This window comes from Lycium barbarum, chromosome 9 (assembly GCF_019175385.1).
Source record: "Lycium barbarum isolate Lr01 chromosome 9, ASM1917538v2, whole genome shotgun sequence".
Taxonomy (NCBI): Eukaryota; Viridiplantae; Streptophyta; class Magnoliopsida; order Solanales; family Solanaceae; genus Lycium; species Lycium barbarum.
Genome location: NC_083345.1, coordinates 59,613,933 through 59,686,021, shown reverse-complemented (window position 1 = coordinate 59,686,021; position 72,089 = coordinate 59,613,933). Strand labels below are relative to the sequence as shown.

Genomic DNA, 72,089 nt, shown 5'->3' with positions numbered 1-72,089 from the left:
GTCTTTAAAATTTCATTTAGGATTCATCAAATGCTATTTCTTACTTATCAAAACATTGCATAAGTCGTACTATTTGTCAGTCTATTCACTGTGCATGAACGGAAATTTTTTTGTGGTGTAACACCCTCATAGGCACTTTTAGTTACACGGAGTTATACAGATACTTTCAGATATTCAGTCATACAGATAAATTCAGATATACTGATTGGCTCTCATGTCACAGATTCCTTTCGTTATTCTTGTGTACATGCTATTTTCATGCCTTACATACTCAGTACATTATCCGTACTAACTCCCCTATTGCCTGGGGGGGGGGGGCTGCGTTTCATGCCCGCAGGTCTGGAGATGAAAGTTGGTGATCCATCTATTAAGAAGTAAGCTCCACGGATGAAGTTGGTACACTCCATTTGTTCCGAAGATGCCAGGAGTTAGCATTGTCTTATGTATATATAGATATCTACGAACATATGTATGGGCATGGTGGGGCCCTATCCTTGCAACGTTATGTTATGTTTTCTAGTAGAGGCTTGTAGACAGTTATGTACAGTTAGATGAGGTCCACACTTGAGATTTCATATGTCATCACAGTTGGTTATGATGGCCTTACCGGCTTATACAGTATGATCAGTATTTTCACACAGATGAGTCTTTCAGAACAGTTTAAGTTGATGCATGCATGTTCTTTATAAGTTATTGAGAGTCATATGATGCTCTATCGGCCCACATATGATTATGTTGATGTCACAAATGTATGTCAGGTGGTACTTGACTAGTATGGTCAAGTGCCCGTCATGGCCCTCCAGTTTAGGTCATGACAAAGGTGATTCTTCGTGAGCGCGTAGCGTTTGAGGGCATTGAAGTGGTAAAGTTAATGATGAGGTTCAAATTTATTCGAGTTGTAAAGAACATTTAGGAATTTGAGTTAAGGGAATTTGAGTAAAGGCACCTCGATGGATATACGTCAGAGCAGTAGTAGGACTGTATATGTGATGTGCTGGATTTTGAAAGTTTTCGATTTTAGAGTCGAGTGAGTTAAGGGAACTCTAGGGTTTAGAGTGTGTGACCTGCTACTATCTCCAGGATTGACTCAGCGAGTTGGCAAGACTTATGTTTTTGCGGTACTCTATCGAGTGGGTTTGAGAAATGGTTAGACGGTGACAATGAATGTGATTCGATTGGAATTAAGGGATTGAAGAGTCAAAAAAAGGTATAATGGATTGTGAATCGATAGGAACGAGGTACATCTTCGGGATTACTTGGGTCAGTATGGTTGGTGGTGTTGTTTTCGTGCATATTTCAGATAGGGGTGATTATTGAGATGCCTAAAGAAGGAAGTCTATAGGAATGGACTAAGTGATATGATAGAGTTTCGTGAGGCTTCGTGATCAGCGACTAGTGAGAAGTAAATTTCAGGTAGTTGACGTGTTAAGGCTTATGGAAGTGGCTTGTGTGATACACAATTGGATAATTTTGTAACACTCTACATCGGATGAGTTAGTATGGGTTAAAAAAAAGGAATTGTAGAAATCCCTATAATGTGGAGGTTAGAGTTGTAGTTTTAAAAACGAGACCTTATTCGTGGCAGTGTGTTTTATGGTGGGTATTACTAAACGGATAGTTTGAGTGGGCATTTTCAGAATATTAAAAGACTAGAATTAGTTGCCCTAGATGGGTGATAGGACTATGTTGGGTTTCAGAAAGTTTGGAGTCGGTTCGAGTTACTAGTGGTGGCATTCAAAAGTTGTGCATTCATTCGGGGTCAGGGTTGTTCGAGTGGAGCCTGATGGATTATCTATATATTTTCCAGGAGGACTTATGGGTTTCCCAGCAAATCACCTTCACAGATTCGATAGTCACAGTTCAGATTTGAGGTATGGCATGATTATCGGGCTTTATCGGGGTTTGCGAGCAGACTTGATGATATTTTACAAGGGTCTGTTATTCGGACAGTTATAATGGTTTACGTTGGGATTAGTAATGATTCGAAGAGGTAATATGGTTGCAAGAGGTATGAAGAGTGATCGGATGGTTTCCTACGGACTTGGCTCAATAAGGTATTCAGTGGTATGTTTCCTGTATTGTGATTTGAAGGTTCAAGAAGACTCAAAACTAGTGAAATCGGCTATGCATAAGATCAGTTGGATTGGATTTCTTAAAGTTGCTTTGATAAAGCGAGTATTCTTTTCTGGATATAGTAAGTCATGGTTTCGGACTTGTGCTCGTGTGGTTCTAAGAAATCGTGGTGCGAAGAACGACTTTAGAATAGGAAAGAAGGGTTAGTAGAATCACAGTATTTTATCGGTTCACAGTGGGCTATAATGGTGTATATATCTAAAGGTTCGTGTTATTTTGAGAAATGTTGTGGGACCCATTGGTCGCGTTCAGAGGTATGGTTATATCGAATCAAAGAATTCTACCAGAAACAGTTCTAGTATTCGGAGATCAGTTGTGAGAAAATTTGAGTATGAGGAATATGGGCAATTGGATGTTTGAGCTAAATTAAAAGACGTTTGAGTGATAAGGTGAACGGGCAGTGTTTTGGCACACTTATTGCCGTAGAGGCTTCCGGGTGGTTATAATACAGGTAATTCGGCTACCATCAACCTTCGTTCTCCCTTCTTCATTCAAGGATGAACGATTGATTAATTGGTATCTGATGTAACGAGGTCGTTAGGAGCATTTTTACCATTTTGCCCCTGTCAGCTAATTTTAGAGACTAGGAGCGAGTCTAGTGAGAACTTAAAGGTCTAGAATTTCAAAGCAAAGGCTTGTGATAGTATTTTGTGCACTTGTTTTATTTCCGTTGGAGGGTTGACTTAGTAAGTTAGACCTCTGTTGGGGATTTCGAGGCCACGGGTGAGTCCGTAGCGAGTTTTTTCATATATGTGAAAGTCTGGCATGTGTATGTAGGGTCGCAGATTGACGTTGGGATTTTTGGAGGAAACTTGGAAAAAAACCAAAGGTCACTGGTTCTGATGCGACCCCTACAGCAGATGGGACCGCTGCAGCTTGTTCGCCATGGCAGGGAGCCGATCGCCGTGGCGAGGATTCGGGTTTGGGGAGAGACCGCCATAGCGGGTGGTGGACAGCCATAGCGGTGTCACACCCTGATTTCCCTAGGGTGTGATGGGCACCCGACCCCATATCCGGAGCCGAGCGAACCCCCAGACTCTTATTTCATACATGTTCTTTCCGGACTTGTTAAGTCAAATAAGCATGACATACATAGATTTTTTTTTCTGTGCTTATCAAATTCAACTAAATCTGTGATTATATAGAATTCACATTATAATACAAACTGACACATCCGCTGATGGAGCCGCTTACTAAACCGACATACCATACCCACGACTCTGTCTGCAAAGTCTCTAACATTAACCAGAAACCATATCACATATACTTCTGACTCGGCAGTCCTCCAGGAGTAAATGGAGTTTGCCATCTTCGCTGGAACATCTTCTATAATGTCTTCAACTCATCTGGGAGTACCTGCGCGGCATGAAACGCAGCCCCCGAAGAAAGGGGGTCAGTACGGAATGTGTACTGAGTATGTAAGGCAGACTACAGTAAGCAAAGTCATAGTCAGAATCAGAAGTACAGAAGTATAACAGACAGAATCACAATCGGAATTTACAGTACAAAGAGAGTGTACACTAGTCAAAATACCGGGGTGCTTATTGCTCAGATTGCCAATCATGTATACTGATGTCATCTGTCAGAAGGAGTACAGAAAGTACAAAGTACCAAACTGGTTACTTTCCAAACACAGATAACGTCATATGTCAAGGGATACAGAACGTACAGATTGTCCAAAGGCTGACTTTCCAACCACAGATCATGCATGTCGAAATCATGTATCACATATGCATATATCCTAAATGCATATAACGTGCCCCGGCCCTCAGTAAGGGACGCGGTGAATCATATATCCTAAATGCATATAACGTGCCCCGGCCCTCAGTAAGGGACGCGGTAAATCACATGTCATGTATGCATATAACGTGCCCCGGCCCTCAGTGAGGGACGTGGTAAATGGAATCATGTATGCCAATGTCATGTGTCATGTATGCCAATGTCATGTATCATGTATGCCAATGTCATGTATCATGTATGCATGTAACGTGCCCCGGCCCTCTTTTGCGGGACGCGGTGATTGTGCCATCCTGGCCACCACCCCGTCATCATATCATAATGTCATCATATCATACATAACATGCCCCGACCCGCAAGTGAGAGGGACGCGGTGAATAATGCAGAGAAATACGCACGAGAACATGTCCTGGCCCGGGCTCAGTGAAGTCCAAATCAAAGCTTGCACGAACAGAGTAGTGTGAAACCACATGCACGCAACGAAGACCCGAGATACAAACATACTTATATGCAAACACATTATCGGCATCTGGAGGTCCAGAAACAAGCTTTGGATCAATCGGAACTAGCATACGAAAGTTACGAGCGTTCGAAGTACGGAACGCTCCATAAATGTTTCGGAAGTCAATCTTTGCAAAACCGAAGTACTAGTCGTATCATCTATCTTTCAGATGACGTATAGAGCAACTCAAGTACAACTTAGATTCATACGCACACACCACTACATATCAAGGTATTAATTATATCACTTATTTTCTTTATTAACAACTAAGGAACATATCAAATAAGTCTTTAGGTATCGTGCTAACCTCATATGGATGGAATTAAATAAACTTTTGAAATCATGTGTACGTATCGTAATATATCAAGCTTCGGTGAAACCATCATTCATGTTATCATACTTACAAAATTTTCTGTAAAACATGCTTCACGAAAGTTGGGGGCAATATGACTCATAATATTCTTTCCGACACAAATTCTTTATACTTATTTCGTTACTCGATCATGTCGTAAAATGGGTCATGTCAAACATACTTCTACCCATATAAGTCAGAATCATAGGCAGACTCGGAACATATTACATAGCACTTTAGAAGCGAATTCCTTCCGGATATCTTACGGATCAGACCGAATATAACTTATAAGATCGCGTGCACATATCAAAATATAGATTAAGGACTCAATGGGATAATAAAGCAACCAAGAGTTTCCTTTAATTATTGTACGAAATTAAGCCAGATAGAACAATAGGGGAAGATTCGGGAGTAGTGGGTCCACCTCGGATCAAGTCGAGGCGACGGACATGAATCATGGACATTAGGGTCTATAGAGTCATCCAAGGAAGTTTCGAGTCGACTTGATTACATTTAAAAAATGTTTCGGACGTTTGATTTCCTTTCGACCAAAACATGAGATTTATAGTTCAATCAGATTGAATAAATAGTGCTCAAATTCACTTTCGGATTTCTATGAACAGAATTGCCCCCGAGGCTCAAGTATCGACCTAGTATACCTAGGACATGCCAAAAGCAGGAATAGGGTAGCCTTACATACCTTTCTCGCGGCTTATGCTCGTGCAAAATCAAACCCCGTTTTGCCCAAAATCTGCAATTGGTCATAAGTGCCAAATATGAGTTGTAAACTCTTAAGAATTCAACTTAGATTCATATTTGTCAACCGAAATTCCGGCAGCATTTCCCCTGTAAATACACCATCCCCGAGGGTACAACTCGGCTAATTCAACAACAACAAACCCGAGAATGGAACTCGGCCACATTATCAACAATAATACCAACAATTATGGCAACAACATCATCAATCATTTCAAGAATATTTCAAACAATTCACATAGTATACCAAACAACCCAAACGACCTACTTCTTCACCCAAGACCTTCCAAATTCCACAAGGACATTAATAATCTATACTTCAACAATATCCTTCATTATTATAATCGCAAGAAACCATACTAATATAGCATTAACTTCTTTCATAATCCACCAACAAATTACAACTTCATTTCAAGTCATTTATTCTTCATTTAACATCATAGAAACCGCAACATAACAACCAAAATACTTAGATAAAAATTGATTCATTCACTTCTATACCACATAGCAACTTACGGCCATATAACTACATCTATGGTTCCATATATTCCATCCATTTCTTCATCCTACAATATATACAAATCACCCATAACATCAACAACAATCAAAATACTAACTAAAAATTTATTCATCACATTCTATACCACACCACCATTTTCGGCCACCCTTCACCCATACATATTTAATGAATTTCACTTATTTCCACATACTACAACATAGACCAAGCCTTCATAACACATAAAAGGGTATGAATTCTTACCTTTGCTCTTCAACTTCTTCACTTGACTAGAACGCGGAAACGACGAAACGGATGACTTATCTTCCGAAACAATTGTACCACGTTGTAGAGGACCCTTGAATTAGTGGGAATACCACAAGAAAATAATTTTTGGGACAAGATTTCTATGGCTTGAATTCTTATGGGGTTGGCCGAAATCCCCTTAAGTCTTGCTCTCCATTTTTGGGTTCTTGAAGTTTCTTGATAAATGAAGAATTTTGACTCCCTTTGAACTTATTTATCACATGGACAAAATTTTAATTCCATGGGCTAGGGCTTATGGCCACTATGACCGGCCTACCCTATCACTTGGGCCCTTTTTATTTATTTTGATTTTTCTAGCCCAACTAGTTATGGCCATATTTTGTAATTCACGAAACTAATTTCCAAAATTCCAAGTTTTGCCCTTAACCTTCCTCGATATTTCCGCGTCAATGTTTTTCATGAACACCTTATATATAGAACAAGATCAAAATATGGCCTTGTCTCTAACTTGTCACAATTATTTCAAATTTTCCGAATGTACGGAATACGGGATATAACAGCGGGACCGCTACGGTGCGGTATTGACCGCTATGGTGAGTCTGGCAATTTAATGAGGTCCGCCATAGCGATAGGTCACACCATTACAGACAGATTGTTGTAGCGGGTCTATTGACTGCTGCAGCGGTTGACGGGAGGCAGAAACCCGCTTTTATATTGTTGGTTTCGAGGCATTGTTCAGATAACTCGAAAAACAGTTTCCAAAAGAGAAAAGGGGTGATTTTCTATAGCCTTGGTGGATTCTTCTTTGAGGGTTAGTATTAACCATTACTTGTTCCTTTACCTTTCTTCTTTAAGTTTCCTTGGTTAGTTTTAAGGTCCATTAATGGTGGGTGGATGTTCTAGAGCCCTAAATTCGTGAAACCCTTATTGAAAATTGCAAAATATTAGTTATAGCGTTGTTTATATCATCTTGAAGTGTAGGTTATCACTTTCTAGGATGGGAAATGCTTAATTATTGTGAGAATTATCTATTGAGACTTAGGGTTCCACCAAAAATGGGGGTTTTGCCTAAAATCTGATTTGAAGGGTTAAATTGATTAGAATCCTATAAATTAGAGGATTATGAATTAGAGGGTTCCCCAATTATTGTTCTTATTTTGAGTAGATGGTCTACTCCTTACTTAGCATTATATTGCTAGACATTGAGTGTTCTGAGGTGTTACGAAAGGGGAAAGCTCATGTGGAGTGGTTCGCGGCTCCTGTTCTACATTCGAGGTAGGTTACGGCTTACTTTAGTTAGACTTTGATTAGCAACACGTATATATTGTGTAGAATTGACGGGAGACAGCATGATTAGTGTCACGACCCAGCTAGGGGCCGTGACGGGTACCCTGGGCTGACCACTAAGCGCCGCTCGTTCTACTACTCATCATACTCATTAAGCCTCCTTTTTCGTTCATAAACTCATAATCATAAGGAAAATCATTTTTTTCATTAAGGAACATAAATACTTGTATATATATGAGCTCTTTGGCTATCAAAAGTTAATGTACACTTATCTATGTATATACAGTAGTGACCTTGTTAGACCATATAACCCACACATATGTATCTACGAGCCTCTACTAGAGTACTAGACATATGGACGGGACAAGACCCCGTCGTGCCCAAAATACATATACATATATATACAAAAAAGTATAAACCCGATTAGCACTTCCGGAATAATGGAGTGCTCCTGAAAACCTGCTGATGGCTCCTATAGGTCTGTGCCGTCTCCCTGTCTACCTGTGGGCATGAACACAACGTCCAAAGAAAACGGACGTCAGTACGAATATTGTACTGAGTATGTAAGGCATGAATGAAATAAGCATGATAGAGAATCATAAGTCAGGAGGTGAAGGCAAAACCTGCGCGACCTTTAAGGATGAATGCATTTCATACATATATCACATATACATAATCGTCGTACATGAATCATCATAGCGTATACATCATCACGTCATATAATTTATCATCATGATACCATATCTACTCATACATATAAAACGTTATCCGTATTTGGCCACTTAGGGCTCGACAATATCCATATTCGGCCACATGGTGGCTCGACAGTATCCGTATTCGGCCACGTAGTGGCTCGATAGTATCCGTATTCAGCCACGTAGTGGCTCGACAGTATCACATACATATCTTCCATATTCGGCCACATAGTGGCTCGACCAGGTCATATGCATCACACAAGGATCAATATATCTCATCATCATCATTGTCATCGTATATATCTCATAAGCTTATCGTAACCTTTCATTAATGCACACAATTAAATTCAAAGACAATTTATGAAAGTCACATCGTATTCGTAGCATGAATTTCGTATAATTATCGTATGATAGTCTTCATAATCTTTAGGCTTAAGCTCAACATTACCACTATCGTTTATACAGCATATCTCTTACCTTTATCTCATATGAAATCCTCTATGAACATAGACTCATAACTTTGCGGAACATTGTTAATAGGACATGCATTAAGGCTTATGGACAATCTATAACAATGTCGGGGTGACATAAGGTCGAGAACCCCCGAGTCCATTATGGAGCATTCATAAGCATTATGCCTCACCTTGAAGGAATTAGCATATAAGGTGAGTGTAGTCAATGAACAATATCAATGGATCGTAATATGGATCATTAACTTCGTAGGAATATCATATCACGAGCTTTATAACTTCTAGACTTAGATTCATTATCAACATCGTCATGCTCGTAACATGTCTCTTTTCTTTATCTTGTGATGTTCTTTATAATCGTAGACTCATAGTTTTTGATACGTACGAAAATCATGAAGAAGGAAGGAATATCATATCACGGGATTCATGCATTAGAAAGAAGGGACTAGCCTTACATACCTTTTTCGTTTAAGCAATCTAGCGTTCGCTTTTCCTCTTTCGATGTCACGCCTCTACCTTCAAAAGAGGATCTATACTAACATTAGTCAATCAAACATAAGAACGCACTACTATTTCTAGAGAAAATTGGGCAGCACTTCCTTTGTTTATACTACTTTTCCCGTATTCCATATCAACTCCCAACACTCACAACAACAATCACAATATAGCAATCAACAATTATTATTCGTATATAATGACCATGATCCACAATTTCTCTATGTTTTCCCACATTTATGGTTTTGGGTTCGCTATCGTATTTCCCCATGTATCACACTTATCTCATGGTCTACATGTCATTTACAACGTATTCATACTCACAACACACTAACATTCATGATTCAATTCAACTACCATTCAATCATGACACTATTCACTCTTGGATGACCCAGTTGCTATATTTTTCTACAATTCGGGTATCTTAACCTTCCAATACTTTAAACAACATGATATGGTCATGAAACTTACCTTGGATGATGGTTGAACAAGTCTTGAGTGAAGTTTCTCCTCTAACACCAAAACCCTATCTCACCTCCTTTGATTTTCTTTGATGAAAATGAACTTTACTTGGGTTTCACACTCTTGTTTTCATGAACTTGGTGTTGTTGGTCATGGATTCCCTTGGATGTTTCTTGTAGTTGAAGAGTAGGGAAGGTTCTTGTTACATCCCGTATTTTGAACGTCAGATTAATTGTAAGTTGAGGTGGGGCCCACACGTCAAGATTTTTTTTTGGGACATGTGACAAATTATATGAATCACATATGTGAAGTTAAACACAACTCATGAAGTACCCTTGGTCCAAATCAAAGTGGAAGTCCTCCAAACGAATATTTTTAAGAAAACGTTTTCGGATGACCTGACTTGGAGGGGCAAAAACGGTATTATAAGTTTGTAATTTGGAAAAGTGCCAAGAAATAGAAGTTGTAGATAATTGAATTAGCTTTCCATCCATAGTTCGTGGGTTCCAAGGTGACGTCGGCACAAGGAGATATGGACGTTTTAAGGTCGAAAGGTCAGTGGCTAGGCCCAACTCGGGACCAACCGAGTTGGCCCAAAAAAATGAAAAGAAAAATTTAGGCCCAAGGTGAGAGGGTGGCCGGCCATACCTGGTCCAATCCCACCAAATTAATTAATTTTCATGTGGCAAATTAATTATAAAGGGATCATTATCCCTTAGATGATTCAAGAAACTTAGAAGGAGAAAGAACAAACAAAACAAGAGCAAAAAAAAGGACCATTTCGGGTTTGGCCATAGAAAATTCAACCCTCAAAATCTTCCTCCAAAAATTATTTTCTTGTGGTATTCCTACTAATTTAAGGGTCCTTTACAACTTGGTGTAATTGTTTTGGAAGAAGGAGCACTTATTTCTTCAAGTTGACAACTTGTTCAAGTGAAGGAGTTTGTAGAAAAAGGTAAGAATCAATTCCTTTTTCTTATGTTATGAAGGTTTGTTTATGTTGTGGTATGTGGAAATGAGTAGAAATTATGGAAATAAGGAAGTTTGCAAAGTGGGTATGTATATATAGATGTAGCCATGGGTGTATATATGTTGTATACATATATGAGTTGAATTTTATGTTGTATTCTAGTTGTGGTTATGGTGAAAATTATATTGGGAATGAAAGTTGAATGAATTTTGGTTGAAGTTGGAATGTAGAAGATTATGTCACTTTAGAATGATTTTGTGATATTATGGAAATGAAGTTGTTAAGATGTGAATTATGATTATGGTTGATGAAATTGGAAGATGGAAATATGTTATGGATATGTAGGTTGATTATTAGAAGTTTTGGATGAATTATGACTTTGGTGGAAAGTTTGTATATTTTGTATATCTTGTGAATATTTTGTGGAAATGATATGAAATTTTTCCAAATTATATTGTGATAATCTAGATTAATAATGAATATGAAAACATTGAGATTGGTTTGGAAATGGGAAGTCGGAATGAAAGTTCTTGCATTATGTCGGAAAGAAGACTAGTTGTGTTATATTGTGTCCTATATTGATTGTTGTCGTTGTTGGTGTTGTTGTTGGGTTGTTGTTGATTGTTTTGGCCGAGTTAAATTCTCGGGGATGCTATATGTATAGGGGAGATGCTGCCCAAATTTCTGTAGGCAATTATGAATAAAGATTGAATACTTAAAGATTGGAAATTGAGATTTGGTAAATGTGACCAATTGCAGATTTTGGGCGAAACGGGAATTGAATTTGGAAAGGCGTAAAGAGCATATAAGGTATGTAACGCTATCCCGATTCTTCTTTTGGCATGTCCTAGGTGTACTAGGATCGGATTTGAGCCCCGGAATATATTCTGTCCATCGGAATCCGCGTTTGAAATTGTCACTTTTTCATTCAATAGAATTGAACCTTTTAGGTATGCTTTGTTGGAAGAATTAGGCAAACTTTCACAAATTGTTTAGAAAGTTATGAAATATCCCTAGTACCTCTATAGGTGACCCCACAAGCTTAAAATACGTAATTTGAGCCCACCGCTTCGTTTGTCCCGAGGTGGGCCCACTATTTCCGATTTTACCCCTTTTGTATTTATGACTTGTCTTCGAGCTGCTTTAAAGGAAATGTCTTAACTACTCCTCTAACTATTATCTAAAGAATTGTTTTAAATACTCCGTTAAGTCTTATAAACTGTTTTGGATCTTGGAAACGATCTCAGAAAGATTATGCCTCCGTAACCCATTATGACATCCGAAGTTTACTTACTATGATTCCGTCCGATTTCATTGTTTTGACTTGTCACTCGATATGCCTCATTGAGTCTCTGGAAGTATACATGGTATTTTATTGCATTTAGTTTCTCACTACTCCATTCGTGGATGCCTCAATGTTTCCCATACTGAGCCCGGGCCAGGATATGTTCTCAAGCGTCTTCCACTGCATTGTTCGCCGTGCCTCGATGTAAGGGGGCAGGTATATATGTACATGGGTTGTGGAGTATGCTGTGCCATGTACACTATTCTGACATGATATGATATGATCTGATATGGCCATTTGATATGTTATGCTATGTTACGGGGTTATTCCCCTTTTCTGATCCTTATGTGTTGTGGCACCAGCGTCGGGGGGTGGCCACGTTCTGTCTGCCGAGTCCTTTGGCAGGGGCCGGATATGATATGGCATATGTTTATGTACACACTCTTCATGTTTTGAAAATATGCATTTGATACTCTGGATATCACACTCACTTTTATGTACGTTCTGTTTCGGTTATGATTTTGTCCCGTAGTGGGACCAGGTATGACATACGTTTTCTGCAAATACTATTTATGCTTTATGATCAGCATCTTTGCTAATCTGGATATTCCGTTCATTTTCTGTATTTTCTGCTTCGATTATGACTTTGTTTACTACGTTCCATGCTTTACATACTCAGTACATATTTCGTACTGACCCCCTTTCTTCGGGGGGCTGCGTTTTCATGCCGCGCAGGTACAGACTACAGATTTTCTGATCCGCATGTTTAGGACTATATTCTGCCATCTTGAGGTGCTCTATTGTTCGGAGCCTATGTTTGGCACAGTCCTTGCTATGGTATATTTGTATGTTGTTCAGGGGTATGACGGGGCCCTGTCCCGTCTTATGATTCTGATGTGTTCTGTAGAGGTCTGTAGACATACATGTGGGTTCTGCATATGATTTGGGTTGGTATGATCTGTGACAGCCTGATCGGCTTCCTTGTGCTTTATCCGTTAATCTGTGATAATTAATAACGCCAATTGACTTTCACATTTAAATATTCTGCTTATATGCTGGTTTGGGTTATTGGGTACGTTCAGGTGTCCAGCACGGACACTAGTCGCGGCCTACGGGGTTGGGTCGTGACAAAAGTGGTATCAGAGCAGTTCGTCCTCGGAATGTCTACAGGCCGTGTCTAGTAGAGTGTTGTTTATCGGTGTGTTGTGCACCACATCTATAAACAGGAGGCTACAGGACATTTAGGGTGTTACCTTTCTTTGACTCTTAGATCGTGCGATAGAGCCAGTTGTAGGAAATGAATTGCTTTTTACTAACCTCTGATTTCAGCTGGAGAACGGTATCGACATAAGACAGCGACTGATGATATTGGAAGCTACACAGTACACAGGTAAGCAATGGTTAGAAACCTTATAGGGGTCACGTGAGCTGAGACGGATTAGATTGGTAAAAAGGAAGGAAAAGCAGCGCAGCTCTGGAATTAGAGTAAAAATTTGAACAGGTGATTGAAGATGTATGGTGAAAGAAATGGAAGTGATATATGTACGTATGTGTAGGACCCCCCATTTACGACTATGTCGATCGATTGGTGAACCCTAATAGCCAGTGTTGTAATATATAGAAAGGATTAACTGGGCAGAATTTACGAGGAAAAGGGAAAGGTATGGTACAAATGTTACGAAATAGACCGATACTCACTTTGCTACTGGTTGAGTTTGGAAAATTCTAATACAACGATGTTTGGAAAGAAAAGAGAATAATTGAGTGGGGGGTAAGGAGATCAAATACCAGAAAAAGTGAACCGTAAGAAACATAGTTAAGCAGAGTCTTTAAAAGAGTTGACGGGCAAAGCACGAATGTTAATTGCGAAAACGAGCTAGAATGAAATAGTGCAGGGCAAAGGAAAACTTATGGCATGAAACGATGAATCATGTGAGTATCAAATAATTCGAAATGAAAAAGGGGTCATTATACTTAAATTAAAAGTTGGCCGACTATCATTATACGGACCAACAAACGGTCCGTACTTATGGGCATACATTTGGGCGTACATTTGGTCCAGAATGTTATCTTCATCTTGGCCAATTATACGGTCCAACATACGGCCAGTATAATTTATACGGACTGTATGTTTGGCCGTATAATGCCAATTGAAGCGATTTTCGTTTTCGTCGACTCGTTTGATCTCCGATCCTTATGGAACCTTCTTAATACTTGTTTAACACTTCAATATCAATATTAGGGACACTATTACACTTCTCTAAGACGTCATTATGCCATCATGGGCTCGTTGCTCGAAATTCTTATCCGATACGCCACCATATGATTCGCTTTCCTTAACAACTTTCTTTCCTTACATTGTATGCCTTTAAAATCTCATCGAGGGTAATCTAATACTCTTTCTTACTCTTCAAAACATCGTATATGCCGCGTCCTCTATTAGCCTATTCACTGTACATGTACGGGGGTTTTTTTCCAAGGTGTAACAATTAGTCCTTCGGACATGGCGTTTGGTTGGATATTACCTAGTTTGGTATGACTTCTGATTATGTGGGCTTGTAGTCATTACTTTATGTATTGAATACGAGGTGCAATTGTTGTGATATGGGAAAGAAGGAGTTAATATATAGTCGTGTTGTCGACGGTGGGTTGTTGCCCTATTATTATGATTAGGCTTGTTGTCTTAATTGATGTGTTGTGATACGTGTTGCACTTACTTCTCTCTTGTTATGTTATTTCTCATCCGAGAAAGGAAGGATAATGAGATTAGGCCTAAATCGTGTTGTATAGTTATGATGATATCATGCAGGGCATACATTCTCATTTCACATGTAAATTGATATTGAATTTTGACTTGGCACTGATGATGATACATGAGAAATGGAGCACTTGATGACACAAGACTTAGTTATGAGGTGTGCTTGCGATATTTGGAAGAAAGAGGTGACATAGACTCTTTATGTGTCACGACCCGACTAGGAGCCATGACGGGTACCCGGGGCTAACGACCGAGCACCACCCATTCTATCACTTATCATACTTACTATACGATTCTTCATTACTCTTGTGACCATAATCATAGGAAAACCATTTTTTTCATTTGGAAACATAATTACTTTTATATACATAAGCCCTTCGGCTATCAAAACAATAATACATATACAATAGTAACATCGTGAGACCATACTACCCACACATGCGTATCTACGAGCTTGTACTAGAGTACTAGACATATGGACGGGACAAGACCTCGTCGTGCCCAAAATACACACACATATATATATACAAAAGAATCAACCAAATAGCACCTTCGGAATAATTGAGTGCTCCTGTAAATCTGCTGATGGCTCCTATGGATCTGCACCGTCTCCCTGTCTATCTGTGGGCATGAACACAGCGTCCAAAGAAAATGCACGTCACTATGAATATTGTACTGAGTATGTAAGGCATGCATGAAGTGATCATGATAGAGAAATCATAAGTCATAAGGTGAAGATACAACCTGCGTAACTCTTAAGGGTGGATAAATTTCCTATATATATATATATTCCGGGTAACCATCATATGCCGTCCACTGGTGGTGATCGTGTGCGGCCTTCTTGGCGCGGTGGAATCATAATCAGCCCGCCTTAGTGGTGACATGTCCGACCATTTAGGCACGGTAGAATCACAAGCAGCTCGCCTTTGCGGTGACATGTCCGGCCATTTAGGCACGGTGGAATTGTATCATCGTGAGCACATCATAGACTTTACATTATTATACATCTCATAGACATATCATGACTTTATCATAACTTAGCATCATTATACATTTATCATCAAAACATACATTAGAACTTGAAGGCAACTATGGCTATGTTGGGGTGACATAAGGTCGTGAACCCCCGATTATATTATGGAGTAATCATCATTATCATATCTCACCTTGAAGGGACTAACATTTTAAGGTGAGTGTACATAAGGAAAAACATCAATGGAGCCATACTAAGAATCATTAGCTTCATGGACATCTTATTTTACTCTTGGATTCTTTATACTTAAACTCATCATCATCATTATCTTGCTCGTCGTCATATCTCCTTTCTTCATCATATGCGTATGTAGCTCTTTATAGTCATGGACTCATAATTTCCATTATTTAGAAAGATCATGGAAAGATAGGAAGATTTATGACATAGGAGTCATGCCATAGAAAGAAGGGGCTAACGTTACTACCTTTTCGTTTAGCTACTCTATTGCTTGAACGTTCCTCTCCGATATTCACGTTTCTACCTTTAAGAGAGTTCATACTCATGTTATATAATCGATAACATAAGCGTGTTTAAACTAAAGCTAGAGAAAATTGGGCAGTGTCTCCTTCGTTTCTACTACTTTCTACATATCATATATCAACTCCCAAACGTCAATAATAACATTCATAATATCATCATCAATAACTTTTGTCAAATTCATCATTATCTATCCCCACAATTTCCTCTCAAGATCATCATCCATAATCATGATCACAATACAACTTTACATTCGTTCTCGTCTAATGTTTCTATCATGCTCTTAACATCATTCATACCGTAATTCCACTCACAACATATCAATATTCATGATTCACCCCAAACTACTACTCAAAAATGGCACTATTCTCACATTCATGACCCATTTTCTATCTCCTTCTACGATTTCAATACCTTGAATAACATATAAATACCATAAAAATAACCTTAGATTGTGTGGGAATGAACTTTAAGTGGAAATACTTTACTTGAGTAAAACCCTAGTTCCACTTCCTATGAAATCCCTTGCCTTAGATGAACCCTAGTGATTTTCTTGCACTTGTTTCTCCTGATTTGATGAAGTTGATCATTGACTTCACTTGGATTCTTGTATATGAGTGGTTTGGAGAGTTCTAGAGAGCTCTTGAGTCATGGAGAGAGAAAATAAAATGAGTTAAATGATCTTGGGATATTCTTTTATAAATTAAAAATCTGTCCTGACATCATTATACGGACACTTATACGGTCCGTATAAATTTATACGGTCCGTATAAGTGACCGTGAAATTGGTTCAGCAACCATCCCTTTCTGTCTCAATTATACGGCACATTATACGGTCCGTATAATTTTATACGGTCTGTATAAGTGACCGTGAAATCACCCCATCAACAACTCATTCTGTGACTATTATACGGTCCGTATAATTTTATACGGTCCGTATAAGTGACCGTATAATCCCATCAGTGAGGGAAATTCACTGTGATGATTCTGCGGACCATTATACGGACCGTATAATATTATACGGACCGTATAATCTACCTCTTCTCTGATTTTGGTTCTCGTCACTTCGTTTGACCTCAAATCCTTATGGACCCTTCTTGATATTTGTTTAACACCTCGTTAACAATCCAAGGGATATTATAACTCTTCTCCAAAACATTACTAAGCCATCATTAATTCGATACTCATAAATTCTATCTGGTACGCATCATATATCTTGCTTTCCTTGACTACTTTCGTCTCCTACCTTAAACATCTTTGAAGTCTCAGTTAGAATCATCAAATGTTATTTCTTACTTATTAAAACATCGTACACATCATGTCCTCCGTTAGTCTATTCACTGTACGTCAACGAAAAATTTTCGGGGTGTAACATTCCTCCCCCCTTTTGAAACATTCGTCCTCGAATGTTAAGCACTTGGGAATTCTACTAAAATTTCGCCAGAGTTTCCCCTGTAATATGGCACTACCATCCTGTCACAACAACCCACAATAACATTGCCTCACAGGGCCACAACACAATAACAATATAAGTTGCCACACACGACCCATATGCATAAATGAAAACATTCATACCTCATAATCTTGGTATTTCATCGGGAATCTCTTTTGGGGGCTGAAATAAATGCGGGTATTTGGATTTCATACTCTCTTCTGCTTCCCAAGTCATTTCTTCTCTGTGGTTATTTCTCCATAAGACTTTAACTGAGACCACTTCCTTATTTCGAAGTTTCCGTACTTGCCTGTCTAATATGGCAATGGGCACTTCTTCATATGCTAGCTTTTCTGTCACTTGAACATCATCTATTGGGACAATTCTTGTAGGATCTCCAATACACTTGCAGAGTATTGAGACATGGAAAACCGGATGGACTGATTCAAGTTCTGGAGGCAAGTCTAATTCATAAGCTACTTGACCCACCTTGCGGATAATCTTATAAGGTCCAATATATCGAGGACTTAACTTTTCTTTTGTTACACCTCATAAATTTCCCCGTGAATGTACAACGAATAGACTAACGAAGAATACGAGTATATGGTGTTTCAATCAGAAGGGAATGACGTTTGACGACCCTAAGTAAGATTTCAAAGGCAATGGGAACAAGAGATAGGTTATGCTCCACAATGACTAATTATAGGTTTTGAAGACTTGAAAGTCGCAGATTTGCATTTTAGCCCAGTCGACCGTAAAGTGAAATACGGACCGTAAAGTGGTATACGGCCCGTAAACCACCATGTTGTATTTCAGCTCGCAAAACTACAACTTTCTGTCAAATGTTTAAATGGTTAAATACGACATGGAATACGGACCGTAAATTGAAATACACTACAAGAAAAAAGATTATCTAAGACCAACATTTAGCAGCGGTATACAAATCTGGTCGCTAAACCTATATTGTTACTGACCAGATATTTCATTGTTCCCTAATTCTCTCTTAAATGGCGAAGGGACTAAATCTCATCCCTAAAATTGTCAATTTCTGGTCCCTAATACAGTGAATGGGGCGGGACTCAAGCGCCACCCATTTTTTCCTCCAAAAATATAATATAATATATAATTAATAATTATAAAGAAATATAAAAATAAGCAAAAAAAACGTTCCTCCATTCATCATTTTAGTGACTAGGGTTTACTCCCCATATCTCAATCTCACAAAATCCCTAATTCCTCATCATTTTGACAACCTGTTCATTGAAATTTGTGCTTGATTTCTTCATTCAAACTGGCAATTTGTGTCTTCAACTGTTCTTCACGACCTTTTAGGGGTTTACGACTATTCGGTTTTGGTGTGTTGTTTCGGGTATATTTTGTATTTTTGTTCTGTGACATGTCGTACTGTGCGATTGAGTTGGGGTTATCATCGGAGGAGAGTCAGCTCGCCAGGAGGTCATTATCAGCGGGAGAAAAGATTCTCTGTGGCCATTGTTGGTCATATCATCCGTGCTTCCTCATATTTCCTGGCTGCCAGGTTGTTTCTCTAATTTTTCTTGTTGATTAATTGGTTCTTCAGGGCTATGATTTTGTGTATGCTTGTGTTGTTTGTCACTCCTTTATTTTGCTCTTTCACTACCGCATTATTGGTATCTCTTTATTCTTTTCTTGAATGTGGATTTTCATCTTACATTTGTGACTTTGTCTTGTCATCTGATTTTACAATTTTTTATCCCCAATATTGAACTTTGATAAACAATTTCTATTTCTTGTATGTTGGGGGCTTTGGGCTTAGATTCTTGGCAACGTCTAAGGACATCTGTTTTCCCCTAAGTTCGTCGGACACTTTATGTTTGGTACCGCACCCGTGTAGACACGACATGCGTGTGGGTGTGGGATCCGTACCGGATATAATCAATTGATTTTGGATACTTTGACCAAAATCAACGGAGAAATTTGGGACAAATACAATGATTTCTATAATAAAAACAAAAGCTAAGATGAAATTGAAGAAAATGGAATAGCTTGTATATAGAAATTTATATGTCAGTTCTTTTCCTTACTCCTTTTGGGATTCTCCTCTTGATTAATATTTTCTCATCCGAATACCTTATAAGTTTCCACATAATGTCTCATAATTAAGACATATAACTATATTTTTATATAGTTGATTTATTTTTAGCCGAATCCCCGCACCCGTATCGATACCTAGATTCATACCCCCGAATCTTAAATTTCAGATCATGAAGGATCCGACTTCTAGATCAGTACCAGTATCAGACACCTGCACCCGAGACCAAGCAACGTAGGTTTTCCCAAATGGTTTAATTTTTTTTTTTTCTTTTGCCTGTTACAAACTATCTTGTGTTGTTTGTTTCAGAAGCTTTTTCTATGTGATGGTCATGTTAAAATTTGAGGTACATTCTCCTAAAAATCATGTTCATAGGATAGCATAATCTTAAGAAAAGGGACAGCATAATCTACTACTTGGATTTCATGCTTGCAATTTAGTGTGTGTGTCCATGTTTGGCGACATTCTTCTTGTGTATCTGTGCGCCAAGAATATGTTCTGCTAGTGGTTCATTAAACATGCTTTTAGTTCATATCGGGTCTATAAATAAAAGTTCATGACTGATTTTGTTTGAAAAAAAAAACATGTTGTAAGACATATATATATATATATATATAACATTTAGAAGGCACAATAAATGATTTGTTTATCCAGAAAGAATGCTTTGAGACTTGCTGATCTTGAAACCTTATTTCTTTTTGAAACTTCTAGCATTTAGAAATTATATCCCAGGATTCACTTCTTTAAAGTCATACTTGGAAAAACATTAGTGGCTGCATCTTTAGTTGAGCTAGAGTATGCCTTTTCCCTGCTCTATGACTTTACTCGGTTAATAAATATTCGGTAAACATTTGTGACTGCTAGTTTCTGCATTCTATTTAAGGTTAAATGTTAGAATACTTAAGGAAACAAAGTGACGATGTGTTTTGTTTTGAAAATCATATACTAGGACCTGTATTTCCATTGTACAGATTATGTCTTAGAAGTTGTCTATTGAATTTCAAGATCTATGTATCTGAGCTGTTAATCATTTAGAGATTGCCACCTTAGGGATGTTCACTTCAAATTTAAAGAAAAAGTTATAGTTTGATCGACGTGTTAAAGCTTGTTTAGTTTCATTAGATAACAGGTCTTAAGACTGTCTGTTTGGCCCGTCACCTTTTCCTTGTCTTTAGTTTTAGACTTTACATTCTATGATCTTTGTTGTAGTTACTCGTAATATTTTCCAATTGTTGCCTCACTGCTAATGCATGTAGTCCTGTCTCTAGTTTTGTTATGCATATTTACGTGGGTTCCCTTTTAAATTATGTCTGTAGATGTCTGAAAATAGGTGTTCTTTTCGCTGTAAGTTACCCATTGGTTATCTGCCTAAGACATGTGTCAGTTCTGTGATAAGCTTGCTTATATGAGTAATAAAATATGAATATAAGTGATGTGATCAAAGGGTGGAGTTGCTAATTAGTAATCTCTCTTTTAGAGAATGTGTTATGTTTGTATTCAACTTCAATTAGATATTTCATTTTTTAAGATTGTTATTCCTCTTTCAATTAGATATTTCAATTAGTTGGGTGCATAATTGATAAAATTATTTCTATGTGCTTTGGATGGATATGATGAGCCTAGTTCACATCAGGTTGGTACATCCTTTATTAATTGAATTTGGATTTTCAGCTTTATTTTCTACTCTTCTGATATGTAATCCAAGAGCCTCATTGAACTTGACTGTGGGATAGGCTATGTAAAATCTTTGCTTTAGTAAATCACTTAAGAGATTATGTTTTAACGCAAGTTGTTGCATTTCTAGAGATCTAGTATTAGAGTAGCTTTTTTAGTTACCTGTTGCTTGTTTATTTGGTTTAATATAGATCCATTGCAGTTAGACTTCTTTAAGCTAATGTTTAACTCGTCTTAGAACTTTTAAGAAAGTCGATCATACAAAGTGAAATAGAGGAAAGTTGTGATGTTGTGTTTACGGAACACTAATGTCTGTTAGCATCTTAGGTTAGGTAGTCACTTTCGGATTCAATATCTTGGATCCTTGTTTGTTTCTCCATCTACTTCGTAACCACATGAATGTCATCGGGCTCTTTTTAGATTTCTTCAAGGTTTGATTGCTACTTTGGCCTTTTTTATATATAAATAGATGAATAAGTATTTCTAGAAGTATAGTTTTCTTTCGAGATTTTCTAAAATACGTCAGGTGTGTTTCTTTCTAACATAAATCTTAGGAACTTATAATACGTCAAATGAGTTTCTTTCTAGCAATAAGGTCCTTTGATTATGTGTCATTATATTTTACTATTCAACCTAAAGGGATTTCAGCATTGCTAAAAGAAAGTGTACTTATTCCCTGATATAATGGTAGAAGCTAGTATACTACTTTATCACGTACATGCTACTTGGTTTGTTTATCATTTTTGTTACTTTTATTTAACCCACTGTATGATGGTGATAATAACTTGTATATTTTATCTTTAGAAATCATTTTATAGGATAAATCTAGCGTATCAGAATCTATATGTTGTGTTGGACTAAGCTTAAATGTATTATATGTATCCATGTTGAATCTGCATCCTTTTCTTTAGTGAAATTAGACTAATATTCTGATTTTCTTGTTTTAGCCACTTAAATGAATTCAAGAATTATATTCCTAGGTGTTGTACTCATTTTTACACATTAGATGAACACATACAGTACTATTTCACCCATGCTGTGTTTTCTTTTTTAAAAGATGTCTGTTCTTGAATTGTGTAACCCTTATTTACTGTACCTGAGCTTTTGTGCATAGCAGGCTTTCAAGATTTGTAACCCACTGTATGATGGTGATAATAGCTTTTGTGCACATCCACGCAAGCTTTATGAGTTGTTGCTGTGGAGGAAGATCAAGATCACCCCCTTCTAGTCGAATCCCGCTTTTCACTTCCTTTATTTTGAGGTACCCATGACTAACAAATTCTAGTCTTTTGTTGATATTTTGATTTATTATTGTTTGTATTCTTGCAGCTCCTAGTACATTTTTGTTCAACTTCTCTACTATAGGTTTGTACATCTGATCAAATTTGGATTTTAGATGAGTGGTTAATTTAAAAATGTTTTATCTATTTTTGTAGTTTTTCTTGATAGAATTTGTCTTACATATTTTACAAGATATGAAGACTTGAGTTTACTATTCAAGATGCGGATTTTGAAGACATCATACAAGTTAACTAGTTGATTATCATTTTACTAGGGTTGTTAAACTTATTTTTTCATTTTTTGCTAGGGATGTTAACTTTTTACGTAAAGGGTTGTGTAAGCCATACAAAGACTTGTCTATCATGGCCATAAATTGCTACTAATGGAATATGAATCCATTTCTTTGTAACGAATTACATGTTATATATGAAAAGGATATGTTATCGATAATGCTTATATGCATTTGAGTTTCTATGTTATAAATTGTATGATCTCTTAGAATAATAGAATTAGAGAAGATCTTATATTTTATCAGAATATATTTAGTGACCAGATATTTGGTCTTTAAAGAATTTTAAGACTAGAAGAAGTATGTTGTTTTACGTTTTCAATGACCGGAAATATGGTCACAAAAAGTGTTTTAGAGACTAGTCTTTTTCTGGTCGCTACAAATCTATAGCGACCAATCACAAAAAGTGGTCGCAATTGACTTTTAGCAGCAGAGCCTTTAAGGACAAGTGATGACCAGTAAAATCTGCTCGCTATAGAATTTTTGGGACCAGAAAATGACTTTTAGGGACCAGTTTTCTCGTCCCTATTAGCCATTTTTCTTGTAGTGTACAGCCCGTTAACGGCGACCGTAAATCACCATGATCCTCAGCATACCTTTCTGGTTTTGATATGCTTAAATACGACCGCGATATACGGCCCGTAAATTGGAATACGGACCGTAAACTGGGTTTACGACCACTGTGCACTTCAACTACTGTTCATTCCGGATCAGATATTAAGTCATTAAAAGGAGACCCAAGCTCATTAAATTCATTTCATCTTCACGACCTTTCTCTCTAGAAACATATAGAATACTCTCTAATACTCCTCCACAAGAGAATCAAAGGAAAACCAAGATCAACAACACCAAATCATGAAACAAAGTGTATGAAACTCAAGTGAAAGCTCATCCAGATCAAGAAAACCCAAGGGAGGTGAAGTAGGGTTTTAGGTGCTAGAGGAGAAACTCCACTCAAGACTTGTTTAACTATCATCTAAGGTAAGTTTCATGACTAAACCATGTTGTTTAAGGTAATGAAAGATTAAGATCCTTGAATTGTAGATAGACATGAGAAATGGTCATTAATGAGTGGATAATGCCATGTTTGGATGGTAGTTGGATTGAATCATAAATGTTGGGGTGTTGTGAGTATGAACACGTCATAAATGACATTTAGGCCATGAAATAAGTATTATATACGAGGAAACGCGATGGTAAGCTATAACCATAAATGTGGAGAAATTGAAGAGAAATGGTGGATTATGGTGAATGTATATGAATGATGATTGTTGATTGCAATATTGTGAATGTTGTTGTGAGAATTTGGGAGTTGATATAGACTATGGGAAAAGCATTATAAACAAAGGAAGTGCTGCCCAATTTTCCCTAGCTTTAGAAAGCTCGTTCTTAAACTTGCTTAGCTAATGACGATATAAATTCTCTTGAAGGTAGAACGTGTGCATTAAAGGAGAACACGCAAGCGATAGATTAGCTAAACGTCAAAGGTATGTAAGTCTTATCCCTTCCTTCAAAGGCATGAATCTTCCAAGTTTTTCCATGATCCTCCTATATGATGGAGCTTATGAGTCCGTAAATATACTAAACTACATACGAGCATGACAGTTATGACGATAAGTTAAAGTATAGCGATTCGAGAGTTCATGATATTGTTGCTCACTCACCTTATGTATTATTTCCTTCAAGGTGAGGTAGGCTACTCGTAAATGTTCATAATATAATCGGGGGCTTACGACCTTACGTCACCCCGACATAGCCATGGTTGTCTTCAAAGTCTAATGTATACTCCTAATGCTAAATGTGAAATGATGTAAAGTCATGGTATGTTTATAAGATGATCGATAATGCTAACTTATAATATGCCTTTGTTATGTATGAATATGCCAAGCTATGATAAGATTGTGATACGTTCATGAGATGTGTAATAGTGATGGGTAATGATTGACTTTGTAATGATGAGATTCCACCGCGCCTAGATGGCCGGGCATGTCACTGCTAAGGCGGGCTGCCTGTGGTTCCACCATGCTTAGATGGCCGGACATGTCACCGCTAAGGCGGGCTACGATGTTACACCGAGCCTAGAGGGCCAGGCATGATCACCACCAGTGGGCGGCATAGAATGGTTACCCGGACGCGGGATAACAACAAGATATGTGATGTGATGATACATGTACCATGATTATGTAAAATATGATATATGTATGAAATGTATTAGCTTATGACACTCTTGCAGGTTATATCTTTCTCTTATGGCTGATGATCCTCCTATCATATTTATTTCATTCTTGTCTTACATACTCAGTACAATATTCGTACTGATGTCCATTTTCTTTGGACGCTGTGTTCATGCCCACAGGTAGACAGGGAGGCGAGCTTGAGCCAGACTCATAGAAGCTGTTGGCCGATTGAAAGCACTCATTTGTTTCGGAGGTGCTTGATCATTCTTTTGTGTATATGTTAGGCTCGACGGGGGTCCCGTCCCGTCTATGCGTTTTGTACTTCAGTAGAGGCTCGTAGATACACAGTGTGGGTTATGTGGTCTGACAGGGTCACTATGGCATAATTGTATATATTATTTTGATAGCCTAAAGGGCTTATATATATGGAACTATTTATGTTTACAAATGAAACATGACTTTCTTATGATTTGAGTATAAAAATCAATAAAAGAGTAGTTAATGAGCATGATGAGTAGCAGAATGAGTGGTGCTCGGTTGTTAGCCCCGGGTACCCGTCGCAGCCCCTAGCTGGGTCGTGACAAAAGTGGTATCAGAGCCAGGTTCAGTCCTAGGAAGTGTCTACGAGCCGTGTTTAGTAGAGTCTTGTTTATGATGTGTTGCGCGCCAGATCAATAAACAAGAGGCTACATGGCATTTAGAAAACTTGACCATCTTTCTTCTCATGGAATCGTCCGATAGAGCCATGTATAAGATTTTATCTTCCCTAATAGTGTGTTATGATTTCAGAATGCCACCAAAGGGAAAGGCGACAGCCGCCCAGAAGGGCAAGACTACGACAAAGAGGCGAGTAGAAAGAGAGCCTCCGATGAATATAGAAGAAGGCGAATCACATAATGAGGCCTTGTCTAATACTTCTTCTACCCCGCCTAATGTGGAAGAGCCAGGAGGAGGCCCAGCTCCAATCCGTCTACTGGTTGCTACGGGTCAACAAATGACCGAGGCCATACATCTATTGACACAATTGGTTACCGCACAGGCACAACGACAAAATGTGAGTTCAAGTGATCGGGCATCAAGTACCAAAGCCCGTGATTTCATGAGTCTAAATCCTCCGGAGTTCTTCGGGTCAAAACCGGATGAAGACCAGCCAAGTTTCATAGATGAGATGTTGAGGACATTGAAGATTTTCCATGCCTCCGAAACTGAATCCGTGGAGTTGGCATCTTATAGACTCTGGGATGTGGCAATTTTATGGTATAACAACTGGGTATTATCAAGGGGAGAGAATGAGCCTCCTCCGATTTGGCAAGAATTCGTGGATGCATTTATTCGTCACTATTTGCCACCCGAGGTCCGCCGAGCTAGAGCGGATAGATTTCTACATCTGAGGCAAGGAAATATGAGTGCCCGGGAGTATAGCATGCAATTTAATTCCTTCGTAAGATATGCCCCGACTATGGTGGTCCACATGGGAGATCGTGTACATAGATTTGTGAGTGGCTTGGGGCATATTTGTTCAAGGACTTCTTGACGGCCTCTTTGCAAGAAGGGATGGATATTTCCCGAATACAAGCCCATGCCCAGAACTTAGAGGGATGACAACAACCACAAAGGGGTGATCACGACAGTGATAGAAGACAAAACAAGAGGGCTAGATCTATGGGCACAGGCAGTGATTATAGAGGGGGATCCAGGCAGACCTATACCCGACATTCAGGTCAGTCAATGACTAGTGCGCCTTCACGATTCGCGGATAGGGGATTTGATCGCTCTTTTCCTTCAGGACAGGGTCAGAGTTCGAGAGCTTCAGGTTCGAGATTTGGGGGTGATTACAGTCAGAGGAGACCACCAGTTCCACGATGTAGCCGGTGCCAGAAACTACACTCAGGGCCATGTCGCCCACAGGCTCAACAGCTGGTTCTTCATCAGTACGCCCGGTAGGATAGACTTCCCAGATGTCAGCAGGCCGAGGTAGAGGCAGAGGGGTAGCATCTACTTCAGGTGTCATTCAGCCCCGTGTATATGCTTTAGCCGGACGACAGGATCTAGAGTCCTCTCCGAATGTGGTTACAGGTATATTGTCTATATTTTCCGGTGATGTGTATGCATTGATAGATCCGGGTTCTACATTCTCTTATATTACTCCATATGTTGCTGGTTGTATTGGGGTGAAACCTGAGCTAATCAAACCTTTTAAGGTGTCTACTCCGGTTGGTGATCCCGTGATAGCAAGACAAGTGTACAAAAATTGTGTAGTTGTGATATGTGATGACCAGACCACGGTTGATTTTATTGAGTTGAAAATGTTATATTTCGATGTAATTATGGGCATGGATTGGTTGGCATAGTGTTATGCTAATGTTGATTGCCGATTGAAAGTGGTTCGATTCCAATTTCCGGGAGAGCCCGTGCTTGAATGGAAGGGTAATACAGCATCTCCGAAGGGTAGGTTTATTTTCTACCTTAAGGCAAGAAAGATGATAGCCAAGGGCTATACTTATCATCTAGCTCGGGTTCATGATACCGAGGCAAAGTCGCCAACTTTCGAATCCGTTCCGGTAGTGAATGAATTCCCAGATGTATTTCCTGATGAGCTTCCAGGTCTTCATCCAGAAAGAGAGATTAACTTCGCCATTGATGTGTTTCCAGACACCAAGCCTATTTCTATTCCTCCGTATCGAATGGCCCCGACAAATTTGAAGGAGTTAAAGGCACAGTTGAGAGATTTGCTCGAAAAGGGGTTTATGAGACCCAGTTCATCACCGTGGGGAGCACCGGTCTTGTTCGTGAGGAAGAAAGACGGATCTCTATGAATGTGTATCGACTACAGGCAATTGAACAAGGTGACGATAAAGAACAAATATCCTCTTCCAAGGATTGATGACTTATTCGATCAATTGCAAGGTGCCAAGCGGTTTTCTAAAATAGATTTAAGGTCGGGTTACCATCAAGTGAGGGTTAGAAAAGTGGATATTCCCAAAACAGCCTTCAGAACGAGATATGGCCACTATGAATTCCGGGTGATGTCATTTGGATTGACTAATGCTCCGACCGTGTTTATGAACTTGATGAACAATGTATTCAGGCCTCTCTTGGACTTATTTGTGATAGTATTTATTGATGATATTCTGGTGTATTCTCGCACAGAATCAGAACATGCAGATCATTTGCAAATTGTTCTTGGCATTCTTCGAGCCCGAGAATTGTATGCAAAATTTTCAAAGTGCGAGTTCTAGCTAAATTCTATGACATTTCTAGGCCATGTTATTTCAGATGATGGCATTCGAGTCGACACTCAGAAAATTGAAGCTGTGAAGACTTGGGCAAGCCCTACGACGCCTACAGAAGTGTGTAGTTTTCTGGGGTTGGCAGGTTATTATAGAAGATTCGTAGAGGGCTTCTCATCTATTTCAGCCCCATCGACGAAGCTAACCCAGAAGTCAGCTAAATTTCAGTGGGATGATGCTTGTGAACGAAAATTCCCAGAGTTGAAGGGGCAGATTGACCTCAGCTCCGATTTTAACACTTCCAGAAGGGTCGGATGGCTATGTGGTATATTGTGACGCTTCCGGTGTCAGATTAGGATGCGTATTGATGCAACATGGTAAAGTTATTGCATATGCTTCGAGACAATTACGGAAACATGAAAATAATCATCCAACTCATGACCTCGAATTGGCTGCGGTTATTCATGCCTTAAAAATATGGAGGCATTATTTGTATGGTGTGCATATGGATATCTATACAGATCACAAAAGTCTTCAATATATTTTCAAACAGAAAGAGTTGAACCTACGGCAGAGGCGGTGGTTAGAATTGTTAAAAGATTATGATGTGAACATTTTGTACCACCACGGAAAAGCGAATGAAGTAGCCGATGCGCTTAGCCGCCGATCAATGGGTAGTTTATGTGAAGTCCCTCCAGAAAAGAAAAAGATGGTTCATGAGCTCCACCAATTAGCTAATCTGGGAGTACGTGTAATTGATTCAGGTAATGCAGGGATTAGCATCAATGACCCCTCAACTTCGTCCTTGGATATGGAAGTGAAAGAACGGCAATATGAAGATCCTCAATTGTGTCGTTACAGGGACACATCTCATGGAAAAGAGAAGTCTTCATTTGAAGTTTCTATGGACAAAATTCTTAGGTACCGAGGCAGATTATGTGTGCCGAATGTAGCAGAATTGCGCCGACGAATTCTAGAAGAAGCACATTGTTCTCTGTATTCTATTCATCCAGGTGCAACCAAAATGTATCGTGATCTCAAGATGATGTATTGGTGGGGTGGCATGAAGAGAGACATAGCCGAATTTGTAGCACAATGTCCAAATTGCCAACAAGTAAAGATCGAACATCAAAAGCCAGGAGGCTTATTACAAGCAATGGAAATCCCTATTTGGAAATGGGAAGTGATTAACATGGATTTTATTGTGGGATTACCTCATTCTTGAGGCAAGTATGATTCGATATGGGTGATTGTGGACAGACTCACAAAAGCGGCCCATTTTCTTCCAGTTAGAACTACCTACTCAGCAGAAGATTATGCGAGGTTATATCTCAAAGAAATTGTGTGACTTCATGTTATTCCATTATCTATTATTACAGATAGAGGAGCACAGTTTACAACCAAGTTCTGGAAGACTTTTCAAGAAGGTCTAGGCACTCAAGTGAAACTTAGTACGACATTTCATCCACAGACTGATGGACAAGCCGAACGTGCTATTCAGACCTTGGAGGATATGCTACAAGCATGTGTGCTGGATTTCGGTGGTAGTTGGGACGATCATTTACCGCTAATCAAATTTGCATACAATAATAGTTACCATTCCAGCATTCAAATGGCCCCATATGAAGCTTTATATTGAAGGAAATATAGATCCCCAATCGGATGGTTTGAAATAGAAGAAGCACAACTAGTAGGCCCTAAATTGATTCAGCAAGCGGTGGAAAAAGTTAAGGTGATCCGAGATCGATTGTTAACCGCCCAAAGTTGCCAAAAGTCTTATGCAGACAATCGCCGATGAGACTTGGAATTTCAAGCTGGTAATTGGGTATTTTTGAAAGTATCGCCAATGAAAGAGGTGATGAGATTTGATAAGAAAGGGAAGCTAAGCCCTAGATACATTGAACCCTACAGAATTATCCGCAAGGTGGGTCTTGTAGCCTATGAATTGGATTTTCCTTCGGAGCTTGAATCAGTCCATCCAGTCTTCCACGTTTCGATGCTCCGCAAGTGTATTGGAGATCCTACAAAGATTGTCCCAATAGATGATGTGCAAGTGACAGAAAAGCTAACCTATGAAGAGGTTCCTATTGCTATTTAAGACAGGCAAGTGCGAAGACTCTGAAATAAAGAGGTAGCTTCAGTTAAAGTCTTGTGGCGAAATAATAACCGAGAAGAAATGACTTGGGAAACGGAAGAAAGTATGAAGTCCGAGTACCCGCATTTATTTCAACCCCCAGAAGAGACTCAAGATGGAACGCCAACAATATGAGGTAAGTATGCAATAAATGAAGTGTAATAATTAGAGTATCTGAACACCCCTATTTCCATCATTACTCAGATATTATATCCCCTATTTTCGGGAGCTTTCGTAAGTCTTTCTTAGAATTTATTTTGTGTTGTGGCCCTGTGAGGCAATGATATTATGGGTTGTTGTGGCAGGATAGTAGTGCCATATTACAGGGGAAACTCTAGCGAAATTTTCACAGAATCCCGAGTGTTTAACATTCGAGGACGAATGTTCCAAAAGGGGGGAAGAATGTTACACCTCGTAAATTTCCCCGTGAATGTACAACGAATTGACTAACGAAGAATATGAGTATATGGTGTTTCAATCAGAAGGGAATTACGTTTGACGACCCTAAGTAAGATTTCAAAGGCAATGGGAAAAAGAGATAGGTTATGCTCCACAATGACTAATTATAGGTTTTGAAGACTTGAAAGTCGCAGATTTGCATTTTGGCCCAGTCGACCGTAAAGTGAAATACGGACCGTAAAGTGGTATATGGCCCGTAAACCACCATGACGTATTTCAACTCGCAAAACTTCAACTTTCTGTCAAATGTTTAAATGGTTAAATACGACTTGGAATACGGACCGTAAATTGAAATACGGGCCCGTAAACTGCGACCGTAAATCACCATGATCCTCAGCATACCTTTCTGGTTTTGATATGCTTAAATACGACTGCGATATACGTCCCGTAAACTGGAATATGGACCGTAAACTGGGTTTACGACCACTGTGCACTTCAACTACTGTTCATTCCGGATCAGATTTTAAGTCATTAAAAGGAGACCCAAGCTCATTAAGTTCATTTCATCTTCACGACCTTTCTCTCTAGAAACATCTAGAATACTCTCTAATACTCCTCCACAAGAGAATCAAAGGAAAACCAAGATCAACAACACCAAATCATGAAACAAAGTGTATGAAACTCAAGTGAAAGCTCATCCAGATCAAGAAAACCCAAGGGAGGTGAAGCAGGGTTTTGGGTGCTAGAGGAGAAACTCCACTCAAGACTTGTTCAACCATCATCTAAGGTAAGTTTCATGACTAAACCATGTTGTTTAAGGTAATGGAAGATTAAGATACTTGAATTGTAGAAAGACATAAGAAATGGGTCATTAATGAGTGAATAGTGCCATGTTTGGATGGTAGTTAGATTGAATCATAAATGTTGGGGTGTTGTGAGAATGAACACGTCATAAATGAAATTTAGGCCATGAAATAAGTATTATATACGAGGAAACGCGATAGTAAGCTATAACCATAAATGTGGAGAAATTGAAGAGAAATAGTGGATTATGGTGAATGTATATGAATGATGATTGTTGATTGCAATATTGTGAATGTTGTTGTGAGCATTTGAGAGTTGATATAGACTATGGGAAAAGCAGTATAAACAAAGGAAGTGCTGCCCAATTTTCCCTAGATTTAGAAAGGTCGTTCTTACAATTGCTTAGCTAATGACGATATAAATTCTCTTGAAGGTAGAACTTGTGCATTAAAGGAGAACACGCAGGCGATAGATTAGCTAAAAGTCAAAGGTATGTAAGGCTTATCCCTTCCTTCAAAGGCATGAATCTTCCAAGTTTTTCCATGATCCTCCTATATGATGGAGCTTATAAGTCCGTAAATATACTAAACTACATACGAGCATGATAGTTATGATGATGAGTTAAAGTATAGCGATTCGAGAGTTCATGATATTATTGCTCACACTCACCTTATGTATTTTTCCTTCAAGGTGAGGCAGGCTACTCGTAAATGTTCATAATATAATCGGGGGCTTACGACCTTACCTCACCCCGACATAGCCATGGTTGTCTTCAAAGTCTAATGTATACTCCTAATGCTAAATGTGAATTGATATAAAGTCATGGTATGTTTATAAGATGATCAATAATGCTAACTTATAATATTCCTATGTTGTGTATTAATATGCCAAGCTATGATAAGATTATGATACGTTCATGAGATGTGTAATAGTGATGGGTAATGATTGATTTTGTGATGATGAGATTCCACCGCGCCTAGATGCCCGGGCATGTTTGTCACGACCCAACTAGGGGCCGCGACGGGTACCCGGAGCTAGATACCGAGCACCGCTCACTCTACTACTCATTTTACTCATTTAGTGATCTTTTGCCAGTTTTACGCATGAAAGTATAGGAAACATAATTTGTATCAAAACATAAGTACTTTATATACATATGCCTCTCGTCCATCAACATAATATATACATAATAATAGAATATTTTGAGACCACCTGATCCACACTACGTATCTACGAGCCTCTACTATCATAATGAATACATAGACGGAACAAGACTCTGTCGTGCCCAAAATATATATACATATATACCAAAGAGAAATCATAAGCACCTCCGAACAATGGAGTGCTCCCAACAGCTGACAGCTCCTAAGTATTTGGATCAAGCTCGCCTCCCTGTCTACCTGTGGGCATGAACACAACGTCCAAAGAAGGGACGTCAGTATGAGTATTGTACTGAGTATGAGAGGCATGAACAATGAAGAAAGGCATCAATAATATAATGAGAGCATCAATATAAAGCATATGGATCTGACCGATAATCATAAATGAAATAATGCATGTTGTCTTACTCATACTTATCATCGTAACATGTATGCATCATATGCAAGCTGCCCGCCCATGTCGGAACGGTGTGATAATCAATAATATAAGCCCTTGTCCAGGCCTCCCGCGTCCGGGGTACCATCTCATGCCGCCCACTAGTGGTGTCTGCCCACGCCCGAAGGTTGTGGTGTATCCGTATCGCCGCCCGTCGAAGCGGTGTCTGCCCGGCCAACTAGGCCCGGTATGCAATGCTCATGCCATGCTTATCATAAAATAATCATAATAATGTACTCATTGTAAAATTCTTATCTTATCATAGCACATGCGTAAAGTTTGAGAACAACTTTACTCTATTGGGGTGACGTAAGATCGTGACCCCCCGATTACTTTATGGAGCAATTACGGACATTCTGCCTCACCTTGAAAGGACTAGTACATAAGGTGAGTGTAGGCAAGGACTAACATCATCATCATCCTAGCATCATCATATCGTATAACTTATCTCATATAGGCATTTAACTTTTTGGAATGTAGGAGCTCATGGAAAGATGGTAATTCGGACTATAAGATTCATGCCATTGGAAAGAAAGGACTAGCCTCACATACCTTGCCGTTTAGCTAAGTTGTTGCCCACTTATTCTCCTTCGATACCACGTCGTCACCTTCATGAGAGAATTCGTACTTCATTAGTTAATTGACTACAAGAACGGATCGCCAGTTCTAGGAAAATTTGGGCAGTAATTCCTTCGTTTCTACTACTTTTCCCATGTTCTATATCTACCCCCAACATTCACAATGCTATTCACAATATCGCAATCAAAATCATCATTTATGCACCATTAGCAAAATCCACCATTTTCCTCCAATTTTCCCATATTTCTCCCTATATCTCACCATAGTACTTTCGTGCATTTACTACTTGTTTCACGTTATAAACATCATTTATATCGTATTTGTATTCACAACACTTCAACATTCATGATTCATGTTATATCCCGTATTTTCGCATGTTCGGGAAAATTCGAATGATTTTGATTGGCAAGGAATAAGGCCATATGTTGATTTAAATTCACATATGTGTGTGTTGTTCATGAAAAATATTGGTGTGGAAACACGGAGGAAGGCCAAGGGCAAAAATTGGAATTTTTGAAAATTAGTTTCGGGAAATACAAAATGAGAATTTTCTTTATTGGGCTCAAGACAATGGAAAGAAAATTAGGCCCAAATGGCCAAGGGTGGCCGGCCAAGGAGGGTCCAACCCACTTAATTGGTCATGTGATGACCATGTGACAAACTAAGTAAGCAAACATATTATATATACAAGCTTAGCCATTAGAATGTTCAAGAAACAAGCCAAAGAGAGGAAACAAAACAAGGAGAGCAAGAGAGAAGGGGCATTCGGCCCCTTGCTCTCACTTTCACCCCCTTTAAATCTTGCTTCCAAAATATTTTTCTTGTGGTATTTGAACTAATTCAAGGTCCCTCTACAACATGGTGCAATTATTTGGGAAGAAAGGGCACTAGTTTCTTCAATGGGACAACATATTTGAGTGAAGAAGTTGAAGAGAAAAGGTAAGAATTCATTCCATATTATTAAGTTATGAAGGTTTGTTTGTGTTGTAGTATATGGAAATGAGTAGAATTCATGAAAATATAGAAGTTTGCAAAGTGGGAGTGCATACCCATGTGTGGCCGTGTGTGTATTAATGTGTGCATGTGATGAATGGAAATTTATGTTGTATTATAGTTGTGATAATTGTGGGAATTGCGTTGAGAATGAAAGTGGAATGAATTTGGTTGAAGTGGGAAATGTGTAGGTTGGTCGTGTGATGTTGAAATTGGAATGGAAATAAATCACTTTTGTTTAATATGTTAATCGTGTTAATGTGATGCTTGCAATGTAAATGAAGATGAAATGATATAAGTTTGCATTGAAATGGGAAGTAGAAGTTTATGTCGTTTTATGATGACTTTATGACATTATGAAAATGGAGTTGTAAGGATACAATTATGATGATCATTGGTGGATTTGGAAGATGGAAACATGTTATGTATATGTATGCCAAAGATTAGGAGTTTTGAATGAAATATGGTTTTGGTGGAAAATTGTATATTTTGTATATCGTGTGAATATTTTGTGAAAACGATATGAAATGCTTTTAAAATATATGGTGATGACCTTGATTAATGATGAATATGAAAATTTGAGATTAGTTTGGAAATGTGAAGTCGGAATGAACGTTATTGCATTGTGTCGGAAAGTAGAACTAGTTGCCTTATATTGTGCTATATTGTGGTGATTGTGGACATTGTTGATGTTGTTGGGTTGTTGTTACTACTATTTGAGCCGAGATGATTCTCGGGGGTGCTATATTTATAGGGGAGATGCTGTCAAAATTTCGGTAGACAAAATGAAGTTAAGTGCATTCTTAAGCCTTGAAAATTCTAATTGGTAACAACGACCAATTGCAGATTTTGGACGAAACGGGAATCGAGTTTGATCGAGCGTACGAAGTAAGAAAGGTATGTAAGGCTCCCCATTCCTTCTTTTGGGCATGTCTTAAGTATGTTAGGTTGATATTGGAACCCCGGGAGAAATTGTACTCCTCGAAATCCGAATTAGAAAATGACTACTATTCATTCAATCCCATTGAAGCTTAAGGACCCTATTTTGGCTAGAAAGTAACCAAACGTCCGAAACTTGTGCAAACATAGTCGGATCACTTCGAAACCTTTATGTTTGATTCCATAGACCTCAAATGTCCGTAAGTCATGTCCGCCACCTCGACTTGACCCGAGGTGGGCCCGCTAAGTCCGAAACCCTTTTGTTTGCCCTATAAGATTCACTTTGGCATAACGCCGGTAAAGGACTTTTGTTTATGAATTTGACTATCATAAAATAATGTTTTGGTCGCCACGATATCTTAAACTATATTTTGAACCACAACGACCATTTTGGAAATATTTTTGTGAAATGAACCCCGTTGATTAATTATCCGAATTATTTTGACTATTGGGCCAACCTATGATTTTATGAAGCTTATAAAAAAAAAGGGTATTTCGACATTCTAAATTACATTTTGAAATATAAACATAATTTTGGGAGAACTTTTGTGAAATAAACCCCGTGTTGACCACTTGTTCAGACTAGTTGGATTAACGGGCCGACACATGACTATATTGGGCCCTATAGCTATTCCGATCCGTAAGTTGCATTAGTCGTTCATGACTCCGCTCGTGCCCATTAATTTGATATCGCTCATAGGTCCCTGGGCCGGTTATTGATCGTACGAATCATGACAATCCGACCGTATGCCCTCCTATTGATACGAGTATCTGAGTATAGGTGTTCCGATACAGGCACTCCGTTAGAGCTATTTTGATATGAGTATTCGGATATGAACATCTTGATCGAGTAATCCGTTACGAATATTCTGATAGTATGTTGAATCACTCTCACAAGCCTTATAAAATGCTTGGACATATAAAATGACTCCAGACGTTGTGTGTTAATACATTCCATCGTGCCATCCAAAAAGTTATGTATGTGCCTTATGACTACTGTCCGATTCCTTGAACTGATCCGTCGATTGAAATCTGTTTTGAAACGTTCATAACGATTCTGTGGTAAACGTATCCGTAAATATCACGTATCAATTCTGATCGTTCCGAAATACGTCTATAATCCTCAAATGGCAATAAGTGTTTGTATCTATCGAGTCTGTGTTTATGGGTGTCTGGTCTCTCACTATTCCATTCGTGCAAGCCTTACCATGTCTATTCACTAAGCCGGACCAAGCTATGCTGTCGTGCACTATTTCCCTATATTGCCTATGGTGTTCTGAAATAAAACCGTGAGGGGTGGTCTGGGCTGAGCTCGATCCCCAAAGCGGATAGTATCTGCGCTGTGTGATTTGATACCAGGCAGACGCGTTGGGAGTGTACTGGGCGGAGCTCGAGCTCCCGAGACTGGTCCGTGACCCGTGTACTGGGCAGAGCTCGAGCGGGAAAAACGGGCAGTTTCTGCATGGGATGACCACTGTACTGGGCCGAGCTCGAGGTGGCATACCCCTTGTAGACGCGTATTCTGATATGAGCTGATATGATTTGATACGATATGTTTGTGTATGGTGTGACCACTGTACTGGGCTGAGCTCGAGGTGGCACACTCTTTGTAAACATCATATGATTCACAGGTGGCAACATCTGATCCGATACGCTACGGCGTTCTGATATGGCATATGACTCTATATAACTCTGGATTATGATTCTGTCTATCCGCCTGAAATCTGATTCTGTCTGTCCATCTGAAATGTGATTCTGTCTATCCGTCGGGAATCTGATTCTTCCTGTTCGTCTGAAATATGATTCTATCTGCCTGTCTGGAGTATGATTTTGTCTGTCCGTCTGGATTTTGATTCTGTCTGTTACGCCTCGGTCTGCCCGATACAATTATGATTCTATTCGTACATTTTGGTCTGTCTGATAAGATTATGGTTCTGTCCGCTACCCTTCTGTCTGTCCGGCTAAATTACATTTCTGTATGTTGTACTTCTGGTAATCTGATCCGGACCACGACTCAGTCTGTTCCATTCTGTACCTCTGTCTCTGATTATGATGGTATCAGTTACATCTGTGCCCCAGCTCTGTGCGATGATTCTGTCAGTTGAACTCGGTATGTCTGTCTTGGGTTTAGATTCGGTTATGCCTGTTATACTTCTGTATATATTTCTGTGCTTCTGGTCCGGGCTATGATTATACTTGTGATATTTTCGCTTTACATACTCGGTACATTTTCGTACTGACCCCCTGTTCTTCGGGGGCTGCGTTTCATGCCGCGCAGGTACTCCCAGATGAGCTAAAGTTATTACAGAAGATGATCTAGCGGGGTTAGCAAACTCCATTTGCTTCTGGAGTGCTGCCGAGTCAGAGTCCGTATGTTATGGTTCTGGATTATGTTAGAGACTTTGCAAACAGTGTCGTGAGTATTGGTTGTTTGTATGTAAGCGGCTCCATCAGCCGATATGTAGGTCTGAGTTATGTACTGGATTCTGTATGATTATATGTATTTGTTTGATTTGAAAGAATATTTCAAAAAAAAAATTTTAAAAAATTTACTATGCGTTTTACCTTATCCGATTTAGAAAGTTCGATGTGATTTTCTGTGTAGCAGGAGTCTGAGGGTTCGCTCGGCCCTAAGTAAGGGTCGGGTGCCCATCACACCCTCGAAATGTCGGGGTGTGACAGAGTGGTATCAGAGCAGGTCTGTCCTAGGGGTTGTCTGCAAAGTCGTGTCCGGTAGAGTCTTGTTTATGGGTGTGTAGCGCGCCACACTTATAGACAGGAGGCTACGGGGCATTTAGGGATTGTTGACCTTCTTTCTGTCTCAGATCGTGCGATAGAGCCAAGTTATAGCAAAATGGAATTCTATCTGTAATCCTCACCTACGACGGTATGAGGCAAATAACGATATGGAAAAGCCAGATGGGCAAGTCTGGAAATATTCGTTCTGTTACCTGAAACCGGAAGTTCTGAGCGGCTGGGATGTGATATATAGTCGTATGTTCTGTAAAGTACTGTGGGTATCTATTGCATACGGATTTCGAATAATAAGAAATTGTAAAAGTGATACGGGTTATAAAAAAGGCAAACGACAATTGTAAAAGGAAGGGCGTGTGACGAAAAGTGTTTCGGAATCTGTGAGACCTCGACAAGCCCTAAATCATGTAATAAGGGCCATATGAGAAAGCGGGTGCGATCATATCTGCTCTAAGGCACCAGATTTCACCACAGTTTCGAGGTTAAGCGTGCTCAGGTGGGAGCAATTTCAGGATGGGTGACCCCCCTGGGAAGTATGCCGGAATTTTCTGTATTCTGATGTAAGAGACCAATGGAAAGCTAAAATGGCCTGAGTGAGACTAGAATATACGAGATGGTTGGAGATCATAAAAGGGCCACACAACGCGCAATCAGTTAGATTAGAGCAGAAACAGAAAAAGAACGCTACAGTTTTGGAATTAGAATAGGTTTGAATGATGTTTGGGGGTAAAGTGTGGCCTAGTTGAAAATGACTATGTGTGCATATATGAACGCGTATGATGCCCTATTTGTGATTGTACTAGTGACTACGTGTGTCCCCGCGACCGGTGCTAGAATACGAAAGGCGCCAATTGAATAAGGGTACCGAGCCCCAAGTAACAATAACAAAGGTAAAGGGTACGTATGTTACAAGGTAGGATGTTGTAATTTCCCCTATCTGTTAAGTCTGGAAGGTTCCAGTATAATGATATTGGAAAGTAAAGAGAGTAAGTGAAGTAAAAGCAAAAAGGTCAAACATTAGGAGGAAGCGAAAGGTAGGAAATATGACCGAGCCGAACCTCCGGAAAAGGATGAAGTATGATTATATGAAACGAGGGAAAAGTGTGTGAGGTCTGAAAATTGACTTAAACAAGCGAGACCAAGGGAATCGCGACTACGACAAGGAATGTTGTCAAAGAATAGACAAACCCCGATTGCATTACAAGTTAATATAGTGTGACGATATCTGAAAGATAAAATGAGTATGGATATTAGAAAAGATGAAGGACACGAAATGCGAATAGGCAGGATCTTTGAAAGAGCCAACAAACGACACATAAAACTATTTGTATGGCAATTTGACAAACGAGTTACGAATGAGTGAACAGGTTTTGATGAAATAATTCGTGGCACGATGATCAGGGTGAGTAATGAAGTGTCGACAAGGAAATTTTCGTAAATCACGAAAGCCTTAGTAGAAGTGGTCTGATTCTAATCAAAACTCTGTCTGTTGTACTTTCGCACCTCTGATTTCGATGAGGCTCTGTTTATTATGCCTCTGTACCTTTGAATCTGATTACGTTCTTATCTGATATGCTTCTGCACGATTGACTCTGGCTACGAACCAGTCTGATAAATTTTTGTACGTCTGACTCTGATCACGGATCTGTCTGACATACTACCATACGCCTGACTTTGACTACGAATCTGTCTGCTACAGTCCCGTACATTTGACTCCGACTATGAGTTTGTCCGGTATGCTCCTATGTGTCCGACCCTAGTTATGAATCTGTTTGATATGACGTGGAATAATGATAACGTTGCAAGGAACCGAGAAGTGTGACGAGGGAATCGGATGAGGAACAAGATGGAAGTATGTTTTGCAAATTTCAGAACCGATGTTACAGGCAATAAGAAGGCCTCCCCGAAGCACGGTACTACCCCACCAACCTAATTCAACATTCGAGGACGAATGTTTTTAAAGGGGGGGAGGATGTTATATCCCGTATTTTCGCATGTTCGGGAAAATTCGAATGATTTTGATTGGCAAGGAATAAGGCCATATGTTGATTTAAATTCACATATGTGTGTGTTGTTCATGAAAAATATTGGTGTGGAAACACGGAGGAAGGCCAAGGGCAAAAATTGGAATTTTGAAAATTAGTTTCGGGAAATACAAAATGAGAATTTTCTTTATTGGGCTCAAGACAATGGAAATAAAATTAGGCCCAAATGGCCAAGGGTGGCCGGCCAAGGAGGGTCCAACCCACTTAATTGGTCATGTGATGACCATGTGACAAACTAAGTAAGCAAACATATTATATATACAAGCTTAGCCATTAGAAAGTTCAAGAAACAAGCCAAAGAGAGGAAACAAAACAAGGAGAGCAAGAGAGAAGGGGCATTCGACCCCTTGCTCTCACTTTCACCCCCTTTAAATCTTGCTTCCAAAATATTTTTCTTGTGGTATTTGAACTAATTCAAGGTCCCTCTACAACATGGTGCAATTATTTGGGAAGAAAGGGCACTAGTTTCTTCAATGGGACAACATATTTGAGTGAAGAAGTTGAAGAGAAAAGGTAAGAATTCATTCCTTATTATTAAGTTATGAAGGTTTGTTTGTGTTGTAGTATATGGAAATGCGTAGAATTCATGAAAATATAGAAGTTTGCAAAGTGGGAGTGCATACCCATGTGTGGCCGTGTGTGTATTAATGTGTGCATGTGATGAATGGAAATTTAAGTTGTATTCTAGTTGTGATAATTGTGGGATTTGCGTTGAGAATGAAAGTGGAATGAATTTGGTTGAAGTGGGAAATGTGTAGGTTGGCCGTGTGATGTTGAAATTGGAATGGAAATAAATCACTTTTGTTTAATATGTTAATCGTGTTAATGTGATGCTTGCAATGTAAATGAAGATGAAATGATATAAGTTTGCATTGAAATGGGAAGTAGAAGTTTATGTCGTTTTATGATGACTTTATGACATTATGAAAATGGAGTTGTAAGGATACAATTATGATGATCATTGGTGGATTTGGAAGATGGAAACATGTTATGTATATGTATGCCAAATATTAGGAGTTTTGAATGAAATATGGTTTTGGTGGAAAATTGTATATTTTGTATATCGTGTGAATATTTTGTGAAAACGATATGAAATGCTTTTAAACTATATGGTGATGACCTTGATGAATGATGAATATGAAAATTTGAGATTAGTTTGGAAATGTGAAGTCGGAATGAACGTTATTGCATTGTGTCGGAAAGTAGAACTAGTTGCCTTATATTGTGCTATATTGTGGTGATTGTGGACATTGTTGATGTTGTTGGGTTGTTGTTACTACTATTTGAGCCGAGATGATTCTCGGGGGTGCTATATTTATAGGGGAGATGCTGTCAAAATTTCGGTAGACAAAATGAAGTTAAGTGCATTCTTAAGCCTTGAAAATTCTAATTGATAACAATGACCAATTGCAGATTTTGGACGAAACGGGAATCGAGTTTGATCGAGCGTACGAAGTAAGAAAGGTATGTAAGGCTCCCCATTCCTTCTTTTGGGCATGTCTTAAGTATGTTAGGTTGATATTGGAACCCCGGGAGCAATTCTACTCCTCGAAATCCGAATTAGAAAATGACTACTATTCATTCAATCCCATTGAAGCTTAAGGACCCTATTTTGGCTAGAAAGTAACCAAACGTCCGAAACTTGTGCAAACATAGTCGGATCACTTCGAAACCTTTATGTTTGATTCCATAGACCTCAAATGTCCGTAAGTCATGTCCGCCACCTCGACTTGACCCGAGGTGGGCCCGCTAAGTCCGAAACCCTTTTGTTTGCCCTATAAGATTCACTTTGGCATAACGCCGGTAAAGGACTTTTGTTTATGAATTTGACTATCATAAAATAATGTTTTGGTCGCCACGATATCTTAAACTATATTTTGAACCACAACGACCATTTTGGAAATATTTTTGTGAAATGAACCCCGTTGATTAATTATGTTATGTCCCGTGTTTCGTGTAAGTGAAAATTGAGAAATAATTAAGATTTGTGCCTTATGAAGAAATATTTTAATTATGGTGAATATGACGATGTTGGTTATGGAATCATTGATGTTAAGACATTGGGAAAGGCCGAGGGTAAACTTGGAATTTCGGAAATTAGTTTCGGGAATTACAAAACGGGACTCTTAATGAATTGGGCCAAGATTGGACAACAAAAAAATTGAGGCCCAAGATGGTGTAGTAACCGGCCAAGGGGGCAAGGTCCAAGCCCATTTTCTTGAGGTCATGTGCATAGCACATGACCTATAAGTGGATATATATCACCGTGTAATTGGTAATTATCTAGAACAAAAAAAAAATTGAAGAACACCCATTGAAGGGCTCTCGGCCGAACCTAGTTAGAAAAAAAAAAAATTCTTGGCCTTTGTTTCTAATCCACACACCTAGTCTCTTTTGAATGATTGATGAGCTCGATGTGGTCTTCGTTGTGGTACAATTAGTTTGACGAAAGGGCGACGTTTGCGGCGAATCGGAATCTTAAGAACAAGGTAAGATTTTTATGTTTTAATGTTATGAAATGGATATGTGTGTGTTAGTAATTGGATTGGCATGAAGATTATGGGATGGGGTCGTGTTTGTGCATGGCGTGTGTGTGTGAAAAAGGGTGTGTTTGGCCGTGTGCCTTAGATGGGAAAACAAGTGTGAATTGATTTCGTTTAAGGTTGTTAGTTGTGTCGTCATGGCCTTTATAACGTAAATGAATGTTTGGAGAATTAATTTGGTGTTAGAAAATGATTTCGGACGTTATCGGAAAGTGTATACCTTTGGTATATTTGTGTATATCATAGTATATTTATGATATTAAGGACTTTAAATATGATTTATGGTTGATGATAATGAATTCGGAATGAAACGACGCAAGTTAGAATGTTCGTCGTAACTTTTGGTGTTTTGAATGAAATATGGAAAGTAATGAACTTTGGGGAAGTTTGTATGTGGTTTGGAAATTGTTGGTGGTGTGTTTGAATAATTGTGAATGAGTGAATGAATAGACTAGTGTGGAAATAGATTAAGAATTTTGAAGTTTGAATATAGAATTACCAACTTATGTAATAAGGTGCAATTTTGAAGTTAGTGTGGTTGATTGTGGTTTGTATTGTGTAATGATGTTTGGGATTGTTGTTGTTGTTGTTGTATTTTGAGCCGAGCCAAGTCTCGGGGATGTTAGATTTATAGGGGAAATGCTGCCGAAATTTCGGTAGCCAAGTATAGCCCCAAAGATGAAAATGCTAACTCTCATGAATAGTAACTGGTAAAAGTGACCATTTGCAGTTTTCGGACGAAACGGGAATCGCGATTTGACGAGCGTAAGGCGCCAACCAGGTATGTAAAGCCTACCTATTATTCTTTTGGCATGTCCTAGTCATACTAGGTTAAGATCGGAATCTCGGGGGTAGCTCTGCTCTTGGAAATTTAGGTTCAAGTTTGGGTACTATTCATCCAGCGCAATTGAACCCTTTTGTTGCATTTGGTCCAAAGAATGTTCGAATCGTCATAACTTTTGCTGTTGTGTCCGAAACCCTCCGAAACTTTCGTAGATGGCTCTAGGGAGCCTAAAGTCTGTGATTTGCGTCCGCCGCCTCAATTTGACTCGAGGTGGGCCCGCGAGCCCCGAGGCTCCCCTTATTCGGTCATATTATGAACTTATTTGGATAAAAAAAATAGGACGTTATTCTAAAGCTGTCACAATTCTGTATGTCATAGGCACCTGTCTCCTGAGGAGTTACGATCTTCAACAACAACATATATATATCTACGCAAGCCGACAAGGCTTCCACTACACGCAATATCCCAAACATATATATATATATATATATATATATATATATATATATGCAAGCCGACAAGGCTGCCATTACGAATGGGTACGCCCCAAACATAAGTCATATTCATACAACGCAACAACAACTATATACAGACCCACACATGTGTCCACAGACCTCTAAGAGTAATGACAATATCATATGAAGGGACAGGGCCCCGCTGTACCCCGAATAAACACATATGTATACAACAAAAGGGAGTTATACCACAAGCTAGGCTCCGGAACAAAGGAGCACTCCAAAACAGCTGAATAGATATCCTAGGCTGGCGGATCTCCGAAACGAGCATCTGTACCTACGGGCATGAACGCAGCCCCCCGAAGGAAAGGGGGTCAGTACGGAATATGTACTGGGCATGTAAAGCATAAAATATAGTAATAGACTCATACTGAGACAAGGTGTGTAGGACCCAATGCAACAAACAGAGTTTCATAAAACTTGCCTTTGAACATATTTCATCTGTATCGTTCTCATATCAATATCAATATAGAGTTCTCTAACCAAGGCCGAATAATCATTCTGTATATAGCATATATAACGTGTCCCGGCCCTTTAGTGAGGGACTCGGTAATTATAATCATAGCATCATAACATAAATATATACGTGTCCCGGTCCTCTAGTAAGGGACTCGGTAATAAGGAATATATGCCCTCCTGGCCGCCATCTCCATATCATCATATCATCATCATATCATCATATCATAATATCATCATATCATCAATTCTTTAAGAGTAGGAACTGTTGTCTGTGCCCGCCTCTACACTCACTCATCGGACCCGAAGATCTGGCCCTCTTGCTATGTCCCCTATCATGCTCACGCTCACTTCTTTGTTGTTATAGGCTTTCTTCTAAATTTTGAGCATGGGCCTGAATGCGTGAAATATCCATATTGTCCTGAAGGGACGCAGTCAAGCACCTATCCATCAAATGTGGCCCTAGGCCTTTCACAAATCGGTGCACTCGGTCACCCATATCCGCTACCATGACCGAAGCATACCTAGCCAAAGAATTAAAGCGGAGACGATACTCTAAAGCACTCATGCTACCTTGCCTCAAATTCAAGAACTTATCGGCTCTAGCTCGCCGAACCTCTGGAGGCAAATAATGTCACGACCCAACCCCGTAGGCCGTGACTAGTGTCCGAATTGGACACCCATATCACATGTTAACTATAACCTTTTATAGCCAGCATATTATGAACTTATTTGTATAAAAAAAAAACAGGACGTTATTCTAAAGCTGTCACAATTCTGTATGTCGTAGGCACCTGTCTCCTGAGGAGTTACGATCTTCAACAACAACATATATATATCTACGCAAGCCGACAAGGCTGCCACTAAACGCAACATCCCAAACATATATATATATATATACAAGCCGAGAAGGCTGCCATTACGAATGGGTACGCCGCAAACATAAGTCATATTCATACAACGCAACAACAGCTATATACAGACCCACACATGTGTCCACAGACCTCTAAGAGTAATGACAGTATCATATGACGGGACAGGGCCCCGCCGTACCCCGAATAAACACATATGTATACAAAAAAAGGGAGTTATACCACAAGCTAGGCGGCGGAACAAAGGAGCACTCCAAAACAGCTGAATAGATATCCTAGGCTGGCGGATCTCCGAAACGAGCGTCTGTAGCTGCGGGCATGAACGCAGCCCCCCGAAGAAAAGGGGGTCAGTACGGAATATGTACTGGGCATGTAAAGCATGAAATATAGTAATAGACTCATACTGAGACAAGGTGTGTAGGACCCAATGCAACAAACAGAATTTCATAAAACTTGCCTTTCAACATATTTCATCTGTATCGTTCTCATATCAATATCAATATAGAGTTCTGTAACCAAGGCTGAATAATCATTCTGTACATAAGTTAAATAACGTGTCCCGGCCCTTTAGTGAAGGACTCGGTAATTATAATCATAGCATCATAACATAAACATATACGTGTCCCGGCCCTCTAGTGACGGACTCGGTAATAAGGAATAGATGCCCTCTTGGCCGCCATCTCCATATCATCATGTCATCATATCATCATATCATCATCATATCATCATATCATCATATCATCATCATATCATCATATCATCATATCATCATATATATATAACGTGTCCCGGCCCTCTAGTGAGGGGCTCGGTGAGTAATATAGTAAATATGGGCACGAAAACGTGTCCTGGCCCGAGACTCAGTGAAGGATATAGCGGTAAGCACGAGCAGAATAATAAGCAACCACATATATGCAATTCATCTTTTGAGACTCAATAGATAAGTAACTAACCAGCTCTAAAGTGTCAGGATAATAATCATATTCAGTTCTTTTTAAATCTTATTACAAGTTATAGCAAGGAACGTGTCAGATTTCATGTACATGTATCAATTTGACATGGTGTAACTTTTGATAGTCAAGTATGCCTCTAATTATGCAATTCTTTAAGAGTAGGAACTTCTATACATCATTCATTAGTCAATCATATAGTAGGCTCGTGACCATAACATTACGGAATGAATAGAATCATAAGTCATGCTTGGAACTAGAGAGTAGAATTTACCCCAAGGTTCATATCATTTCTTACTTACGTCTAGGACATGCCAAAAGAAAGAAGGAATAGGCTTTACATACCTTTAGCGTTTAGTCGTATTATAACTTGTACTTGCTGCCCGATAGTACTTATCCTATATCAAAATATCAAGAGCTACGATTAGTCTACGAGGGAATTCAATATGTATTTTAACGTTAACAACCCCTTTCCAACATTTAGACGACGTTTCGTTCGCATTCAAACCAACTAGTACTACAAGCTAATATTGTTAGTCATTCTTTCATGTATCAATCCGAACTTGTTTAAACATGACTTAAGGGAACTTTGGACAGTCCGTACATCATTTAAAACAGGCCCTTATCCACGGCCAAACAGCACACACAACATTACCATTTTCGCTTCGCAATTTTTCCAACTTCAACTACAACGACAATAACACGTTTACAACATTACTTATACGATTATTGGAACTGTTTTAGCATCATATTAACTCTTACAACAGCCCACAAACCATTTCAATTTCAACTTGAATCATTAAACTTCACTTTCACTATACGTTCATAACAATAACCAACATTCAACATACACTAATTCACTGCTAACATTAAAACAGTCCACGGTTTGGACTGTTTTCCCCCTTCAACATGATTCATTTCTTTAACACCTCAATTCACATATTCATAATGCATACAATACACCACAATGTCCATAACAACAACAATCAAAACATGACACAAAACAGTCCATAAATTCCTCTAAAACAGCCCCCTACACGGCTTCGACACAACTACAATAACTTCCTGATTTTCATCCATTTATCCACACTACAACACATTCAATTCCTTCCCAATACATGTACAAAAAGATTAAGAATGATTCTATTTAAGTCTACAACACACGACCCACTTCAACTTCAAGAAAAACAGTCCAATACCAACATGCAACATCATAAACATACTTCTACAATCTTTGTTCATTTACATACGTTGACACACGTTCAACCCATCAACAATACATGCAAAATGAGACCAACATGGCTTCACCCAAGCTCACGGCTCACCTCAACTTCAACCACAACAACAAAACAACAACAACATGCACGAATTATACATTCAGATCATCATACAACACAAGAAAAATGATCATTCTTACCTTGAAACTAAACACTTCAATCGGCTAGCCCTTCAATTTCACTTCTTGAATTTTAACACTTGTTCTTGCTATTCCAATGAATGCTACACGTTAATACACCTTTAGGGGAGTTAAATTGTCCAAGAAACTGATTTTCTTTGGAGCAATTTGGAGCAGGGTGTTCTCGGCCAGCTTGTAGCCGAGAGCCTCTCTCTCTATCACTATATTTTCTCAACTTTGTAAATGTTGAAAATGATGTAGTTAGTTGATAGTGAATCAGTATTTGTGCTATATATATGCATTACAAGATTTGGACATGTGTCCCACTTAATATTTGGGTCAAATATTCTTTGACCATCCCACTAAACTACACGACCAACTATGGCTATTTTTAATGGACTGATTTAGTTTTCCAATCTCACTTAATAATCTAATCATGGTTAATTTAATCCCAATTATCCATTAATGCTTCTATACCAAACGAAATTTGTAGGTAACTTGTGACTTGAAACGAAATCGGAGGTTAAAGTCTCTACTTTGTACCTTAAAATAGTCTTGTCTTTAACTTGTCGCGTTTAGTTTAAAACGTCCCAATGTATGAAAATTTGGGATATAACAAATAATGTCGGAGGAAAGCATCTACAAATTCTTCCCATACCGGGGGAGGTGCATTGGCTCCTCGTGAAGCCATCCAGACCGTGTACCAATAAATCGCGACGTCCCTCAATCTATAGAACGCTAACTCCACCGATTCGGTGTTCGAAGAATGTATCAAGCAAAGCGTCCTAAACATTCCATCAATAAAATTCTGAGGGTCATCATCCGGCTTTGATCCAAAGAATTCCGGAGGGTTCAAGCTAATGAAATCATGGGCCCTTGCACTAACAGCCTTGTCACCTTACCCTGTACTTTGTGGCTGAGTCTGAGCAGCAACTAATTGAGTAATAAAATGAATGGCCTCTTTTGCATCTTGGCCTGAAGCATCCGGTGGAGTAGGCGGAGGTGCTGGAGCTGGGGCTGAGGCCCCCTCACACTCTCCAGAAATAGGGACTGACTGGAAGGACTGAGATTGAGCCGCATTCATCCCGCTCTTCTGCCACTGTCTTGCCCTTTTGGGCTGCCGTAGCCTTTCTCTTTACAGGCATCTCTGAAATACATAACATATGGTCAAGGAAAAGGAAGTTCTTATATCATAGCTCTATCGCACGATGTTATGAAGAAAGGAGGTCATTCATTCCTAAAAATGCCTGCAACCTCTTGTTTATAAGTATGGCGCGCAACGCACCTATAACCAAGACTCTACTAGACACGGCTCGTAGACACACCCTAGGACAGAGCTGCTCTGATACCACTTTTGACACGACCTAACCGGAGGGCCGCGACAGGCACCCGGTGCTAACCCACCCAAGCACCTCTTAACATACTTTCACATTTACCTCTAGGTGAGCCATATAACTAAATCATACTTTCTATCCATTATTCAAGCTAACTCTATTGGGCAACAATACATATATACATATCACCATTAATAGCAATGCCCATAACAATGTATATAAGCCGATGAGGCTAAGAAAATGACATCTAAAATACAGGCCGCCAAGGCCAAACACATCTAACCATATACATATGTCTACGAGCCTCTAAGGAGAGTATGTCATATCATATAGGCGGGACAGGACCCAGCTATGTCCATAAATATATACACAAAAGAATAGGTACCAAAAGCTATAGCTCCGAATGAAGTGGAGCTCCGCTATGTAGTCCCTGAGAAATATAGCTATGGATCAAGCCTGTCTCCCTAGCCACCTGCGGGCATGACGCAGCGTCCACAAACAAAAGGACGTCAGTACGAAGAATGTATTGAGTGTGCAAAGCATGATCAATATCATTATGAAAGCATAATAGACAACATAGAAATAGCATAGGATGAGAGATAGTAATATCATCGTCATAAGCACTTACTTGATTCTCATAGGGGCTTTCCCATTCTAACACGTAATTGTGTACATACATCCATATCCGTACTCATTTACATTTCGTATAAGAGAAATGCTAGAGTAAATTAGGGAGACGGGTAGAACTAAAGCATGACACAGAAGAGAAAGGGTAACTCCATTAGAGTGTGACATTGAGGTATTGATTGGATGGATAAGCACAAGTAAAATACGACAAGTCTATTAGCAAGATCAGGTAACAGCATGATTGAGACAGGGGTACGAAATACGAAGGGTTATAACGAATGTAAATACGTTGTTAAGACAACTTATGTGGTAAGTGTAATAGGGCTGATCAGAAAGAGTAACAGGCTAAGTATGCTTACTACACGAGGGTTATTCTATTTTATAAGCAGTCTTATCAATGAGATCAAGAAGTGGCACTCTATAGAGTTTCTTATGATCAGGATATAATGAGAACGTAGCAAGAGATGTAATACAAAGTAAGTAAAGTATAGCGAGGAAACGACTAAACATGTGGCATGTTCTATATGAATAAGGAGTGAATGCAAGTGTGAAACCAATAAGCGAGCCATGGGACAGTAGATGAGAAAGATTATAAGACCTTGTTAGGGGAAAATCCAACATAGAGGTTTCGCAATGACAGAAATGATAGCAAGCAAAAAGGAAAAAGAAAGTCAACTTGAAAAAGAAATCAGAGAAAAGTGATATGGTAAAGTAGTAACTGTTTATGATTTGTGTAATCGATATCACGAGTGATATCTTAGGTTGGATGTAAAAGACCAAGTCTACGGAAAGATGAATAATGAAATAGAATGATTGTTAGGAAAAGGATCAGCATAATAAGGATGATAGGGGACAATCAGAATGAACAGAATAAGTTTTGGAGGTGAAGAATGGATTGTATAGAAGTAATATATTCTAAAGGACAAGGCGGTACTGAGTTTAGAATAGGGTTCCTTGTGCGCGAAATAAAGGATTGATTATAAAATGAGAGGTAATAAGATAAATTGAGGAGGAAAGAATGTAAAGGAATAAGTATGGGTACAGAAAGAAAAGGAAATATATGAAGTACGCGCGCTTAAGAAGTAGTCGTATTTTGAGAAAAGAAAGATGCATCTCATACGAATATCCTATACCAAGATAGAACGAGTAAAGTATATAAAGGAATAAGTTGGAAAGAAAAATGTGGCCATGAATTATGAGTTTAACTTACGACGATAAAGCGATAAACTAAGGCTATCATCAAGGACAAATACGATATGATTATGATTGGTTTGGAAATCAATGTTGAGTGCAACACAAGAGTAAAAGAGTATGAGGCATAAGGGGTATTAGCTGCGCATGAGACCTAGATCCTTGAAAACAAGATGGTGAGTTTAAGGGAAAATGCATTTACGGTTACTATAAGTCGATTACAGGAAAGAGAGGAATAACTTGAGATGGAAAGAAAAGGGAAAGATAACGCTATGAGTGAACTCTTAGTATCGAAGAATGGGATAAGTGACATTGCATGGATGGTACAGATAGCTAGACATACTACTATTTCAAGCATCCCTATGGGACAGAAGTTGTTAACTGGAGCGGATGTATACATTGACTAATAACTAACGGTTGAGCTAAGTAAAATACATCCTTGTTTCGATTGCTATGTTGGTTGTATTACTTGGTTGCAAAACCGCAAGATAAGTGTGTTAAGACTTCACACATGAATTACCGTAGCTATAAATTATGGGAAATGGCATGCATATGATGTAGTATAATAAGGGAATTGAGGAAAGAGATAAATGAATTGGAGATTGGAAGTAAGGTAACAGATTTGAGAATGGTACAAGTAAGAACCTTAAGGGGGGAAGCGAGTAAGGAAAATAAGACTAAAGTACTCCTAGTGCTTCTAAGAGTAGAGTAATATGGAAGCTCATTTACTCGTTGTTCGCTTATGTCATTGGATCATGCCAAAAAGAAAGAAAGGCAAAGCCTTAACATACCTGGAAGATAATTTCTCGACTTCCCAACTTACTTCGGGTCTCGCAATCTACGTATAAAAGTAGTCGCACTATTATTAGGCTTATTGTCATATATTTGTTTTAAGCCTTCAAATTAAATCCCTTTTAGAATCTGCCGAAATTCGGGCAGCATCTCCCTTGTTTATATCCCTAGCCCGAAATCGCAATACCAACAAAACAACTGCTACAATAGCACCAACATCAACAACATCATCATCAATACCAAAATATTCCATAAAACATACCACCAGCTGATCAAGTGGTAATCCGTAAATAATGCCTCACCCTTTCCCCATACACCATATATATATATATATATATACATATATATATATATATATATATATATATATATATATATATATATATATATATATATATATATATATATATATATATATATATGTATATCTATATGTATATATATATATGTGTATATACATATATATGTATATATAAATAATATACGCGTATATAACGTCTTCTGGTCATGGGTCAATATCCATATATGTAAATGAATGCAACGCATAAATGTGAACTAACATAATCATGATACACAACTCAGGACCCATGAACAGAAGGGACAATCATAAGAAGGGCACAGGAACATCAAAGACTAAAGTACTCCTAGTGCTTCTAAGAGTAGAGTAATATGGAAGCTCGTTTACTCGTTGTTCGCTCATGTCATTGGATCATGCCAAAAAGAAAGAAAGGCAAAGCCTTAACATACCTGGAAGATAATTTCTAGACTTCCCAACTTACTTCGGGTCTCGCAATCTACGTATAAAAGCAGTCGCACTATTATTAGGCTTATTGTCATATATTTGTTTTAAGCCTTCAAATGAAATCCCTTTTAGAATCTGCCGAAATTCGGGCAGCATCTCCCTTGTTTATATCCCTAGCCCGAAATCGTAATACCAACAAAACAACTGCTACAATAGCACCAACATCAACAACATCATCATCAATACCAAAATATTCCATAAAACATACCACCACCTGATCAGGTGGTAATGCGTAAATAACGCCTCACCCTTTCCCATACAACATATATATATATATATGTATATATACATATATATGTATATATACATAATATACGCGTATAGTACGTCTTCTGGTCACGGGTCAATATGCATATATGTAAATGAATGCAACGCATAAATGTGAACTAACATAATCATGATACACAACTCAGGACCCATGAACAGATGGGACAATCATAAGAAGGGTACAGGAACATCAAAGACTAAAGTACTCCTAGTGCTTCTAAGAGTAGAGTAATATGGAAGCTCGTTTACTCGTTGTTCTCTCATGTCATTGGATCATGCCAAAAAGAAAGAAAGGCAAAGCCTTAACATACCTGGAAGATAATTTCTCGACTTCCCAACTTACTTCAGGTCACGCAATCTACGTATAAAAGCAGTCGCACTATTATTAGGCTTATTGTCATATATTTGTTTTAAGACTTCAAATGAAATCCCTTTTAGAAGCTGCCGAAATTCGGGCAGCATCTCCCTTGTTTATATCCCTAACCCGAAATCGCAATACCAATAAAACAACTGCTACAATAGCACCAACATCAACAACATCATCATCAATACCAAAATATTCCATAAAACATACCACCAGCTGATCAGGTGGTAATGCGTAAATAACGCCTCACCCTTTCCCCATACACCATATATATATATATATATATATATATATATGTGTATATATACATATATATGTATATATAAATAATATACGCGTATATAACGTCTTCTGGTCACGGTTCAATATCCATATATGTAAATGAATGCAACGCATAAATGTGAACTAACATAATCATGATACACAACTCAGGACCCATGAACAGAAGGGACAATCATAAGAAGGGCACAGGAACATCAAACACTAAAGTACTCCTAGTGCTTCTAAGAGTAGAGTAATATGGAAGCTCGTTTACTCGTTGTTCGCTCATGTCATTGGATCATGCCAAAAAGAAAGAAAGGCAAAGCCTTAACATACCTGGAAGATAATTTCTCGACTTCCCAACTTACTTCAGGTCTCGCAATCTACGTATAAAAGCAGTCGCACTATTATTAGTCTTATTGTCATATATTTGTTTTAAGCCTTCAAATGAAATCCCTTTTAGAATCTGCCGAAATTCGGGCAGCATCTCCCTTGTTTATATCCCTAGCCCGAAATCGCAATACCAACAAAACAACTGCTACAATAGCACCAACATCAACAACATCATCATCAATACCAAAATATTCCATAAAACATACCACCAGCTGATCAGGTGGTAATGCGTAAATAACGCCTCACCCTTTCCCCAGACACCATATACATATATATGTATATATACATATATATGTATATATACATAATATACGCGTATAGTACGTCTTCTGGTCACGGGTCAATATGCATATATGTAAATGAATGCAACGCATAAATGTGAACTAACATAATCATGATACACAACTCAGGACCCATGAACAGAAGGGACAATCATAAGAAGGGTACAGGAACATCAAAGACTAAAGTACTCCTAGTGCTTCTAAGAGTAGAGTAATATGGAAGCTCGTTTACTCGTTGTTCGCTCATGTCATTGGATCATGCCAAAAAGAAAGAAAGGCAAAGCCTTAACATACCTGGAAGATAATTTCTCGATTTCCCAACTTACTTCAGGTCTCGCAATCTACGTATAAAAGCAGTCGCACTATTATTAGTCTTATTGTCATATATTTGTTTTAAGCCTTCAAATGAAATCCCTTTTAGAATCTGCCGAAATTCGGGCAGCATCTCCCTTGTTTATATCCCTAGCCCGAAATCGCAATACCAACAAAACAACTGCTACAATAGCACCAACATCAACAACATCATCATCAATACCAAAATATTCCATAAAACATACCACCAGCTGATCAGGTGGTAATGCGTAAATAACGCCTCACCCTTTCCCCAGACACCATATATATATATATGTATATATACATATATATGTATATATACATAATATACGCGTATAGTACGTCTTCTGGTCACGGGTCAATATGCATATATGTAAATGAATGCAACGCATAAATGTGAACTAACATAATCATGATACACAACTCAGGACCCATGAACAGAAGGGACAATCATAAGAAGGGTACAGGAACATCAAAGACTAAAGTACTCCTAGTGCTTCTAAGAGTAGAGTAATATGGAAGCTCGTTTACTCGTTGTTCGCTCATGTCATTGGATCATGCCAAAAAGAAAGAAAGGCAAAGCCTTAACATACCTGGAAGATAATTTCTCGATTTCCCAACTTACTTCAGGTCTCGAAATCTACGTATAAAAGCAGTCGCACTATTATTAGGCTTATTGTCATATATTTGTTTTAAGCCTTCAAATGAAATCCCTTTTAGAATCTGCCGAAATTCGGGCAGCATCTCCCTTGTTTATATCCCTAGCCCGAAATCGCCATACCAACAAAACAACTGCTACAATAGCACCAACATCAACAACATCATCATCAATACCAAAATATTCCATAAAACATACCACCAGCTGATTCAGGTGGTAATGCGTAAATAACGCCTCACCCTTTCCCCATACACCATATATATATATATGTATATATACATATATATGTATATATACATAATATACGCGTATATAACGTCTTCTGGTCACGGGTCAATATGCATATATGTAAATGAATGCAACGCATAAATGTGAACTAACATAATCATGATACACAACTCAGGACCCATGAACAGAAGGGACAATCATAAGAAGGGTACAGGAACATCAAAGACTAAAGTACTCCTAGTGCTTCTAAGAGTAGAGTAATATGGAAGCTCGTTTACTCGTTGTTCGCTCATGTCATTGGATCATGCCAAAAAGAAAGAAAGGCAAAGCCTTAACATACCTGGAAGATAATTTCTCGACTTCCCAACTTACTTCGGGTCTCGCAATCTACGTATAAAAGCAGTCGCACTATTATTAGGCTTATTGTCATATATTTGTTTTAAGCCTTCAAATGAAATCCCTTTTAGAATCTGCCGAAATTCGGGCAGCATCTCCCTTGTTTATATCCCTAGCCCGAAATCGCAATACCAACAAAACAACTGCTACAATAGCACCAACATCAACAACATCATCATCAATACCAAAATATTCCATAAAACATACCACCAGCTGATCAGGTGGTAATGCGTAAATAACGCCTCACCCTTTCCCCATACACCATATATATCTATATATGTATATATACATATATGTATATATAAATTATATACGCGTATATAACGTCTTCTGGTCACGGGTCAATATCCATATATGTAAATGAATGCAACGCATAAATGTGAACTAACATAATCATGATACACAACTCAGGACCCATGAACAGAAGGGACAATCATAAGAAGGGCACAGGAACATCAAACACTAAAGTACTCCTAGTGCTTCTAAGAGTAGAGTAATATGGAAGCTCGTTTACTCGTTGTTCGCTCATGTCATTGGATCATGCCAAAAAGAAAGAAAGGCAAAGCCTTAACATACCTGGAAGATAATTTCTCGACTTCCCAACTTACTTCGGGTCTCGCAATATACGTATAAAAGCAGTCGCACTATTATTAGGCTTATTGTCATATATTTGTTTTAAGCCTTCAAATGAAATCCCTTTTAGAATCTGCCGAAATTCGGGCAGCATCTCCCTTGTTTATATCCCTAGCCCGAAATCGCAATACCAACAAAACAACTGCTACAATAGCACCAACATCAACAACATCATCATCAATACCAAAATATTCCATAAAACATACCACCAGCTGATCAGGTGGTAATGCGTAAATAACGCCTCACCCTTTCCCCATACACCATATATATATATATATGTATATATACATATATGTATATATACATAATATACGCGTATATAACGTCTTCTGGTCACGGGTCAATATGCATACATGTAAATGAATGCAACACATAAATGTGAACTAACATAATCATGATACACAACTCAGGACCCATGAACAGAAGGGACAATCATAAGAAGGGCACAGGAACATCAAAGACTAAAGTACTCCTAGTGCTTCTAAGAGTAGAGTAATATGGAAGCTCGTTTACTCGTTGTTCGCTCATGTCATTGGATCAGGCCAAAAAGAAAGAAAGGCAAAGCCTTAACATACCTGGAAGATAATTTCTCGACTTCCCAACTTACTTCGGGTCTCGCAATCTACGTATAAAAGCAGTCGCACTAATATTAGGCTTATTGTCATATATTTGTTTTAAGCCTTCAAATGAAATCCCTTTTAGAATCTGCCGAAATTCGGGCAGCATCTCCCTTGTTTATATCCCTAGCCCGAAATCGCAATACCAACAAAACAACTGCTACAATAGCACCAACATCAACAACATCATCATCAATACCAAAATATTCCATAAAACATACCACCAGCTGATCAGGTGGTAATGCGTAAATAACGCCTCACCCTTTCCCCATACACCATATATATATATATATGTATATATACATATATATGTATATATAAATAATATACGCGTATATAACGTCTTCTGGTCACGGGTCAATATCCATATATGTAAATGAATGCAACGCATAAATGTGAACTAACATAATCATGATACACAACTCAGGACCCATGAACAGAAGGGACAATCATAAGAAGGGCACAGGAACATCAAAGACTAAAGTACTCCTAGTGCTTCTAAGAGTAGAGTAATATGGAAGCTCGTTTACTCGTTGTTCGCTCATGTCATTGGATCATGCCAAAAAGAAAGAAAGGCAAAGCCTTAACATACCTGGAAGATAATTTCTCGACTTCCCAACTTACTTCGGGTCTCGCAATATACGTATAAAAGCAGTCGCACTATTATTAGGCTTATTGTCATATATTTGTTTTAAGCCTTCAAATGAAATCCCTTTTAGAATCTGCCGAAATTCGGGCAGCATCTCCCTTGTTTATATCCCTAGCCCGAAATCGCAATACCAACAAAACAACTGCTACAATAGCACCAACATCAACAACATCATCATCAATACCAAAATATTCCATAAAACATACCACCAGCTGATCAGGTGGTAATGCGTAAATAACGCCTCACCCTTTCCCCATACACCATATATATATATATATGTATATATACATATATGTATATATACATAATATACGCGTATATAACGTCTTCTGGTCACGGGTCAATATGCATATATGTAAATGAATGCAACGCATAAATGTGAACTAACATAATCATGATACACAACTCAGGACCCATGAACAGAAGGGACAATCATAAGAAGGGCACAGGAACATCAAAGACTAAAGTACTCCTAGTGCTTCTAAGAGTAGAGTAATATGGAAGCTCGTTTACTCGTTGTTCGCTCATGTCATTGGATCATGCCAAAAAGAAAGAAAGGCAAAGCCTTAACATACCTGGAAGATAATTTCTCGACTTCCCAACTTACTTCGGGTCTCGCAATCTACGTATAAAAGCAGTCGCACTATTATTAGGCTTATTGTCATATATTTGTTTTAAGCCTTCAAATGAAATCCCTTTTAGAATCTGCCGAAATTCGGGCAGCATCTCCCTTGTTTATATCCCTAGCCCGAAATCGCAATACCAACAAAACAACTGCTACAATAGCACCAACATCAACAACATCATCATCAATACCAAAATATTCCATAAAACATACCACCAGCTGATCAGGTGGTAATGCGTAAATAACGCCTCACCCTTTCCCCATACACCATATATATATATATATGTATATATACATATATATGTATATATACATAATATACGCGTATATAACGTCTTCTGGTCACGGGTCAATATGCATATATGTAAATGAATGCAACGCATAAATGTGAACTAACATAATCATGATACACAACTCAGGACCCATGAACAGAAGGGACAATCATAAGAAGGGTACAGGAACATCAAAGACTAAAGTACTCCTAGTGCTTCTAAGAGTAGAGTAATATGGAAGCTCGTTTACTCGTTGTTCGCTCATGTCATTGGATCATGCCAAAAAGAAAGAAAGGCAAAGCCTTAACATACCTGGAAGATAATTTCTCGACTTCCCAACTTACTTCAGGTCTCGCAATCTACGTATAAAAGCAGTCGCACTATTATTAGGCTTATTGTCATATATTTGTTTTAAGCCTTCAAATGAAATCCCTTTTAGAATCTGCCGAAATTCGGGCAGCATCTCCCTTGTTTATATCCCTAGCCCGAAATCGCAATACCAACAAAACAACTGCTACAATAGCACCAACATCAACAACATCATCATCAATACCAAAATATTCCATAAAACATACCACCAGCTGATCAGGTGGTAATGCGTAAATAACGCCTCACCCTTTCCCCATACACCATATATTATATATATATGTATATATACATATATATGTATATATACATAATATACGCGTATATAACGTCTTCTGGTCACGGGTCAATATGCATATATGTAAATGAATGCAACGCATAAATGTGAACTAACATAATCATGATACACAACTCAGGACCCATGAACAGAAGGGACAATCATAAGAAGGGTACAGGAACATCAAAGACTAAAGTACTCCTAGTGCTTCTAAGAGTAGAGTAATATGGAAGCTCGTTTACTCGTTGTTCGCTCATGTCATTGGATCATGCCAAAAAGAAAGAAAGGCAAAGCCTTAACATACCTGGAAGATAATTTCTCGACTTCCCAACTTACTTCAGGTCTCGCAATCTACGTATAAAAGCAGTCGCACTATTATTAGGCTTATTGTCATATATTTGTTTTAAGCCTTCAAATGAAATCCCTTTTAGAATCTGCCGAAATTCGGGCAGCATCTCCCTTGTTTATATCCCTAGCCCGAAATCGCAATACCAACAAAACAACTGCTACAATAGCACCAACATCAACAACATCATCATCAATACCAAAATATTCCATAAAACATACCACCAGCGGATCAGGTGGTAATGCGTAAATAACGCCTCACCCTTTCCCCATACACCATATATATATATATATGTATATATACATATATATGTATATATACATAATATACGCGTATATAACGTCTTCTGGTCACGGGTCAATATGCATATATGTAAATGAATGCAACGCATAAATGTGAACTAACATAATCATGATACACAACTCAGGACCCATGAACAGAAGGGACAATCATAAGAAGGGCACAGGAACATCAAAGACTAAAGTACTCCTAGTGCTTCTAAGAGTAGAGTAATATGGAAGCTCGTTTACTCGTTGTTCGCTCATGTCATTGGATCATGCCAAAAAGAAAGAAAGGCAAAGCCTTAACATACCTGGAAGATAATTTCTCGACTTCCCAACTTACTTCGGGTCTCGCAATCTACGTATAAAAGCAGTCGCACTATTATTAGGCTTATTGTCATATATTTGTTTTAAGCCTTCAAATGAAATCCCTTTTAGAATCTGCCGAAATTCGGGCAGCATCTCCCTTGTTTATATCCCTAGCCCGAAATCGCAATACCAACAAAACAACTGCTACAATAGCACCAACATCAACAACATCATCATCAATACCAAAATATTCCATAAAACATACCACCAGCTGATCAGGTGGTAATGCGTAAATAACGCCTCACCCTTTCCCCATACACCATATATATATATATATGTATATATACATATATATGTATATATACATAATATACGCGTATATAACGTCTTCTGGTCACGGGTCAATATGCATATATGTAAATGAATGCAACGCATAAATGTGAACTAACATAATCATGATACACAACTCAGGACCCATGAACAGAAGGGACAATCATAAGAAGGGTACAGGAACATCAAAGACTAAAGTACTCCTAGTGCTTCTAAGAGTAGAGTAATATGGAAGCTCGTTTACTCGTTGTTCGCTCATGTCATTGGATCATGCCAAAAAGAAAGAAAGGCAAAGCCTTAACATACCTGGAAGATAATTTCTCGACTTCCCAACTTACTTCAGGTCTCGCAATCTACGTATAAAAGCAGTCGCACTATTATTAGGCTTATTGTCATATATTTGTTTTAAGCCTTCAAATGAAATCCCTTTTAGAATCTGCCGAAATTCGGGCAGCATCTCCCTTGTTTATATCCCTAGCCCGAAATCGCAATACCAACAAAACAACTGCTACAATAGCACCAACATCAACAACATCATCATCAATACCAAAATATTCCATAAAACATACCACCAGCGGATCAGGTGGTAATGCGTAAATAACGCCTCACCCTTTCCCCATACACCATATATATATATATATGTATATATACATATATATGTATATATACATAATATACGCGTATATAACGTCTTCTGGTCACGGGTCAATATGCATATATGTAAATGAATGCAACGCATAAATGTGAACTAACATAATCATGATACACAACTCAGGACCCATGAACAGAAGGGACAATCATAAGAAGGGTACAGGAACATCAAAGACTAAAGTACTCCTAGTGCTTCTAAGAGTAGAGTAATATGGAAGCTCGTTTACTCGTTGTTCGCTCATGTCATTGGATCATGCCAAAAAGAAAGAAAGGCAAAGCCTTAACATACCTGGAAGATAATTTCTCGACTTCCCAACTTACTTCGGGTCTCGCAATCTACGTATAAAAGCAGTCGCACTATTATTAGGCTTATTGTCATATATTTGTTTTAAGCCTTCAAATGAAATCCCTTTTAGAATCTGCCGAAATTCGGGCAGCATCTCCCTTGTTTATATCCCTAGCCCGAAATCGCAATACCAACAAAACAACTGCTACAATAGCACCAACATCAACAACATCATCATCAATACCAAAATATTCCATAAAACATACCACCAGCTGATCAGGTGGTAATGCGTAAATAACGCCTCACCCTTTCCCCATACACCATATATATATATATATATATGTATATATACATATATGTATATATAAATAATATACGCGTATATAACGTCTTCTGGTCATGGGTCAATATCCATATATGTAAATGAATGCAACGCATAAATGTGAACTAACATAATCATGATACACAACTCAGGACCCATGAACAGAAGGGACAATCATAAGAAGGGCACAGGAACATCAAACACTAAAGTACTCCTAGTGCTTCTAAGAGTAGAGTAATATGGAAGCTCGTTTACTCGTTGTTCGCTCATGTCATTGGATCATGCCAAAAAGAAAGAAAGGCAAAGCCTTAACATACCTGGAAGATAATTTCTCGACTTCCCAACTTACTTCGGGTCTCGCAATCTACGTATAAAAGCAGTCGCACTATTATTAGGCTTATTGTCATATATTTGTTTTAAGCCTTCAAATGAAATCCCTTTTAGAATCTGCCGAAATTCGGGCAAGCATCTCCCTTGTTTATATCCCTAGCCCGAAATCGCAATACCAACAAAACAACTGCTACAATAGCACCAACATCAACAACATCATCATCAATACCAAAATATTCCATAAAACATACCACCAGCTGATCAGGTGGTAATGCGTAAATAACGCCTCACCCTTTCCCCATACACCATATATATTATATATATATGTATATATACATATATATGTATATATACATAATATACGCGTATATAACGTCTTCTGGTCACGGGTCAATATGCATATATGTAAATGAATGCAACGCATAAATGTGAACTAACATAATCATGATACACAACTCAGGACCCATGAACAGAAGGGACAATCATAAGAAGGGTACAGGAACATCAAAGACTAAAGTACTCCTAGTGCTTCTAAGAGTAGAGTAATATGGAAGCTCGTTTACTCGTTGTTCGCTCATGTCATTGGATCATGCCAAAAAGAAAGAAAGGCAAAGCCCTTAACATACCTGGAAGATAATTTCTCGACTTCCCAACTTACTTCAGGTCTCGCAATCTACGTATAAAAGCAGTCGCACTATTATTAGGCTTATTGTCATATATTTGTTTTAAGACTTCAAATGAAATCCCTTTTAGAATCTGCCGAAATTCGGGCAGCATCTCCCTTGTTTATATCCCTAGCCCGAAATCGCAATACCAACAAAACAACTGCTACAATAGCACCAACATCAACAACATCATCATCAATACCGAAATATTCCATAAAACATACCACCGGCAGATCAGGTGGTAATGCGTAAATAACGCCTCACCCTTTCCCCAGACACCATATATATATATATATGTATATATACATATATATGTATATATACATAATATACGCGTATATTACGTCTTCTGGTCACGGGTCAATATGCATATATGTAAATGAATGCAACGCATAAATGTGAACTAACATAATCATGATACACAACTCAGGACCCATGAACAGAAGGGACAATCATAAGAAGGGTACAGGAACATCAAACACTAAAGTACTCCTAGTGCTTCTAAGAGTAGAGTAATATGGAAGCTCGTTTACTCGTTGTTCGCTCAAGTCATTGGATCATGCCAAAAAGAAAGAAAGGCAAAGCCTTAACATACCTGGAAGATAATTTCTCGACTTCCCAACTTACTTCGGGTCTCGCAATCTACGTATAAAAGCAGTCGCACTATTATTAGGCTTATTGTCATATATTTGTTTTAAGCCTTCAAATGAAATCCCTTTTAGAATCTGCCGAAATTCGGGCAGCATCTCCCTTGTTTATATCCCTAGCCCGAAATCGCAATACCAACAAAACAACTGCTACAATAGCACCAACATCAACAACATCATCATCAATACCAAAATATTCCATAAAACATACCACCAGCTGATTAGGTGGTAATGCGTAAATAACGCCTCACCCTTTCCCCAGACACCATATATATATATATATATATATATGTATATATACATATATATGTATATATACATAATATATGCGTATATAACGTCTTCTGGTCACGGGTCAATATGCATATATGTAAATGAATGCAACGCATAAATGTGAACTAACATAATCATGATACACAACTCAGGACCCATGAACAGAAGGGACAATCATAAGAAGGGTACAGGAACATCAATGACTAAAGTACTCCTAGTGCTTCTAAGAGTAGAGTAATATGGAAGCTCGTTTACTCGTTGTTCGCTCATGTCATTGGATCATGCCTAAAAAAGAAAGAAAGGCAAACCCTTAACATACCTGGAAGATAATTTCTCGACTTCCCAACTTACTTCAGGTCACGCAATCTACGTATAAAAGCAGTCGCACTATTATTAGGCTTATTGTCATATATTTGTTTTAAGACTTCAAATGAAATCCCTTTTAGAATCTGCCGAAATTCGGGCAGCATCTCTTTTGTTTATATCCCTAGCCCGAAATCGCAATACCAACAAAACAACTGCTACAATAGCACCAACATCAACAACATCATCATCAATACCAAAATATTCCATAAAACATACCACCGGCAGATCAGGTGGTAATGCGTAAATAACGCCTCACCCTTTCCCCAGACACCATATACATATATATGTATATATACATATATATGTATATATACATAATATACGCGTATAGTACGTCTTCTGGTCACGGGTCAATATGCATATATGTAAATGAATGCAACGCATAAATGTGAACTAACATAATCATGATACACAACTCAGGACCCATGAACAGAAGGGACAATCATAAGAAGGGTACAGGAACATCAAAGACTAAAGTACTCCTAGTGCTTCTAAGAGTAGAGTAATATGGAAGCTCGTTTACTCGTTGTTCGCTCATGTCATTGGATCATGCCAAAAAGAAAGAAAGGCAAACCCTTAATATACCTGGAAGATAATTTCTCGACTTCCCAACTTACTTCAGGTCACGCAATCTACGTATAAAAGCAGTCGCACTATTATTAGGCTTATTGTCATATATTTGTTTTAAGACTTCAAATGAAATCCCTTTTAGAATCTGCCGAAATTCGGGCAGCATCTCCCTTGTTTATATCCCTAGCCCGAAATCGCAATACCAACAAAACAATTGCTACAATAGCACCAACATCAACAACATCATCATCAATACCAAAATATTCCATAAAACATACCACCAGCTGATCAAGTGGTAATGCGTAAATAACGTCTCACCCTTTCCCCATACACCATATATATATATATATATATGTATATATACATATATATGTATATATAAATAATATACGCGTATATAACGTCTTCTGGTCACGGTTCAATATCCATATATGTAAATGAATGCAACGCATAAATGTGAACTAACATAATCATGATACACAACTCAGGACCCATGAACAGAAGGGACAATCATAAGAAGGGCACAGGAACATCAAACACTAAAGTACTCCTAGTGCTTCTAAGAGTAGAGTAATATGGAAGCTCGTTTACTCGGTTTTCGCTCAAGTCATTGGATCATGCCAAAAAGAAAGAAAGGCAAAGCCTTAACATACCTGGAAGATAATTTCTCGACTTCCCAACTTACTTCGGGTCTCGCAATCTACGTATAAAAGCAGTCGCACTATTATTAGGCTTATTGTCATATATTTGTTTTAAGCCTTCAAATGAAATCCCTTTTAGAATCTGCCGAAATTCGGGCAGCATCTCCCTTGTTTATATCCCTAGCCCGAAATCGCATTACCAACAAAACAACTGCTACAATAGCACCAACATCAACAACATCATCATCAATACCAAAATATTCCATAAAACATACCACCAGCTGATTAGGTGGTAATGCGTAAATAACGCCTCACCCTTTCCCCAGACACCATATATATATATATATATGTATATATATATATATATGTATATATACATAATATATGCGTATATAACGTCTTCTGGTCACGGGTCAATATGCATATATGTAAATGAATGCAACGCATAAATGTGAACTAACATAATCATGATACACAACTCAGGACCCATGAACAGAAGGGACAATCATAAGAAGGGTACAGGAACATCAATGACTAAAGTACTCCTAGTGCTTCTAAGAGTAGAGTAATATGGAAGCTCGTTTACTCGTTGTTCGCTCATGTCATTGGATCATGCCTAAAAAAGAAAGAAAGGCAAACCCTTAACATACCTGGAAGATAATTTCTCGACTTCCCAACTTACTTCAGGTCACGCAATCTACGTATAAAAGCAGTCGCACTATTATTAGGCTTATTGTCATATATTTGTTTTAAGACTTCAAATGAAATCCCTTTTAGAATCTGCCGAAATTCGGGCAGCATCTCCCTTGTTTATATCCCTAGCCCGAAATCGCAATACCAACAAAACAATTGCTACAATAGCACCAACATCAACAACATCATCATCAATATCAAAATATTCCATAAAACATACCACCAGCTGATCAAGTGGTAATGCGTAAATAACGTCTCACCCTTTCCCCATACACCATATATATATATATATATATATATATATATATATGTATATATACATATATATGTAAATATACATAATATACGCGTATATAACGTCTTCTGGTCACGGTTCAATATCCATATATGTAAATGAATGCAACGCATAAATGTGAACTAACATAATCATGATACACAACTCAGGACCCATGAACAGAAGGGACAATCATAAGAAGGGCACAGGAACATCAAACACTAAAGTACTCCTAGTGCTTCTAAGAGTAGAGTAATATGGAAGCTCGTTTACTCGTTGTTCGCTCATGTCATTGGATCATGCCAAAAAGAAAGAAAGGCAAAGCCTTAACATACCTGGAAGATAATTTCTCGACTTCCCAACTTACTTCAGGTCTCGCAATCTACGTATAAAAGCAGTCGCACTATTATTAGTCTTATTGTCATATATTTGTTTTAAGCCTTCAAATGAAATCCCTTTTAGAATCTGCCGAAATTCGGGCAGCATCTCCCTTGTTTATATCCCTAGCCCGAAATCGCAATACCAACAAAACAACTGCTACAATAGCACCAACATCAACAACATCATCATCAATACCAAAATATTCCATAAAACATACCACCAGCTGATCAGGTGGTAATGCGTAAATAACGCCTCACCCTTTCCCCAGACACCATATACATATATATGTATATATACATATATATGTATATATACATAATATACGCGTATAGTACGTCTTCTGGTCACGGGTCAATATGCATATATGTAAATGAATGCAACGCATAAATGTGAACTAACATAATCATGATACACAACTCAGGACCCATGAACAGAAGGGACAATCATAAGAAGGGTACAGGAACATCAAAGACTAAAGTACTCCTAGTGCTTCTAAGAGTAGAGTAATATGGAAGCTCGTTTACTCGTTGTTCGCTCATGTCATTGCATCATGCCAAAAAGAAAGAAAGGCAAAGCCTTAACATACCTGGAAGATAATTTCTCGATTTCCCAACTTACTTCAGGTCTCGCAATCTACGTATAAAAGCAGTCGCACTATTATTAGTCTTATTGTCATATATTTGTTTTAAGCCTTCAAATGAAATCCCTTTTAGAATCTGCCGAAATTCGGGCAGCATCTCCCTTGTTTATATCCCTAGCCCGAAATCGCAATACCAACAAAACAACTGCTACAATAGCACCAACATCAACAACATCATCATCAATACCAAAATATTCCATAAAACATACCACCAGCTGATCAAGTGGTAATGCGTAAATAACGTCTCACCCTTTCACCATACACCATATATATATATATATATATATATATATATATGTATATATACATATATATGTATATATAAATAATATACGCGTATATAACGTCTTCTGGTCACGGGTCAATATCCATATATGTAAATGAATGCAACGCATAAATGTGAACTAACATAATCATGATACACAACTCAGGACCCATGAACAGAAGGGATAATCATAAGAAGGGCACAGGAACATCAAACACTAAAGTACTCCTAGTGCTTCTAAGAGTAGAGTAATATGGAAGCTCGTTTACTCGTTGTTCGCTCATGTCATTCGATCATGCCAAAAAGAAAGAAAGGCAAAGCCTTAACATACCTGGAAGATAATTTCTCGACTTCCCAATTTACTTCGGGTCTCGCAATCTACGTATAAAAGCAGTCGCACTATTATTAGGCTTATTGTCATATATTTGTTTTAAGCCTTCAAATGAAATCCCTTTTAGAATCTGCCGAAATTCGGGCAACATCTCCCTTGTTTTTATCCCTAGCCCGAAATCGTAATACCAACAAAACAACTGCTACAATAGCACCAACATCAACAACATCATCATCAATACAAAAATATTCCATAAAACATACCACCAGCTGATCAAGTGGTAATGCGTAAATAACGTCTCACCCTTTCACCATACACCATATATATATATATATATATATATATATATATATATATATATATGTATATATACATATATATGTATATATAAATAATATATGCGTATATAACGTCTTCTGGTCACGGGTCAATATCCATATATGTAAATGAATGCAACGCATAAATGTGAACTAACATAATCATGATACACAACTCAGGACCCATGAACAGAAGGGATAATCATAAGAAGGGCACAGGAACATCAAACACTAAAGTACTCCTAGTGCTTCTAAGAGTAGAGTAATATGGAAGCTCGTTTACTCGTTGTTCGCTCATGTCATTGGATCATGCCAAAAAGAAAGAAAGGCAAAGCCTTAACATACCTGGAAGATAATTTCTCGACTTCCCAACTTACTTCAGGTCTCGCAATCTACGTATAAAAGTAGTCGCACTATTATTAGGCTTATTGTCATATATTTGTTTTAAGACTTCAAATGAAATCCCTTTTAGAATCTGCCGAAATTCGGGCAGCATCTCTTTTGTTTATATCCCTAGCCCGAAATCGCAATACCAACAAAACAACTGCTACAATAGCACCAACATCAACAACATCATCATCAATACCAAAATATTCCATAAAACATACCACCGGCAGATCAGGTGGTAATGCGTAAATAACGCCTCACCCTTTCCCCAGACACCATATACATATATATGTATATATACATAATATACGCGTATAGTACGTCTTCTGGTCACGGGTCAATATGCATATATGTAAATGAATGCAACGCATAAATGTGAACTAACATAATCATGATACACAACTCAGGACCCATGAACAGAAGGGACAATCATAAGAAGGGTACAGGAACATCAAAGACTAAAGTACTCCTAGTGCTTCTAAGAGTAGAGTAATATGGAAGCTCGTTTACTCGTTGTTCGCTCATGTCATTGGATCATGCCAAAAAGAAAGAAAGGCAAACCCTTAATATACCTGGAAGATAATTTCTCGACTTCCCAACTTACTTCAGGTCACGCAATCTACGTATAAAAGCAGTCGCACTATTATTAGGCTTATTGTCATATATTTGTTTTAAGACTTCAAATGAAATCCCTTTTAGAATCTGCCGAAATTCGGGCAGCATCTCCCTTGTTTATATCCCTAGCCCGAAATCGCAATACCAACAAAACAATTGCTACAATAGCACCAACATCAACAACATCATCATCAATACCAAAATATTCCATAAAACATACCACCAGCTGATCAAGTGGTAATGCGTAAATAACGTCTCACCCTTTCCCCATACACCATATATATATATATATATATATATATATATATATATATATATATATATATATATATATGTATATATACATATATATGTATATATAAATAATATACGCGTATATAACGTCTTCTGGTCACGGGTCAATATCCATATATGTAAATGAATGCAACGCATAAATGTGAACTAACATAATCATGATACACAACTCAGGAGCCATGAACAGAAGGGACAATCATAAGAAGGGCACAGGAACATCAAACACTAAAGTACTCCTAGTGCTTCTAAGAGTAGAGTAATATGGAAGCTCGTTTACTCGTTGTTCGCTCAAGTCATTGGATCATGCCAAAAAGAAAGAAAGGCAAAGCCTTAACATACCTGGAAGATAATTTCTCGACTTCCCAACTTACATCGGGTCTCGCAATCTACGTATAAAAGCAGTCGCACTATTATTAGGCTTATTGTCATATATTTGTTTTAAGCCTTCAAATGAAATCCCTTTTAGAATCTGCCGAAATTCGGGCAGCATCTCCCTTGTTTATATCCCTAGCCCGAAATCGCAATAATAACAAAACAACTGCTACAATAGCACCAACATCAACAACATCATCATCAATACCAAAATATTCCATAAAACATACCACCAGCTGATTAGGTGGTAATGCGTAAATAACGCCTCACCCTTTCCCCAGACACCATATATATATATATATATGTATATATACATATATATGTATATATACATAATATATGCGTATATAACGTCTTCTGGTCACGGGTCAATATGCATATATGTAAATGAATGCAACGCATAAATGTGAACTAACATAATCATGATACACAACTCAGGACCCATGAACAGAAGGGACAATCATAAGAAGGGTACAGGAACATCAATGACTAAAGTACTCCTAGTGCTTCTAAGAGTAGAGTAATATGGAAGCTCGTTTACTCGTTGTTCGCTCATGTCATTGGATCATGCCTAAAAAAGAAAGAAAGGCAAACCCTTAACATACCTGGAAGATAATTTCTCGACTTCCCAACTTACTTCAGGTCACGCAATCTACGTATAAAAGCAGTCGCACTATTATTAGGCTTATTGTCATATATTTGTTTTAAGACTTCAAATGAAATCCCTTTTAGAATCTGCCGAAATTCGGGCAGCATCTCTTTTGTTTATATCCCTAGCCCGAAATCGCAATACCAACAAAACAACTGCTACAATAGCACCAACATCAACAACATCATCATCAATACCAAAATATTCCATAAAACATACCACCAACTGATCAGGTGGTAATGCGTAAATAACGCCTCACCCTTTCCCCAGACACCATATACATATATATGTATATATACATATATATGTATATATACATAATATACGCGTATAGTACGTCTTCTGGTCACGGGTCAATATGCATATATGTAAATGAATGCAACACATAAATGTGAACTAACATAATCATGATACACAACTCAGGACCCATGAACAGAAGGGACAATCATATTTGTGAGGGCAATTTGATGCTCCTCCATAATATGAGCGACTATTTTCGCCAGATTTTCGCTGCTTGTCCCAGCCGAGATGTGGGCTTCCTCCAATACCTTCATCAACGCCAAGCGGTGTTGGGGCGAACTTAAGAAGAGTGCTAATACTGATATTGGGCCGGTGTTTTCTTCAAGTGCTCCACAAAGGAGTATTCTTTTGGTTGCATTCAACGCCAGAAGCCTTCAGCTTCACCTTCAGTGATTGCTCTCCTTTTATTTTCATCTTTTTGAGGTGCCCCTTGGGTTAGATCTTCGGGAGTGTAACACCTTCCCGACATTGTCATACCATGAGCAGCAGCTACTTGTACCATAAACTCTTTTTAGGGAGGTGGCGTCGTTACTTGAGCTACGTGCTCAACAAACGATGCAAGGATTAATACCTTAAATTGTGGATGTTCTTGTAGAGAAAGTGACGCACAGTAAGCTCTAGTTCTTCCACGGAATCTCGGATTACGGGACTGCCTGCGACCCAGTCCTCCTCTTTTAATCATATGAATCACGTTGTTGCCATGGTTAGGCAGATGATTGGTGTTCACATTGGGCGGAGCCGTTTGGGGCACGATCTCCTTTCTGTCAATCATATCTTGTATCTTGTACTTTAGATTAATGCAATCCTCAGTACTGTGTCCTACGCTGTTGGAATGGTAGGCACATGTTTGATCGGCTCAGTAGAACCGATTCTTTAGATCAACGATCATTGAAGGGAGCGTTTGAATCATTCCGGTGGCGCTCAACCTTTTGAACATATCGGTTCATGTTTCCATTAATGGAGTGAACATGCGAGCAGGTTTTTTCTCGAAGTTCTGACGTGGCGCATTGTAGGAATTTGGTGGTGGTTGGTTTTGGTAATTAGCAGGTGGATTATTTTATGGAGATCGGTAAACGGGTGCTGGAGCTTGGTAAGATGGT

General features: G+C 38.4%; 1 protein-coding gene across 9 annotated transcripts; it reads left to right on the top strand.

The window, feature by feature from the left end:
* The first annotated feature begins 18,617 nt into the window (after positions 1 to 18,617).
* LOC132608841 (uncharacterized) lies at positions 18,618 to 44,009 on the top strand. 9 transcript variants are annotated; one of them, XM_060322603.1, is made up of 4 exons: positions 18,618 to 19,144; positions 19,848 to 19,912; positions 22,470 to 22,613; positions 43,846 to 44,009. In XM_060322603.1, the coding sequence occupies exons 1-4, from the start codon at positions 19,004 to 19,006 to the stop codon at positions 43,934 to 43,936; spliced, it is 441 nt and encodes a 146-aa protein (XP_060178586.1). In that variant the 5' UTR covers positions 18,618 to 19,003; the 3' UTR covers positions 43,937 to 44,009. The 9 variants fall into 9 exon arrangements, 7 of the variants coding, with proteins under 7 accessions (XP_060178586.1, XP_060178590.1, XP_060178589.1 ...); XM_060322607.1 differs by lacking the exon at positions 43,846 to 44,009 and adding an exon at positions 35,681 to 35,741 and having other exon boundaries at positions 18,619 to 19,144; XM_060322606.1 differs by lacking the exon at positions 43,846 to 44,009 and adding an exon at positions 22,826 to 22,948 and having other exon boundaries at positions 18,619 to 19,144.
* Positions 44,010 to 72,089: the final 28,080 nt, after the last annotated feature.

What these genes read in the sequence shown, in the direction of transcription:
- LOC132608841 (XM_060322603.1), top strand. Translation starts at nt 19,004, where the DNA reads ATGTCGTACTGTGCGATTGAGTTGGGGTTATCATCGGAGGAGAGTCAG. An exon ending in TCATATTTCCTGGCTGCCAG is followed by an intron (nt 19,145 to 19,847) that starts GTTGTTTCTCTA and finishes CTTAAATTTCAG; the next exon opens with ATCATGAAGGATCCGACTTC. An exon ending in TGCACCCGAGACCAAGCAAC is followed by an intron (nt 19,913 to 22,469) that starts GTAGGTTTTCCC and finishes TGTGCATAGCAG; the next exon opens with GCTTTCAAGATTTGTAACCC.